This window comes from Aedes aegypti, unplaced genomic scaffold, assembly GCF_002204515.2.
Source record: "Aedes aegypti strain LVP_AGWG unplaced genomic scaffold, AaegL5.0 Primary Assembly AGWG_AaegL5_hic_scaff_948_PBJ_arrow, whole genome shotgun sequence".
NCBI classification, from domain to species: domain Eukaryota; kingdom Metazoa; phylum Arthropoda; class Insecta; order Diptera; family Culicidae; genus Aedes; species Aedes aegypti.
In genome coordinates, this window is record NW_018736654.1 from 4,123 (window position 1) to 74,998 (window position 70,876).

At 41.3% G+C, this 70,876-nt stretch overlaps 2 protein-coding genes and 1 long non-coding RNA gene across 5 annotated transcripts; 1 reads left to right on the forward strand and 2 right to left on the reverse strand.

Moving 5' to 3' along the window:
- Nucleotides 1-11,139: 11,139 nt before the first annotated feature.
- On the reverse strand, nucleotides 11,140-11,754 carry LOC110681457. The gene is made up of 2 exons (XR_002503207.1): nucleotides 11,509-11,754; nucleotides 11,140-11,394 (listed from the first exon to the last, which is right to left on the reverse strand). It is a non-coding gene; the product is annotated as an uncharacterized LOC110681457 (long non-coding RNA).
- A 1,640-nt stretch (nucleotides 11,755-13,394) lies between these two features.
- On the forward strand, nucleotides 13,395-54,837 carry LOC110681458 (transcription factor TFIIIB component B'' homolog). 3 transcript variants are annotated; one of them, XM_021857218.1, is made up of 6 exons: nucleotides 13,395-13,897; nucleotides 16,947-17,278; nucleotides 29,593-30,234; nucleotides 30,304-30,455; nucleotides 53,059-53,249; nucleotides 53,312-54,837. In XM_021857218.1, the coding sequence occupies exons 2-6, from the start codon at nucleotides 17,005-17,007 to the stop codon at nucleotides 54,480-54,482; spliced, it is 2,430 nt and encodes an 809-aa protein (XP_021712910.1). In that variant the 5' UTR covers nucleotides 13,395-13,897; nucleotides 16,947-17,004; the 3' UTR covers nucleotides 54,483-54,837. The 3 variants fall into 3 exon arrangements, with proteins under 3 accessions (XP_021712910.1, XP_021712909.1, XP_021712911.1); XM_021857217.1 differs by lacking the exon at nucleotides 13,395-13,897 and having other exon boundaries at nucleotides 16,446-17,278; XM_021857219.1 differs by lacking the exons at nucleotides 13,395-13,897; nucleotides 16,947-17,278 and adding an exon at nucleotides 27,827-28,011.
- Nucleotides 54,779-55,591, reverse strand: LOC110681459 (glutathione S-transferase C-terminal domain-containing protein homolog; the record flags this gene model as incomplete). Its single annotated transcript, XM_021857220.1, has 1 exon — nucleotides 54,779-55,591. A coding segment is annotated over one exon (726 nt), but the record flags the coding sequence as incomplete, so codon positions are not given.
- Nucleotides 55,592-70,876: the final 15,285 nt, after the last annotated feature.

Genomic DNA, 70,876 nt, shown 5'->3' on the forward strand with positions numbered 1-70,876 from the left:
AACACTTGCACAAAAGCGAAAACCCGGACCCTACCGTGGTGAGCCGAATGCTGGACGACACATTTGAGTTCAATTCTCGAAAACTCAGGGGGTGGGAAACTCGGCTCACTGTGCCCGGCACAATTTTCTGCACCGTTCGGCAAATCTGGGCACCCTTCTCATCAGCATTTTTTTTTCTTTTTTTCTGATTGGATTTGACAATAATTGAAAGAACTGAAACTTCCCAAGTAACCACAAGGCACAAGCATTATAACATTGCACGTATTCTACTGCATATCAACACCATTGATGCAACATTGCTTTTATTCAACAAATTTCAACAGCTATCAAGCAATAAAGCATTAACCCTACATTACAAATGTATCAATGCACTAACATCAATTTATAAATTGTACTGCTGCATTAATATTACTTTATAAGTTGCTTCATTGCTTTATCGTCCTTTTTGCATTAATTTAACTGTAAAAGTGCCCTTTTCCACTTTTAAACTACTTTAATAGTAGGCTTACGGCAATGCAGCTGCATTATATATGCAATTGGGTTGTTTAGTGATGAAAAATTCACAGTTCTTTGTAGCTTGATCGAAAGAGCACATTTTTCTAAGTGTAACACGATTTTATTGCGCTTCAATATCTTAATTTTGATATAGTAAATTATTGAAAAAGATTTCATTACGTCGACTCAATGACATTTCAATTTACATAATGACAGCTCGTCCCGAAGTAAAATTTGCCGAGGGGTGATTCAAACGCGATTTCCATACTAAATTCAAACGTGTTTTAAAAATAGTTCCAGGGCACGGAAAATTATGAAACTTTGGATTCTGGCTCAGTTTGTAACGTAGAATCAGAATATGTCAAAAACAGGATACCCCTAAACAAGCCAATTATATAATGCTCCATGGTTACTTGGGTTTGTTGTTGTTATTCAGCAAATAAAAAAAAAATAATGGTCGTGCGGCTCAACCAGCTTGTTTTATCCAGAATTTGATTTTGTTTGGTAAGTAATAAATGGAAAATGTATACGTTTTCGTTTGCGCACAGCTATTTATTAATTACTTTCCTTCCGGTACCAGCCCAGACAACCAGAAATCGCATGAAAGTTCACGTTACAACTCGTTTATTCATACTAATTAGGGCCTATTCACAAATTTCATAAGGGCCCATTCACAAATTTCATAACGCTGAAGGGGGTGGGTGGGTGTCCTAAAAATGTTACAGCTCATACAAAAATTTAAAAATATTCATACACAATGTGTCACAAGGGAATGGGTGGGTATCGAAAATTGCCATTTTTGGCGTTATGAAATTTGTGAACAAACCCATAGAATAATACGATCCGTGATGAAGATAGTAATTTTGATCACATAGTAGTAAAATTAACTGTTAGTTGTACTATTTTCTAGTTCATTTAACCATAGTAAATTGTGAACATGACTAGCCAGTAATTGTAATATTCAAGTAATTGTATACAATTTATACCCTGGGTATTTTCAACGACAACCATGCGATGTAAATTTAACTACTCAAACAACATTCGGCTTACAATGCAATTCATTTCAGTGCAGCTTTGCCTTGTGATTCCTCGGATAGGTATCAGATGTAGATTAAGGTTACGTTCTGGTGGGGATTCAAATTTCTGCTTTTTTCAGCCACTGGACTGAAAAATTGTATGAATGTGAATCGATGAATATATGATCGTTGAAAATGACTTACATACATATATGAATGCTATTGGTTGGAATGACCTGGTGAGGGTACTGGATATCACCAGCCAGGGAGTGATCGAGTCAGACGAAATGGTAGAGACCGTGACGTGTGGCTACTTGAATGCTTCTCAGCGGAGGTGATTTCCTGGAGCTAGCGTGGATTATTGTGGACCACGATTATCAATTTGCATGCCAACTACTTGCTACAGCTGGCATGGTAATGGAGAAGTGGCTTGCTTTAAACATTCTATATTTGTATCCTTAAATTTACCATTGTGATTTTTGATTGTTTTAGGTACCTAAAAATAAATCTGTTGTTATACATACAATATGACTTTTACTAAGGATTTATTAACGAACTTTATTACGCTGAATATGGCCAATTTGGACAGCCACCCACCCACCTCCTCGTAACGTATAAATATTTAAAAAAAAAATGAACTGTAACATCAAGGACACCGACCAGCTCCCTTTAGGGTTATAAAGTTTGGGTATGGGCCCTAAAAACTTGAAAGCAAGATATATGTATTTAAGTCATTTTCAACGATCATAAATTCATCGATTCACATTCATACAATTTTTCAGTCCAGTGGCTGAAAAAAGCAGAAATTTGAATCCCCATCAGAATGTAACCTTAATCTACATCTGATATGTACCTATCCGAGGAATCACAAGGCAAGCTGCACTTTAAATGAATTGCATTGTAAGGCCGAACGTTGTTTGAGTAGTTAAATTTACATCGCATGGTTGTCGTGAAAATACCATAAAATCCAGGAGGGTGGGAAACTCGCTCATTGTGCCCGGCACATGGAGAAATCAGACTACCCAAAAAATAAGTTATTTTACTCAAATTTGGGTAAACTGCATTTAGTTTTTACCCACGGTTGGGTTGTCTTGCCTCTCTCGCAACAGCAATGTTGTCAAAAACAGAGAGAGACGCACCGACCCAGCGTCGAAGTTCAATGGAATAAGCCAAATTTGGGTTCTTTAAGAGTTAACCTAATGTTAAGTTATTTTAACCCATCACGGAGAGACTTCGAAAGCTAACGCTGGGTAGATTTTTTTGCACTGAGTTGTTTGTTTTGCCGCTGTTAAATGGAAACAATTTATGATAGGTACAGTCACACTTTCGTTCGTTGCACTAAACCTGTAGCCCACTTAGTGAAAGACTTTCACTAATCGGGCTGAGTTTTGAGCTGTCAAATAACATAGAACAAAAGAAAAAACAGAGCTACCAACATTGATAAATTGCATCTTATGTCAGAAATTGACGTTTGCCTTCGTTTTTAGGTGGGTCCTAAAGCCCTGTCTCAATTTTATTACCAAACGCTTAAGTTTAGGCAGAAACACATGTTTACTCAATTTTTAAATGATTTTCATTGGTTTAAGTACAAAAAACATTTGTTTTATGATTTTTGAGATTTTGTCACACCCAAGGTCACACCCCTTGGTTTAAACTCGAATTTTTGGTATATTTTGTTTTCCGTGTCCCTTCCGAAATGTCAGATAGGAACAACCCCAGTGATAAAACTATATGCCCTGTGGCATTTTTGTCGAAAAAGTGAATGTCAAACAAGATCACAAGTGTCAAGGTTGATATTTGGAACCATTTTTAAAATTGAAGTTAAAAAATGATATAGCCGTTATTTGAGCGGGAAAACTTGCTAAAGTAGTTGCAAGAACATGCTCTTTCGTATTATTGAATAAGAACGAGAATTCATTAAACATTTTAGGACCCAATTAAACGTAGCTCACTTAAAGATAGTGCAACGTACGAAATTCGGTCTATGCATTTGTTTACATCGGGGGAGGACCAGTGCATAGGCCAGGGGAAGTGGTTCACCTAGAGTGAATTTCTGTCAGAGAAAAAGTAGATTTTGTATGAGATTTGACAGAAAAATGAATGACAAGTTCATCCACTTCTCCTGGCCTATGGACCGATGCACGAGTTCACTATTTGACGTTTGAGCGGTGCCGTGTTATTTACGTGACCATAGCAACGAGTGAATTCGGCACCGCTCAAACGTCAAATTAGTGAACTCGTGCATCGGTCCATGGATCTATGCACGAGTTCACTAATTTGACGTTTGAGCGGGTGCCGAATTCACTCGTTGCCATGGTCACGTAAATAACACAGCACCGCTCAAACGTCAGATAGTGAACTCGTGCATCGGTCCATACACGAGGCTGTCATTTTCATAGAAGAACTGTCAAAGAGCTTCCCGATCAGCTGGTTTTGGAACGTCATGTGAATGGACCGATGCACGAGTTCACTATTTGACGTTTTAGCGGTGTGTAGTTATAGCGGTATCTTCGGATTGTTCACGGAATCTCGTAACTATTTACTCGCTTTGATAACGGCCCCGGTTTATTCGCGTGTCACTCCTCTTTTCTTCCATCTCACAACAACCCCTCTCTTCTCTTCCTTCCCATCCACCTCATCTCTTTCCTTAACCCTCCATGGCCCATTTTCTCCTCTAGCTAGATCCGTGCTCCCAGACCCTACAACCCCACCTTTACTTTCAGAACTTTAATATGGAACATAATCTTTGAATTTCGTTGGTTGTTGTCGCTCACGTTTGCGACCTGCAGGCTCTTCTTGCAGTTGGATGGTTTCCTGAGTTTCCTGCTCTTCGTCAGCCACGTTGTTTGATGTAGTTTGACCGGTTTCATTACTCTTTGCGCTTTCTCTTTCCTCGGGAACTTTCTTCAGGTGTGTTACATTTCGACGTAGCTCTTTCCCGGAAAGCCGGGAACGTACGAGTACATCCGCTCCAGTTTTGTTCACAACAAAGTACTCCTCTGGGGAATAATCTGCTTCCAACTTATGGTTTTTCTTCATCCGTTTAAGCAAAACTTTGTCACCTTCCCGTATTTTCGCTATAAGCGGCCCGACGCTTCTTGTCGGAATAATTGGGTCCTAAAATTTGTAATGAAATCTTGTTTTTATTTAATAACACGAAAAAGCATGTTACTGTAATTATTTTAGCAATTTTTCCCGCTCAAATAATGGCTATCCAGCTTTTTACGAGCGCCAATGGCCGCCACAAAGAAGCTCGCTTTCTGGTAGGGACTAGGCGATCTGACATTTGGCTTGGGTCATTTGATAGCAAATCGATAAGATCGATCAAAAACTTATCGATTAGCTGTCATCCGACCCAACCCAAATGTCAGATCGTTTGATCCCTATCAGAAAGCGAGACTGATTGTGGCGGCCATTAGCGCTCGTAAAAAGCTGGATATCATGTTTAAACTTTAATTTAAAAAATTTGGTCCATAAATGAACCTTGACACTTTTGATCATGTTTGACGTTCGCTTAGTCGACAAAAACACCACAGGGGTTTTAGTTCGACCACTGGGGTTGTTCCTATCTGACATTTCGTAAGGGACACGGAAAACAAAATACACCCAAAATTTGAGTTTAAGCCAAAGGATGTGACAAAATCTAATAAAAATGTTTTTTGGGCTTAAACCAACGGAAAAAAATAGAAAATTGAGTAAACATGTGTTTTTGGCCTAAACTTAAGTGTTTGGCACTAAAATTGGGACAGGGCTTTAGGACCCAATTCTTCCCCTTCTCTTTCTGGAGGCTATCGAAATCGCGTACTGCCTCGTCATCATATTGAGCCGGAACATAGGGAAGTCTTCCCCTAATTCGGCGTCCAAACATCAGTTTCGAAGGGGGCTTCCCCGGTAGTTGCGTGATTCGTAGCGTGATATACGAGAAGGAACTCGTGCAACTCTTTACGGCCAATCTTTACCGAGTTCTTGCGCAATACGAAGTCGCTTTAAAATTGAACGATTCTGCCGCTCAACTTGGCCGTTCATCTGTGGCCAATACGGGATTGTATTGACCAGCTGTATTCCGTATTCACTACAAAACATTCTGAACTCTGCACTGGCGAATTGAGGACCATTGTCTGCTTTAATCAGCGATGGTATACCGAACCTTCCAAACACTTGTCGTAAGCGGCTGATTGTCTCCGTTGAATCGATACAGCTCATTTCGCACACTTCAAGATACCTGCTGTAACAATCGACGATCACCAACAAGTTCTGACCCTCGGGAAGTGGTCCGAGATAATCAATAGCGATGTCTTCCCATGGTCCGGAAGGAAGTGTTCTACGAAGCATTGGCTCAGGGGCATCAGGTGCAGCAACCAAGATACATCCACGACAGCTTTTCACAAAGTTTTCTGTGTCAGCATCCAGTTTGGGCCACCAAACGACAGATCGAAGATACGATTTCATCATTCGCACCCCAGGGTGCCCGTCATGCGCTATGTTCAAAACTCGTTTCCTTAGTCCTGCGGGAACAACTATGCGGTCTCCACGCAGAAGGACTCCCCCTACATCACAGAGCTCTGAAGAAATAATACGATACACAGTTGGTAATTGTTCAATAGTATCCTCCTCAATACATTTCAAAATGTTCATGATTTCTGCGTCGTCTCGAGATTCATGAATTAATTCTTGCCAAGAGACTGCGACGGACTCTGCACTAACTGACGCTATATGCTGGACAACAAGCTCCTCAGCTGAGTCAAAAGGTTCAACGCTGGCACACGAAAGACGCGAAAGAGCGTCTGCAGCATTTTGGTCCCCTCGAATATGAACAATCGAGTAATTAAAGCATTGCAGTCTCAACACCCACCGTTCAATCCTCGAACATGGCCTTGATCGCGGAGTAAATAAGTATATAAGTGCCTTACAATCCGTAATCAAGTCAAATTTTCGACCCAAGAGATAAAATTGGAACTTTTCGACGGCCCATACTAGCCCCAACGCTTCTTTCTCTGTCTGACAGTATCTCTTTTCGGTCACTGTGAGTGATTTCGACGCAAAGCTAACCACTCTATCGACTCCTTGATTGTTCGTCTGTATCAGCATCGCCCCTAGTCCTGTAGGACTAGCATCAGAAATCACTGCTGTTCTGTCATGAGCATCGTAGAACCCGAGGATACGAACATCTGACATGGCCTGTTTGATAGCTTGAAAAGATGTTTCATGTTCTGGACCCCAAGAGAACTTAACTCCTTTCCTAGTCAACTCTCTCAAAGGTTCGTCCAGAGTGGCCAAATGGGGAATGTACCTATTAAGGTAGTTTGCCAAGCCCAAAAAACTACGGACTTCACTTTCATTTGTCGGTTGTCGAAAATCCATAATTGCCTTTACCTTTGTATCGGATGGAGCTATTCCAGACTCAGAAATCTTGTAGCCAAGAAATTCAAGTTCAGTCACTCTGAATCGGCATTTGTCCAAATTTAATTGTACTCCTCGCTCCTTGAGTTTAGCCATTACCTTCTCCAATCTAGCATCATGTTCCTCAAGCGTCTCTCCCTCTACAAAAATGTCATCGAGATACCAATGGGTACCTTCGCATCCCGCAAAGTATTTCGTCGATAACCCTTTGAAAAATTTCCCTGCGCCGTGATTAGGCCAAAGGGGAGTCTTTTGAACCTAAACAACCCCTTTTCTGTGATGAACGTTAGAATATCTCGAGACTCCACAGCAACCATGATTTGAAAGAAAAGAATCCCTTATATCCAACTTACTCCAGACAACACCGTTTCCCGATTCGTGCCAGTATGTGGTCTATGACCGGCATCGGGTGATGCTCCCGCAAGACGGATTGATTCACTCTACGAAGATCAACACACAACCGCAATCCTCCGTTTGCCTTAGCAACGACGACTAACGGGGAAACCCACGTAGTTGGGCCCGTTTTTAACTCGATAATATCCCTACTAAGCATTTCATCCAGCTTTCGATTAACTTCAGCTTCGAGAGGAATTGGCAACCTCCTTACAGGTTGAACGATGGGCTTAGCTTCTGGATCCATGTGAATGTGAATTTCTACATCCTTGATACAAGAGAACGGTTCGGACTTCTCTACACGGTTCAGGTTGGCACCAACTTGCAACACTTTCAACTGCTTTGCAGTAACATCTCCTAACAAGCATGTCTGTCCCTTTTCCACGACGTAGAATTGAGCGAGTGCTACCCGATCTTGGATTTTGATCTCTGCTGTGAACATTCCACGGACTGCAAGTGGACTAGTACTACCATACGAAAGAAAGGATCGATCAGATTCTTTAGTGGAATTAGTAACGCGTACACCAGCCAGTTTTAACGTCTCCCATGCTTCCAGTGTCACAAGGTTCGCATCCGCTCCTGAATCCACAAGCATCTCTAAAGACACGCCTCCTACATCGAATGTCAACATGTTGGTCAGATTACCGTTGAAGAAAGCATAGTAAAACTTTTCCATCATCGGCATCATGTGTTTCATTTTGTTCCACCGCTCGAATCTTCTTACTCGGTGGTGAAGACGAAGTTCGTGTCTCAGAAGAGCGAGGCGATTTACAAGTAAAATCAAAAGTGTCCCATTCGTCTACAGTTTCGACACTGTTTCCCCTTTGCTGGACAGATTTCAGACGACGCAATGTGACCCGATTTACCGCAATTGAAGCAAACAATGTTTACTGCTTGTCGTGTAGGCTGACGTCCTCGATAACGCCCCCTATCCGATCTGAAATTAGGCACCGGTGGACGTCTAAATCCCTGTGTTGAAAAATGCTTCACTTTATACACCTTGTCAGAAGCATAACCCTCAGTGGACTTCACTGCGAGATCTTGGATTTGAGAATCAACACCTTCCAAGCCAGAAGCAATCTCCTCGATCTCGTCTAATGTGCGATCTTTCAATAGCATTCGTCGCCGAAGTTCGATCGATTGGCAACCTTCTACAATAACATCGGTGATCATCATGTCAGTCAAAACCTGTCTCGTCACTTTAGGAAATTTGTCAAAACCGCAGAGGGCAGCTTGCTGTCTTAACCGAACCTAAGAGTTATAAATTGAATTTAATCATAATAACCAAACATGTTTGTTAAACTTCTGAGCTACCATATAGTGTGCAAACTTTTCTCCAGATTGTTGCTTCATTTGACGCAAAACGATGTCTTTCCAGAATGTCCTGCTTCACAGGTTGGAAGTAATTGTCCAATGCCGCAACTGCCACGTCGTAATATCTCTTCTCAATAGCAACTAACGGGAATTTATTGCCATCGGGAAGGTTGGTGAATACTTTGTCCAATTGTGGTCCGCCCAGATATAGCAACTTAGCCCGCTTTTTGTACTGATCTGTGATATCGTGAGCATCAAAGTATCTTTCCAAACCACTTTTCCAATCATTCCATTCATGATGAAGCCTTGCCTTAGCGATATCCTCGCACCTAAACTGTGGCATGGCCTTGTATCTTCCATCTGCAATTATCAATATAACAATACCAAACACCCATTGTTTAGATTTAACTGCCGAGCTCGAATTACATAGGAATTTGTTGTTAAAGTAGTTTTTATTTATATGTTTATAAATATGTATTTTTTTTCGGATAAAAATAAATAAATTTGAATATCAGTATATTGATCATCCCTCGTGATTCATATCGACCCACACGATACTTCCTAGTCATTTATCGTCCCTCACGATGTGACATTAGTTATCAATGTATTCACCCATCATTGGTAAGCAATCCTCATCGTCCCTCACGATGAAATATCGCCCCTCACGATATTATGTTATTGGTCGTCCCTCACGACATATTGTGTACTATCGACCCACACGATATTATTTTGACATCGCCCCTCACGATGGAATATTTATTTTCTATGTACACAATACCTCTAGAAATTCATCGCCCCTCACGATGAATCTCTGTAACCGGTTAATCATCCTGAAAACAGAAACATATTGTCCCTCACAATATTTATAGTAATTCAATGTCCATCAACCATCGTAAACTACTTTCTTCTCCACTCCAGCCAGTCATTCACACAATGTAGCCACATTCGTCCCTCGCGAATGTTGATCAACCCTTTCGATCGCTACTTTTTATAATTTCAAATGTTTTTTTTTTTTTAGTTTTCTCATTGTACATCTCGGTTGTTTTCCAGTTCAAACCCATCACTCCTTACACATTCTACAAAATATACATAAAAATTACATTGATCCCGACCCTTGTTTATTTTTGTTTTATTCTTCTAGAAATCATCGACATCAATAGGTAACTTCACCCTATTAAGCAGATTTATAAACATGTCACTAACACTCGTACACATACAGACGTACGGCCGATAGCATACCAAGCAAATACAGAAACCACATGCTGTCTATGATTTTCGGACGACGCCATGTTTCCCACTTTGAAGCCAACCTCTGCACACTCTAAACATTTTTATTTTTTCACTTTCCTAGGTCGATTTTCGATTAAAATACATACCCTGTGTTTTCCTTCGTCGCCAATTTGTAGTATAGCGGTATCTTCGGATTGTTCACGGAATCTCGTAACTATTTACTCGCTTTTGATAACGGCCCCGGTTTATTCGCGTGTCACTCCTCTTTTCTTCCATCTCACAACAACCCCTCTCTTCTCTTCCTTCCCATCCACCTCATCTCTTTCCTTAACCCTCCATGGCCCATTTTCTCCTCTAGCTAGATCCGTGCTCCCAGACCCTACACGGTGCCGTGTTATTTATGTGACCATGGCAACAAGTGAATACGGCACCGCTCAAACGTCAAATTAGTGAACTCGCGCATCGGTCCATGGACCAATGCATGCGCTCACGATTTGACGTTTGAGCGGTGCCGTGTTATTTACGTGCCCATGGAAACAAGTGAATTCGGCACCGCTCAAAAGTCAAATAGTGAACTCGTGCATCGGTCCATAGGCCAGGGGAAGTGGTTCACCTAGAGTGAATTTATGTCAAAGAAAAAGTAGATTTTGTATGAGATTTGACAGAAAATGAATGACAAGTTCTCCTGGCCTATTCGATCGCTCACTCTCGCACAGTCGGCATATGAACTAATTTACAATGACGTCACGCAGCTTCTTCCATCGGGAAGAACACCTTTTACTGCGGGCCGTGTTTACAAAATATGAACGATTTCGTTGTGCATTCATCCACTTCAATGTTCATCCGGTGAACATTCGTCGTCCGGATGTTGGTCCGGATGTCATTTTATGTAAACACTGCCCGCATTTAGAGCAGAAAAGAGAAAGAAAGTCGAGGATAAAAGAAGACCGTGGATAAGTCCATTTCGGCACAATTTCAAGTGAGCCGAGTTCCCACCCCCTGCCGTGAGTGAATATTCCGCTTTGGCCAGACAACTTAGTGCACATCCTCATACCATGATCCCCTTCGGATTCACTCTGAAAATAATTTACACTAACTAGTTTAAAAGTCACACTAAATGACGTTTCGCCTGGTTGACCCCAAGTCTCGTTTAAGGGTCGGGTAATCGAGTCTAGTATAAGTTGAATATATAGGGAACCATGTCTAACTTAAATATATTTGTGTTTAGTTTAACAGATTTAGGGCTTCTGGATTTTTGACAACCTATCTAAAGTTGAAATAGGTAAGTAGCTTCCTATGAAAGACCAGTAAACGGACGGAACGGACACATTTATTTATTATGAAGAATCTACGTATCACAATGTTGAAAGAGTACATTCGCATATTTTAATCAATATCACTAAAATGTTCCGGTCAAGGTGCTTCAGGATCTCTTTCTGCCTTCCACTTCGCTCTTCTGCCGCTCAACATTTTGCACAATTGTCTCGGATTGTTGCCCGGAATATCTGCAACAATGATTCCTTGCCGTTCATCACTTCGGAAGTGTCTAGAACAAAAAACCAATCCATTGAAATCAAACAGATATGCTGGAATTTGTTCGGCCAAAACGCCTCTTACAAGTCGATGGCTTTTAGAGCAACAAATATTGAGAATGACTTACCTTTTATTTTCCCATATCGTCTAGGAACAAATGATGTTTCAAATCCAACTTCTTGCGCGAGACACACACGTATTTTAGCCGCAAATAATTACAATTTCACCTCGACAAAATTGACACCAACAACGTGAAAAAAAAAACAATGATGGTGGTTAGCGGTGGGAGTTATACACTGGTCAAATTTCGCGGGTGCAAAACTTGCATAGTTTAACTTATTGGGTGATATGAATAAAAAACTTTGAACTTTACTACATGTAGCATCTACTCAACAACAAAATCCACAAAGTTTACTACACTTTTGGTATGAATAAAAAAACTTTTCGAACATGTAGTGCTTACTACTTTCGAACATGAGCAGTGACTGAAGCTGCATGTTAAGAAATTTCCATTCAGAGTGCAGAGTGATTCTGCACGTAAAGAACAATCTATTCAGAGTGACGCCTAAGATTAATACAATCATGCATATGAAGAAAATGCATGGAATCTAATCGATTACGCGACAATTTGCACAAATCATGAAGGTGCTGTTATTTGACAAAATTTGTAGTGTAATTCTGGTATTCTCTTTATGTCTATGATTTTATGATGATGGTACATCAAAGCATTTTCTGGGTGGTTTTCGACCTTCGCCAACGCCAGTGATTGATGATTTTTTAAATACTAGCTTAACATCTATGAAGAGATCTTGAGATTACAGCTATCAAATTTGGAATTACATATTTTCTAGCACCAGTACTGAGATTCTGGTGAAATTGCGGTAGAATTTTGATGCTCCCCGTGTGTTTCTTAACAGCATGTTGAATTCCGGAAGTTCTAAGTGTTTCTGCGATATTCTCGTTATTTTGGTGGGGTTTCTGATAGTGTCCTTGGAATGTCTAGAACTTAGAATGTCGAGATTTTTATGGGAATTGTAGTGATTCCATTGGTAGTCGTTAGAATTCAATGAAGATCTCCCCTAAAACACCAGGGTTTGAAATTATCAAAATTCTTGTCGATTTCACAAAAAATCCCATTGAAATCTATAAAATATTTACCGACATTCAAATCGTTTATATTAAAGCTTTGCTTTGAAATTCCAACGGAACTGGAGATCAACGGAATCTTATTAAAGGTTTTTACAATTATTACAAAGATTGATTTCCAGAATTACAAATATTCACACAATAATCCGCAGGAATCCAACCGCAATCTTATAGATTCTTACAGCAATACCGTCTCAAAGATACCCACAGAATTCCAAGAGATTAATATTCGGAATCCCATTCCCACCCCAATTCTAGAGTTTTTACCAGATACCTAATATTCCGCAATATTCCTAGAATGGTATTTAAACTTTCAGAATTACCATAAAAAATCCGACATCCCAATCGGAATCCCAAAGTTCCTACAGGAATTTCGGAATTCCAAAGGAAATCTGAGATGTCAGAATTTACACGAAAAATTCAGAATTACATTATAAATATGTGAATTCCTACCGACATCCTAAAATTCATAGAAAATAACATAATTATCGTAATGCCAGAATTCACACGGATATTACAAATTTCTACTGCCGGTAATCTTTTCGGAATCTCAGCATTGGCGGGGCGAATGTTTTCGTAACCTCAGAATTCCTAAACAAAACTCAAAATACCTTCCGAAAATATCAAAACTCATATCGTTTTCTCATGATTTTTACTCAAAAGTAAATTATTCTATTCAATTCTGCAATTTCAAAGCATGTGTAGCAACCTCTGAAGCTAACTACCAGTAGCTTTGTAGTAAATGCTACCTTTATTCATAGCAATGCGTTGTTAGTAGTATGTTCGAAAGGTGTAGAAAGGAAAATGACACAAACATGTTCCACTCGTGTTCCACATATAGCGTTTACTACCGAGAATGTAGTAAACTCAACTTTACTACATTTTATTCATACGGCCCATTATGTGGGGAATGTATAACTTCAAAACTAGACTACGTGTGAACTTGAAGAATGGCAAAAAAGATTATCATTTAAACTATCGACGATTTGATCGGATTCTGAGTGTTCATTCGGTAGTTGGCCTGCCGGAAAATCATGCAGTGCAGCTCCCGCGTGTGATGATCATCATTGACTGATGATGACGAAATTCGAAACGTCAAAAAAGAAAAGCAACAAAAAAACGAGCAGCGCCTCTTCATCAGCCAGCAGTCGGAATTTCATGCTGATTCGTTTTTCTGGTTTTTCTCGCGAAAATTCAATCATTTTCCCATAATTCGTGCGTGAATGTCGTCGACAGACATCAGAAGTAGTGTGCCAAGTGTAAATTCAAGCTGAGCGGTGCATTTGTTGCAATTTTCACTTGATTGAAATGTAGTTCCTTCCTTTTGCCTACAACATTGTGGTGAAGATTGCGTGTGATTTTTGAACACTTTTTTTTTATTGATCAGTATTATTATTGATTGATTCTCCGGCTGTTTGGGCACGTCAGGAGTTAATCATCAATGTTAACTTCCTTTTCCCGATCAGCCTAGATAGCCGTGTAGTGTCGGTAGCGGTTGTTTCAACTGGCTAAGAATTAACACTACGGACTGCCTGTTCCGGTGGTAAAAGTCCACCTCACAGGTGACCTCTAATTCATGCGGCTTTAAGCTTACCGTGCCTAAGAATGAATGGTTTAGGGGGGTCTAAATAAAACCTAACCGCAAACGGAGCCTGTGGAGTACCAGGGCGCCCTCTACAGTATTATGCCCTTCCTGTGCTACCCGGAGGCAATGGTGCAGGTGACCTTGTGTTTCTCCGAGATAATCGGCTGCCCTTCTTCAGTCTCAAGCCTGAGGCTAAATAAGGGTGGGATTATTAATACGTTGTAAGTTAGTTTAAAATTTCCACCTCTATGGTTTCGCATTATGCGTATTACACAGTGTAGTCTGTGCTTTTCGCCTTTGGCGACTTTTAAGAGATACCGATCTGGTTTTTCTCGCTGCTGGTCTTTTTCGTTCTGAAATTGCGAAAAGCCTAATCCTGCCTAGTTTGGGTAGTGGCTACGGTTAGGATAGCTTAGTCAGACCAATCTTCAGCATAAAATATCAGCAACGATTAATCTTTGTAGACTACTGCAAATGGTACAGTTCAAATGGCGCAAAAACCTTACTTTTGTGAACTTTTTTCTAGGTAACCTTGTGGATCCAGTTTTTGTTACTTTCATAAACATGAAATGGCAAACTCGCGTGCCATACCTCGTGCAAGCGTGCTCGTAAATAGGGCTGACGTTGCTACACTCAATTCTGAGTTAACAACCAGAGATGTATGTGCTGTCACAATTGATATTTCTGTTGGTAACCTCAGTAGGAAATACGTCTTTCGTTTTGTGGTGTATTTACCACATGATCAACCATCCCCAATGGATGATGTCAAACGAGTTGTCGTTCACTGCCTATGAAAAGGCCTTCTGCTGATTTGTGGGTAGTGATGCTGAAACTCATCACATCATCTGGAGCAGCTCAGATATTAATTTGAGAAGCTCCAGTCTGATGGAATGCTCAAGTAGTTCAAATCTTGGATTACTTATTTTAGGGAATCGCCCAACCTTCATGGTATCTGCTAGAGAAGAAGTGTTAGACATAATGCTCTGCTTGAACAGAATTTAGTCACGAGTTGACGAACTGTCATGTATCAGATGATGAATCATTATCTGATCATCGCTACATTTCTATATGAACATATGAATGTAAATTTGCAGACTTTGCATTTGTTATACTCCACAAACTGGAAATTGGTTGTGACCAAATTCTATGAATTCTCTCCGTCCATTGGAAATCCTAGTGATTTGAATGTTTCCATTTCCGGTGAATTGGGACACAATTGTCCTTGATTCGAGTGAAACCCACAATTGCTTGTCACTTTGTTACTCACAACTCCCTTTGCGGGACTAGTTGACGTCTGGCTATTTGTAAAGGAATATGTCAGATAGTCAGGCTGCTTTTAAAGCTCTTGCTTAGGCCAACTCAAGGTCTAAGCTTGTTATCGCACGTCGAACTCAATTTGAGGAACTGAATTCAGTGAACTCTGTTAAACTTATATGGGTCCTTGCTATTCTTCCATTGCTGGGAATGAATTGGCTTATGAATTAGCTCGCAATGGAGCATCGCATGACTTCATTGGCTCTCAGGCAGCTATTCCAATTTCGATGTGCTGGGTGAAGCTTCAGAAAATTCTTGGGCGGCAACTCAGCACAAGCAATATTGGAATAATTTTGAGTCATGTCGTCAAACAAAATTGTACATTACTGAGCCATCCCAAAGGTGGCTAAGTATTTAACAAATCTGTCAAAGCAGAATTGCAGTCTCTTGTTAACAACCTTGACTGGCCACTGCCGACTCAACTATCACATGGCAAATATTCAGTGTGCTGATACATTTTTTGTGTGATAGTTGTGATTCCGATTATGGAACTTCTTATCATCTGATATGTAACTATCCAATCTTCGCGTAATTGCGATTCGAATTACTTGGTTAACACTTATTAAGTGAAACTGATTTCAGAAACCTGAATCTTTAGGACATTCTGTTATTCTTAACCCGCTGTGGTAATGAGCTATAGGCTCTCTTTACGCTCATGCGTTTTTGCAGTGTCCTTTTTAGGGCGCTGTTCGAACCCATTGTGGTATGGAGCTACATGCTCTCAATTCGCTTATGCGATTTTCCCTCTTCAAGGGACCCCACTCCTATTTCCTCCCATCTTTCCCTTCCCTTTCCTCTCCCTTCGGGTAGATGATGAAATAGGCTCAAATATGGCGATGGCACAAATCTCCCAAATGGCGGGGAACGTGCCTCTGGAGCCGGCTTTCTGATACCTGATACCTTTATTCATAGCAATGCGTTGTTAGTAGTATGTTCGAAAGGTGTAGAAAGGAAAATGACACAAACATGTTCCACTCGTGTTCCACATATAGCGTTTACTACCGAGAATGTAGTAAACTCAACTTTACTACATTTTATTCATACGGCCCATTATGTGGGGAATGTATAACTTCAAAACTAGACTACGTGTGAACTTGAAGAATGGCAAAAAAGATTATCATTTAAACTATCGACGATTTGATCGGATTCTGAGTGTTCATTCGGTAGTTGGCCTGCCGGAAAATCATGCAGTGCAGCTCCCGCGTGTGATGATCATCATTGACTGATGATGACGAAATTCGAAACGTCAAAAAAGAAAAGCAACAAAAAAACGAGCAGCGCCTCTTCATCAGCCAGCAGTCGGAATTTCATGCTGATTCGTTTTTCTGGTTTTTCTCGCGAAAATTCAATCATTTTCCCATAATTCGTGCGTGAATGTCGTCGACAGACATCAGAAGTAGTGTGCCAAGTGTAAATTCAAGCTGAGCGGTGCATTTGTTGCAATTTTCACTTGATTGAAATGTAGTTCCTTCCTTTTGCCTACAACATTGTGGTGAAGATTGCGTGTGATTTTTGAACACTTTTTTTTTATTGATCAGTACACTTTTGTCGAAATTTTCGTACTCATTTCACCGGAACATGGCCATGCGTAGGCCTCGCGTCAAGGTGGCCGCGAATCTTGCGATTCGGCGGCCAACGAAAGCGTCCGCAGCTGGTCCAAGTAAGGAATCGAAACCGGTGATCGCTCCGATCCAGCCCAAAGAAGACATCGAGGAACCGCAAGTGGCAAACGCAGAGGAAGATCTTCCACCATCGGAAATAGCGGAGATGAAACGACCTGCTTGTAAAGCAGAGCAAAAACCGGTCCCTGCTTCTTCCCCAGTAGCAGAGCAGTCAGCATTTAAATTTCCAAGTATGTTTATTACAGAGCTGGTAGCGAGAAGAGGCGCAAATATAGTACCATATAGTATTTAGGCATTACATTTAAAGTTCCCACCGAGATTTACATAGAAATTCGTTAAAGCATATCTAAGAATTTCTCCCGGATTCCTTCTACGACTCCTATCGAGAATTTCTTCAGCGATTTGTTCAATCTTCTTTTCTTCCCATGACCTTATGTAAAGTAAAACTAATAAATCCACGTATGATAAATGAATTACAATTTCAAAAATTTCTCCAAAGATTCGTTCATGAACACATCCAGGTTTCTAGCCGGTTGTCTTCTTCTTTTTGGCGCTACGTTCCAACTGGAACAGAATCTGCTTCTCAGGTTTGTGTTTTTTATGTCTTAGGTTCTTATGAGCACATCCACAGTTATTAACTGAGAGCTTTCTTTGCCAATTGACCATTTTGCATGTGTATAACGTGTGGCAGGTACGAAGATACTCTATGCCCTGGTAGTTTGAGAAAAGTTCCTGGACTAAAAGATCCACGACCAGTAGAATTCGAACCCACCCCTCAGCTTAGTCTTGCTGTATAGCTGCGCGTTGTCCCGTAACGCGGGTAGAATACCTTTTCGAGGTGTGTTCGGGGTAAGATCTAACAAATTGTACTCTTGCTGTATCTGTTCTTGTGAATACTTATAAGTTACGGTCGGAAGAGTATAAGAGAGTAACAAGCCACTAAGACCCACCTATTTGTCCTAGATGATGAGGTGATGAGATGACGAAGTGGAAAAATGGCTCAATCAGCATCTGAGGTTGGTTCCAACGCATGAGACAATTGCTTACCAAGTTCAAGAGTTTATCTTTCGATATCTAGGAGGGAAACGATTCCGAATCATTGGAGTAGCAGACCTCTTAACTTCTAAAATAAGCTTTTTGTTTCAAGGAATCTAAATGTCTCATGTGATGAAACATGTTCACAGTTTCAAAAAACGACTTTGAACCTTATAAGTAGAAGCAATAATTTGATACGCTAGAATACCGATGCATGGTCAAAATCAATATCATTCAACCAGCTTAGTGGCAGAACCTGATTAAGAGGCGCGCTATTGAGAGTTTAATGGTGACAAACTGTTTTCTCCAAAAGGTATAAATAGCGGTATCTTTTTCTAAAGAGGCTCTATGCAAAATGGTAAAGAATGATATTTGTATAAAAAACGACTACTTCATTATTTCTCAATAGTAATGGAGTAGAACGACATGCACTAAACAAAGGACACGGGTATACCACAAAAGATCAAAGAAAACTGGTCGCAGTGGTTCATCCCGAACAGAAACAGACATAGCTGCGCGTTTACTGCTACGGCTAGGCCCCAGCAGGCTTTAGATATTCTATAAATTCTATGATCGGCGAGAATTTCCAGGATTCAATCAAAATTTGTCCTGAGATTCTTTAGTCACTGTTTCTAGGAATTTCTCCAGAGATTCTTCCAAGATTTCACACAAATATTCCTCTACTAATACATGTGCAGAAGGGATTCCTTGAGAGTTCCTGGGAGAAATTGCTCGAATATTCGATCAGGAGAATCTTAAAAAATCCACCAAGAAGTTCAAGAATTTCTCTACAGTTTTCAATGTTTATTTTTCATGAACTTCTTCAAAAATATAACAAATACTTTTACTGAGTTAGTTAAAGACATTTCTCCGAGATGTTGAAAGGATTACACTATAAATTATTTTAGAAATTCCTCCTTAGATTTCTTCATCCAAGATTACTTCAGACGTTTTTCTTGATTCTTCCAGACATTTTTTCATGATTCTTCCAGCAGTCCCTTGCAATAAATCCATAATTTTATTACTTAAGAGATTCTTCCAGAGATTTTGCTAAAACTTTCTCGAAGAACTTTTCATGGAACAAGAATTCCGTCATGGGTTACCTACACTAAACGTTGCTCTGGAGAACACAAATTACCCTAAGAAATCGTTTAAGTATTCATCCTGGGATTCCTTTGGAAATCCTTGTAGTGATTATGCCAAGATACAGGCATTTCCATTGGAATTGGATATTCATACGAGAATTTCAGATTTTACTATTATTTTCTTCAATCATTCTATGTCTTCTATGTTGATTGGGAGATTCACAGATATTCTCTAGGAATTTTTACAACAGAAAATAGTTTATTGACTCTTCAAGGAATTTTCAGGGATGTTGAATGAAAGTTCTTCAGGGCTTCCTTCAAGAAATTGTTCAAGTATTCGCACAAAGATTTTTTTCTAGAAATACCGTCAGTTATTATTACAAAGGAAACCGCTTCAGGCATTTTCCATGATTTTTCACGGATTCACGCTCTTTGGGATTTTCTCTGAGTATTTCTTAGGGATTTTTTTTTAGAATTCCTACAGCAAATTTCTCAAAGATTGCATCAAGAATTTTGCTATTGTTATTATTATAGTGTTGTGGCAATATTTTTTATGGTGGTGATTCTGGAACCGTCTCACTGTACTACAGGTTCCAAGAATGTTTGGCCTTTTTTCGTTGGGAAACATCTTCTGGTCTTGGGACATCTGAAAATCCGTAGAAATCTTTGTCCTCATCGATTGACTCCCTCTTACGTTTTTTCATTGTGGTTGTTGGCAGTTGTACCACTGTCCGAATTCGTTTGGGTTCGTAAGCAGCCTTCAACTGTCGCCTGTGCGCATTCGTATTGTGCTTACCGACCAGAATCTGGAAAACTTTATCAGACATTCTTTTTATAAACACAGCTTCCAACCATCCTGGAAATTTGTTAACATTTTCGTAAATATCTTATCCCCTGTCACCAGCTTATTTAAATCATTCTGAGGACCATTAAAAACTGCTGAAGAAGAACCCGATACGTTCTTTAACACAGAACTTTCTGATTTTCGCTCGCCATCACTTAAAAAAACATTTGTAGGTTTTATGCGGATTGATCAAATCCAGCAACATTTTTGGTTTGTATGAGAGCATTTTTTCAGAAGGAAATATCCCTTCAAAATCAGAAATAAATTTAACTTGAAATCCATGTCTAAAGCTTTCGTTTTATTGTCAAGCAAAAACTTTTTCAATGCCTCTTTTGTATGCAATAACTTTAAAATTCCTTCTCTCAATGAGTAAGGAACTACTACAGTATGGCCCATAAAAAATGCGAAAATTGTTGGAACGTGAATATAGCATCTACAAGCGTTATTTTCATTGTTTTTGATAGTGAATGTTTTTTTATTATTGTAGTATATTCTGACACCACTTCGCTATACAGGACAATTTTTGTAATATTTTTCTTACTGTCCTATATAATGTAATAAAGCAAATAAGTTCAAAGGTTTTGCCCGCCCAAAGCTAGAAACAGCGTTTGATTGTCGTATACTCTGGTGATAAACTTTCCACCTTCAAAAATCACACTTTATTGTTGAAAATTTTGGTTTGTTTGGTATCAGAGGATGGAGGAGTTCTTAGAGAACGTGTTTTTCATGATCACAATAAAATATATTGCTAGGGTCATAGTTTTGAGGGCATTTGCGTTTTATAGGTTTGATATGCCTTTATTTTTTTGTTAAAGTTGAATAAAAAATAAATACGGAGGCCTATAACAGATTTTTGAGGATAAAATTTGTTCCTTCGGTTAGAGACAACTTATATCAATACTAGAGCTAATAGGTTTCGAGCAAAACCGAGCCGCTTATCACACTTATATGAAGGTTCAATCAATGCTCTCCAAAATGAGTAGTTTTTTCGAAAATATGTTTAAGTTTTCAATTACCCAGGTATGAACCAATTCTATCGTTTGATATGGGCGTATGCTGGAGAAAAGGCCTGTGAAGAATCTCACGCCGTCGTTGATGTTTTAGAAGCTTTCATCACACAGATATTGAACTCGACGTCCGCATGATAAAATTTAAATGTATGCTTCCAATTTCTCTCTGGTAAAGCGAAAGTAACATATAAAAATCATGTCCAAAGCGAAAAATTGAGTCTAAATAGATTAAACAATACAAGTAATGAATAATATTAATGTTTCATTCACATTTTCTATGTAAAAACTATTATAAAACATGATATGAAGATTTTCGCATTTTTTATGGGCCATACTGTACCTTATCTTCAAGCTTCAACACGTTGTCAACCAATTCAAGTTTAAACATTTGGGCATGAAAATCTCTATATTGAGTAGGAACAACTTTAGGCCATCTAAAAGTAATGAAATTTATTATTTCAAACAAACACTTGTCTACTTGTGTTTCTTTTGAAAAATCATTTTAAAAAAAATAGGCTTTTTATGTACCGTAACCTGCTCTAATTCCGTGTGTTGTCTAATACCGTGTATTTGGGAATTATGTGGATTTCTAGCATATTATATTATTTATTTTTCTAAATGGTTGTCACAAACGTTAGCACATTAAGTAGTATTTAGAAAGCCATGACAAACTTGAACTAAAGTTGCACACACAAACAAGCAAAAATAATGTTAGAATGTAATCACCTGGTGTCAATACACGGTATTAGGGCACGGTTGCTTATGTGTTCCAAATACCGTGTTTCAGTTATAATTCCAAAATGGCGAAGTGAAATATACATTTTATTTCCCGAATCAATCATGCAAACCTCAATACGTTCTTCGATACAAAAGTTTTATTTTTGATGCGCTTCGTTCGTTCAATTGAGAGATGTTTCAAAATGTGACTCAGCAGTCGGGATCAGATGCACGGTATTTGGAACACTGGTATGTTTAACAACATCAACTGTAACTATGGTTAAAATTTTCAAAATGGTTCAAATCATATTTTTTATGCAAAGTATATAAAACGGTCTACTATATAAAACATAAAAGACTTGAAAATAATCATACGTTATTTTTATCTGATCGATTGAAACTTGATTTTTTTTAACCTCACGGTAATAGAGCATGTCACGGTATTCCTGATCCAAACCTCCTGGTATTCTCTGATCCAGTGGAAATCTACTGCAAAAATCAGCATTCCCTAATTTACTTCCAGGGCGGTACTCAATTACAAAATCGTAAATAAAGAGTTCCATCACGTAACGTTGTAATCTAGTTACAAATATAGAATTTCGTCCATCCTTTCCAAAAATACCAATTAAAGATTTATGATCAGTAAATACTTTAAATTGCTGGCCAAACAGAAACTTATGGATTTTTTTATAACAAATACCAAAGCTAAAGCCTCTAAATATAATATTGGATACTTTTTTTTAGCGCCGTGGAAAGGAAAATGAGGTAAAACATATAGGACGTTCAACTCCATTTTCCGTTTGTGCTAATACTCCCTGTTGGCGAGCAGCCAACTCAGAATAAATACGATTTCCAAGTTTTTTAATAACGGCAAAGGTATATTAAAAACTTCCTATAAGTTATGAAATTCATTAGAGAAGTAGCATTATTATCTTGAATTTAACTTACGTTTAGTACTTTAATTCAGAACGAAAATTGTTGTTTCTACACTCTAGGCGAAACGAATGAAGGGATATCCTCTAAAGAGCCTTTAGGTTTTCTTAGCTATTCTTTTCAATGTGAATTCATTTGTCCTTACCGCTCTTTACAAGGTTCAAAGGCTAGAATGAGTTCTCCGGTAGCACATCAGCAAACGACGTACCCTGCATAACACACTGTATCGTATTGTTCAGGTATCAGAAGGCCGGCTCCAAAGGCACGTTCCCCACCAGTTGGGAGATTTGTGCCATCGTATTGTTACTTAATTGACAAAATTCTAACTAGTTAGTTTGTCTTACCGCAAATTGTAGATAAAACAATATAAATGAAGATTATAGCTTTCTAGATGCGACTTGTGATCTCATCTGAATATTTTTCTGTATTACAGGTTATCCTAAAAGAAATATGATTAGGACTCAAATTCGTGGCTGTTTATGACAAATTCACACAACCTTATTAAGTAAGCTGCTCCTAGTTTTGATACTAATAGCAAATAGCTAATATAAAAATAAGGATACACCGAGACTTTAAATTCTAAAGGACAGCAGCGAGGCATCAAATCACTCGATCTTTCTTCTATGGACCTATGCACAGGTTCACTATTTGACGTTTTAGCGGTGCCGTGTTATTCATGTGACCATGGTAACGAGTGAATTTGGTACCGCTCTAAAGTCAAATTAGTGAACTCGTGCATTGGTCCATGGTATGGGTGCCCTAGTGTAGATGTTGTTGTGAACCTTTTTTTTTCCTTCTAAGCAATGGGGGGATAATCTGCTCAACAGACTCCGGACCGAGGTCCGGGAGTGTGGGGTTGGGGACCATTTACTACGTACAAGCAGTAAACAGGACTACACCCCCGACCCACTAAACCATATCCATTGCCGCCAAACCCTTCGTCTCTCCGGGACCACCAAGAAGGCATTGCTTCGGAGAGGGGCTATTGCACATCGCATCCTCCAGGTTAGCTGCGTAGCCATGCAGCAACGAACATCGATGACACGCTTAGGGGGGTCCACCAAGGTAGCATGCTGGCGCATTGCCAGCTTCCCGGGTGGTCCTCACCTCCCGTTGTCCGCTGAAGGCGGGCAGGGTCGACCATTAAGCCCGCGCCCAGCTGCACCGCAGGTATCAAGAACTGATACTGCGGGCTTCGCAATTTGACCTACTGAAGGCTCAGGCCCTATCAGCTAGCACCAGCTGGGATTGCTGACGAAGGGGCCTCCACCTGCCCCGAACAACCAGAGGCTCGTATCCACCCAGTAGGCCGGCGCCACGACAGCAGCGCTACCAGGATGTTCTCCCCGCGGCCACTTAATCGCTGTAAGGGTCGATTTCGACCGTAGGGCACCGGTATGACCTACGTAGCCGACTGCGAACCCTTGGACCACCTGTTGATTAGCGTCTGCACTAGTCACTCCTCGAGTCCACACGCCACCTCCTTTGGAGTTCCGAGACGATGTGGGTGATAGCCGATGAAACGGCATTCCAGCCAAACTCGTCTGCACACATCCTCTGGACCAAATTGTCCGGAGTCGTGTCCCGACCGCATGTGGCAAACATGCGGTCACGCATTGTGCGGAAACGCGGGCACACGAACAAAACGTGTTCCGCCGTTTCCTCTAAACCTGCACAAACTGGACGTTCGGGAGAACCCGCATGACCGAAACGGTGTAGATACTGTCTAAAGCATCCATGACCCGAAAGGACCTGTGTTAGGTGGAATGTTAGTTCCCCATGGCGCCTATTGACCCAGATATCTAACCTCGGAATCAACCTGTGAGTCCACACTCCCTTGGTGGAACTGTCCCACGCACGCTGCCATTTGACCATGGAGGCCAGTCTGGCAGTCCTGCGTATGCCTCTTGTGCCGCGCATTTCGAAGCACTCTATGTCTTCCATGATAAGGATACCAATAGGCATCATACCGGTGATGACACAAAGTGCATCGTGTGACACGGTACGGTACGCGCTCGCAACCCTCAGGCACATTAGCCTATAAGTACTCTCTAGCTTGCTACGGTAGCTATCGGTACTCAAAGCCGTGCCCCAAGCCGGGCCACCATACCTCAGTATGGACGAGGCGACACTGGCCAGAAGCTTACGCTTGCTGGCGTACACCGCAGAGCTATTGGACATCATCCGGGACAGTGCCACAATAGCTGTGGAGGCTCTCTTGCAGGCATAATCGACATGGCTACCGAAGGTAAGCTTGTCGTCGATCATCACCCCCAAGTGTTTGACGGAGCGCTTCGAAGTGATTGTGCAGTCGCCCACACTGATCACCGCTTGCTGCACCGACTTTCGGTTGTTGACAACAACAGCCTCAGTTTTGTGGTGAGCCAATTCCAGTTTCCTGGAGCTCATCCACTCCTCCACAATTGCGATCGAGTGGGCTGCAGTCAATTCCACTTCTTCGATCGATTCACCGTAGACCTCCAGCGTAATATCGTCGGCAAAGCCAACGATGACCACACCCGCCGGGAATTTTAATCTCAACACCTCGTCGTACATGACATTCCATAACACCGGACCCATGATGGAACCTTGCGGGAGTCCTGAGGTTATGTGAAAGCACTTCCGGCCCACCTCTGTGTCATAGACTAATACCCGATTCTGGAAGTAACTTCCGAGAATCTTGTACAGGTACTCGGGTATCCCCAGACGCAGGAGCGCATCAGCAATAGCCGCCCAACTGGCACTATTAAATGCGTTCCTTACATCCAGGGTCACTACTGCGCAGTAGCGAATACCCCTCCTCTTACGCTGGAGTGCTATCTCAGCGGTTTTCTTAACCGTCAGAATAGCGTCTACGGTGGACCTCCCTTTCCGGAAGCCGAACTGGTTGCCTGAGAGACCAATTACACCCTCGGTGTACCTTGACAGTCTGTTGAGGATGATCTTCTCGAGCACTTTCCCCACCGTGTCAATCAAGCATATTGGTCTATACGCCGACGGGTCACCGGGTGGTTTCCCCGCCTTTGGCAATAGTACCAGACTCTGCCTCTTCCACGCATCTGGAAATACTCTCTCGTCCAGGCATATCTGCGTAGCAGATCTGAACATACCGAGAGCCTCCAAGATTGCGACTTTGAGGGCCAGGTTTGGAACTCCGTCCGGACCTGGTGCCTTCCCCGTGCTTAGGGATTTTGCAATCCCTACAAGTTCCTCATCGGTTACTCTATCCTCATCGCCAGACCCAATCCCCGGCTGTCCTACAAAAGGAGGCCATGGGCTAGGGTTGTGGCGCGGGAAGAGCCCTTCGATGATCCCCTCCAGCATCTGTGAAGATTGCTCCGTAGGAGCAATTGCACCTCTTGTCTTCGCTATAACGATCCTGTAGGCATCACCCCACGGGTTCGCGTTAGCACTCTGACAGAGTCCCTCGAAGCAGGCCTTTTTGCTTGCCCTTATCTCGGACTTCAGCGCGACTTTGGCAGCGGTGAACACCGCCCGTCGTTCTTCACGCTCCTGCTCGGTACGTGCTCGCTGCATCCGTCTCCTGGCCCGTAGGCAGGCACGGCGCAGGTTCGCAATAGCTTGAGTCCACCAGTACGTCGGTGGTATCCCATTCCTAGGGTGGACTTTTCTAGGCATGGTCGCATCGCATGCACGCGTAAGCACCGCTACCAGTTCGTCCCCGCTTAGGCCGAGTAGGTTACGCTCACGGCGGAGCCCTCCCTAAGTACTTCATCATTGAAGTACGATGTCTTCCACCTACCAGGGCTTTGCCTTTACCTAGCCGCTTCCTCAACCCGCTGTCTGCTGTTGTTGTAGTCGATACTGTAGCGAACCGCCAGGTGGTCGCTGTGAGTGTAGGCATCGTCTACCCTCCAGTTCGAACTACTCGTTAGGCCAGGACTACAAAAAGTAACGTCGATAATCGACTCCGCTCCATTACGGCTTAAGGTACTTTTGGTACCGACATTAGCCAGATCGACATCTAGCACGGCCAGTGCCTCTAGCAGGATTTGACCTCGCTGGTTCGTGTTACGGCTTCCCCATTCCACGGCCCAGGCATTGAAGTCACCCGCTATTACAACTGGCCTTCGCCCTGTCAGCGCGGTCGTCATACAGTCCAGCATCTGCGTGAACCGCTCGGTCGACCAACTCGGAGGCGCATAGCAGCTACAGAAGAGGACCCCGTTTACCTTGGCGATCACGAAGCCCTCGTAGGTAGTAGACACCAACTCCTGGACGGGGTATTTACCCGTCGTTCATATCGCCGCCATTTTTCCGGATCCATCCACGACCCAGTTGCCGTTGCCGACGGGTACTCGGTATGGGTCCGATATGATGGCGATATCCGTCCCCCACTTAGCAACTGCCTGATACAACAGTTGCTGAGTTGCGTCACAGTGGTTTAGGTTCAGCTGCGTTACCGGCACTGTGACTTTTCATTTATGGCTCTTCCCGGACTTCCCGGACTTCCCGGAACAAATCAAGCACTTGGGAGGGTTCTTGCAGCCTAGTGCCTTATGACCTTCCTCACCACAACGCCTACACAACTTGGTCCTATCAGGGCCTTTACAGCCCCAGGACTTGTGTCCTGGTTCCTTACACCTAAAGCAGATCATCGGTTGCTCATGTATGTTCAGTGAGCATACTGACCAACCAACCTTGATCTTACCTACCTTAGCGAACTTATTTGCGTCCGCCACAGGTAGGTGTACTAAGGCCACCTGAGTTCCTGCTGGACCTTTCCGTAGCTGAACGGCTCGAGGATCATTTCACCTGTACGAGTGCGTCTGACACTGCGTACGTCGGCTCCTAGATCTGCGAGCTTTGTGTCACTGCGCATCGCCTTCAGGACTTCCGAGTACTTGGACTCTTCCGTCTTAATGATGATCGCATCACCCTTTTCGCGCTTGGCACCTAACCTCCTACCTTTCTCTGGCCTGGTATCCCTGCGCTCCTGCACTTCCTACTTCTTTTTCTTCTTCTTTCGATCTACGGTTGTCCAGGTCTTTGAGTGGGCTACGTTTTAATTGGGCTCCCGTTAGTTGGGCTATAGCCCACCTAAAACGAAGGCAAGCGTCATTTTCTGACATAAGACGCAATTTATCAATGTTGGTAGCTCTGTTTTTCTTTTGTTCTATGTTATTTGACAGTTCGACACTCAGCCCGATTAGTGTAATGTCGTTTTTCTTTATTTGCACCGCCTGCACCGTTTTCCCACCGGTGTAGCAAAAGTTGCACCCAAACCGTTCTTTTATTCCGCAGGTAGCACACCGTTTCTACACCCGATTGCCACCGGTGCAGAAAATCCTACACCCTGATCGAGCTGGGTGTAGCAGGTAATGCACTCTTTTTACCAATACATATATGGTTCTTAACTGTCAGTGGCGTTCTTGTTTTGGTCCTTTTGGCAGATTTTGTTGATTTGTTTCGGAATTGTTTTTTTTTTATTCAGTAAAAGAAGAAATATTCTAAGCATTTATTAATGCTACAATAAATACAGGCTTATAAGAATAATAAAGGATACTGAGTATGTTTCATCAGCTTATATTAAAAAAGGAATTCTCTCAGATGTTTGGATTGCATGTATACCAGTAAGTACTATATTAAAAACACTTGAGTTCAGTCAAATTTTCCGAAATTTGCTCATGGATGCATATTTTTAAAAATATTGACGAGTGATCGATATTGCTTTTCCATTAGAATTCTATTCTAATGCAATGATTGATTTCCGTTGCCCTCTTCGCCTTATTACAAAAAAAAAAGATTCACCTTTTACATCGTGAGCTAGAAATATTGCGGAAGTATGAGTTTTGGCGAAATTATTAGCCCGAAAGATTGGATGAAATTAAACAAATTCTTAGTATTGAAATATGCAAATTCTGAATTTTAAACATATATTATTCAATTACGAAACATGTATCATGGTATCAATTCTCAGGAAAAATAAATTAATGTACATATACCAAACATTTATTTAAACATTTTATATTCAGCCAGTGCTGTAAACACCATTAACAAACTATACAAAACACGAACGAATCTTCTAATGGTTCCGAATCCCTTACAGCAAATTAAGAATAACAGAAACAGCTGTTCTATCTGTTTGAAGAATGACATTTTGTTTTGATTGACGCCTTCACTAATACTATCATACGCTGTCAAAATATTGCACCGAAACCGTTCTATTTTCCGGTGTCAATTGTTACACTCGCGCGGTGCACCGTCGGGAATAATCGAAAACGACATAAGTCTTTCACTAAGTGGGCTACAGGCTTAGTGCAACGAACGAAAGTTGACTGTACTCGAAGTTTCAGTGTCGTGAGATGCGCCGACCGAGGGGTCGTAACTAGAGTTACATATTTCTCAGGAGCACATAAATGTACTGACGAGCCTCCAACCAAACCGTCTCTCAGCTCATCGGAATCGTAGTGTGCTGCGCTAGACGAAGGCTCACGAAAATTCTTAAAGCGCGCGCTAGGTGATGTGCTCTCGGGGAGACTCGTCTCATGCGCTGCTCGGCGCTACTGCTCACCATCGTAGAAAACTTTTGTAATGACTTCAATTATTGCGCTGAGTTTTAAACAGCACATATGACGGAGCGCATGAGACCGCAGTGAGACACATCTCAAGAAAAATGAGGCGCACCGAAAAAGGTCTCACAATGTGCAGAGCGCCCGTGCGCTTGCAAGCAATGAGGCTCCTGCACGTGCACAGTAACTCTAGTCGTAACACTCCCCCTAAACCATAGGTGCAAGCGTCTGTGACAACTATCAATGGTTTTTTTATCATAGAAAGCGAGTAGATTAGCGTTCAATAAATTTTGTTTTGAAATGCCTTCAAAAGAGTCTTTTTAGTAATTGGCTTTGAAAAACTGACCAGATCACTGATGAATTAATTTGTAAATTTGCTTTTTCTAGAACCTGTCGAAGAACCACCTCGAATCACCACACCCGCTCCTCTGCCACACACTCCGCTGGAGATAAACACCGAAGAGCCACACTCACCAAAGAAATTGGATTCCAAATTTGCCTACATCAACGCACTGAACAGCCCCCGGAAGAGGATCCGTACGGAATCGATGACTTCCAACAAGTCCTATTCGGATGTCAGCTTGAAATCTCGCAAAACGATCAAACAGGAGGAATCGCAAAAGGCATCGGACGCCAAACGGGACCTTCGGAAGCGATTGAACAACATTCAGAACATCGACAAGCAATCGCTGACCATGTTCGACATGATCTACTACAATCCGGTCAAGAATCCGATGAAGAGTCCAGCGCTCAGTAAGAAGGGCTCGATGGAGAATATTCCCCGGTCGGTTGATCGGGAGCGACGGAGCGTAAGCAAGTCACGCTCTCCAACGCCAGCTCCAATAATGGCTCCGCCGGAACCTCCGAGTGCTCCTCCGCCATTGCAACTGACGCCGCAAATCAAGCTGGGACCCAACGGGGAGATGATCCTGGACGAGGCAAGTCTGGTGGTTGAAAACGAGCGGGAGAAGGCCATAAGGGATAGCCTGGCCAAGGCGGAGATTGTCTACATGGACGAATTCAGCGGAAGTACGTCAAAGAAATTGATGGATCGATTCTTGGGATATTCACTGAACTATGATTGCTTTTTTGTTCTAGATTCCGGCTACTACAGTCGCTACAAGAGGACGAGGGATTGGCCCCCGGAGGAGACAATCCGTTTCTACAGGTGCTTGCATACAATTGGGACTGACTTTTCCATGATGATCCAGCTGTTTCCGAATCGAACCCGGAGGGATTTGAAATTGAAGGTAAGTCGAACAATCTATTGATAAAGATAACTTCATTTTGTATTAGTTGTAGTAATATTTGCGTTGATCTAGTTCTAGTGCAATTCGTAGATATACATTTCTCAAGGTGAAGATAAAACGATGCCAAACACAACATCGATTTTTTAAGGGCACGAATCTAGAGAAGCATAAAGTGTTTAGCACTTCACCTTTAGCCACCAACTAGTGACCAATCGATTAAGTTTTCAGTGTGACTGAATGTCCGGTTCTCAAGATTTGTACTCCGTCTTCTTGTATCAACTGGGTCTGTGCTGAAGCTAACACCATTTTTGCGTGATTGCTGTCTGGCATTCTTGCTACGTGTCCTGCCCATCGTATTTTTCCAAATTATGACGTCACTGAGTTGATCGAGCTCATGAATCATCCTTCGAAGCCACCACCAAATACAATCCTATCCTGAGCAAACGACGTTCGTTAGTGGGTGTATTATAGTACGATGTCTACGGTCCGATGACGGAGACCCCGGGCGGCTGTAAGTACTATATGACCATGATCGACGACCATAGTAGGTACACTATGGTGTACTTTATCAAGGAAAAAATCGAAGGTAGAAAACAGGATCCGCAACTACGTCCGATTCACGCATATTCAACGTGGCTAGCAAAGTAGAGCTTGTCATCGATCATTACCCCAAGATGCCTAAGAGATCGCTTGGACTCTATGGTGCAATCACCTACCGAGATAAGCGCCCGTTGTTCGGACTTGCGGTTGTTGACCACCTCAGTCTTGTGACGGGCCAGTCCTAGTTTCCTAGATCTCATCCATTCTTCAATTATGGAAATAGAGTGCGCTGCTGTCAACTCTTCTTCCTCCATCGATTCGCCATAGACCACAAGGGTGATATCGTCGGCGAAGCCAACAATCTTAACACCCGGAAGGAGCAGCCTCAGTGCGTCATCGTACATCGCATTCTATAACAGCGGGCCCAGGAATGAACCTTGAGGTACTCCCGCGGTAGTTCGAACGCTTTTCTGCCCCTCCTCTGTGTCATACAGTAGAATCCTACCATCAAAACAGCTTTCTAGAAGCTTACACAACTGCACCGGTACCTTGAGGCGGTGAAGTGCGTGTGCTATTGCTTCCCAGCTTGCGCTGTTGAACGCATTCTTCACATCTAGAGTGACAACCGCACAGTAATGAGTGCCGCTCCTTTTATGCTCGATTGCCACCTCAGCTATCTGAACGACCTATTGGATGGCGTCCAGAAAAGATTTACCTTTCCAGAATCCAAACTGATTGTTGGATAGGCCGTCCGCACTCTCCGTATACGGTACTAGCCTGTTGAGAATCAACCTCTCCAATAACTTGCCTGTCGTACCTAGTAGACAGATAGGTCTATACGCCGACGGGTCACCTGGAGGTTTCCCCGCTTTTGGTAGTAGCACTAATTTCTGTCGCTTCCATACATCCGGGAAGATTCCTTGATCTATGCAGTGTTGCATAGTGGTTCTGAACACGTCCAAATCTCACTGCCGTTTTTAAGGCAACATTCGGGATACCATCGGGCCCCGGTGCCTTGTTTGGCGCGAATGATTTCACGACTTCTGCCAGCTCTTCGTTCGTCACTCTCGCCACTTCTTCTCTTTCATCTGAGTACATCGATTATCGATCGCAGCAACTCGAGCGACTTCTCTTGGGGCGCTATGGCACCTTTGGTCTTAGCCATTACCACTCTGTTGGCATCACCCCATGGACTAGAATTGGCACTCTCGCATAGACTATCAAAGCATGCCCGTTTTCGACTCTTGTTTTTGACGTTGGATAACGTCTTACGGCAACATACTGGGGTACAATTTCGAAAAACGAAAAATCGCTCGCGTCACGAAAAGTGGTTAGATTTTGACTGTTAATAACTTACTAACACCCGCATAAATTTTCAAGATTCTTGCACCAATCGATTGCAAATCTTTCTACGAATCTACTCAAATAATGAAAACTATTGATTTTCATGACTAAACTATTGAACAATTGGTAAATATCGAGGCATGTCTTATATTTAATAGAAAAGTACATTTTTCTTGCTGTTATAAGGTTTTGACGTTTTGGAGTTTACTTGTGCCGTAATTAAGTGATAATTGATCATTTTTCATGGTTTTTCTTGTCTGTTTTCAATCATGTTGAAAATGCCAAAAACTGAATACAAGTACGACGGTCAGCCTTTTTGGCTCATGTGCCAAAATTTTATAACAAATGTGGTTTTAGTGCTAAAAATCATCCCTTAAATAGAAAATCGGGGAACCCATTTCGGGGTGAAATTGATCACTTGTCAATGCGATTATTGTTATTTTTTGAAACGACTCTACATAATGAATATGAGCTCCCTGAATTCGAATATGCTTGCAAAATGCTTAATAATGCAATATGTAAAGAAATAATGAATAGTTAATTTCAAGAATTGTGATAAAAACGCCTAGATGTAGGCAATTTCTTAAGGAAAAACCTGATATATAACAGAAATTTAATTATTTCAACCGTATGAGCTAATTGGTACCAGTTTAGAAGATGGAATCGGGCTCGGGGATATATTTTAAGCATCCTTACAAACTTTACTTACTTTGAATAATTCCGTTGTCGTCGTCGCTACCTACATGCAAATGCATGCTAGAGCGATCAGAGTATTAATTTGTCAAACAAAGGGTTCATTCAAATATTACGTAACGCAAAATTTGCCAAAAAATTTAAATTTTGGTATGGACCGTAACACTCTGCTAGACCCCCTCCCTCCCCCTGTTGCGTTACGTAATATTTGAATGATCCCAAAGAGCTAAAACTAATCAGCAACAGCTAACTAGAAAACTAATCAACCAAAATTATAATTGATAAATAAATAAATTAATTAATCAATTAATAGTTATAGATGAAGTGTCTCTGGTTGTAACTCTTTTACATCGAATGACCCGTTTTGTTTGAAATTGTGCTGCAATTCACGTTCTCCACGGATACGACGAGTCAGTTGGATGTCCTTCGGTATGATGCTGACACGCTTGGCGTGGATCGCGCACAGGTTAGTAATCTTAAACAAACCGATCAGATAGGCCATTCGCTTCCTGCAGGACCATGACGGCCGAGCTCTGGAATCGCAGATTTGCCCGGATACCACTACGAAGCAGAAAAAGTTCTTCATGGTGCGGAACTTCTTCGAGTATCAAAAGGAACTTAAACATCGATTTGAGCAAAGAGGAGAACATGGAGCTCGCGGACTTCATGGAGAAGTACCTCAACCTCAAACTGGATTCGTAAACTACTAAAGCAACCAATCTTAGTGGATCATGCGTGGACCTAACGTTCGACCGAAATATTTGTTTGGGAAGCAAGAGTTACCGCTCACGCTTATTCTTCCATCGACCGAGTCTATCGGTGTTGAAGTGTTAACCGAACCAAACTAACACCAAAGATTTTCTGTGCTAACACACAATGTCCACAATAGGTCAGAATTGCAACAAATAATATGAAAATTGATTGGATTTTTATCAGTAGAAATCTTTCATAAGTTTGTGCCGGTCTTAAGCCAGGAAATAGATGAAGCTAACGTTATCCAACGTCAACTTGGCGGTTGTATCTCGGAAACAACCTCTTACTTTTTTTTTTCTTTTTGAGAGCCAACTTAGCCTCTCTGAATGCTGCACCGCACCGCTTTGTGCTTCTGTGAGTGCGCGTTACATTCTTCGTCTAGCGGCTAGACTCTAGCCCGAAGGCAGATTGCTCGAAGATTTGCGATTAATTCGCACCACCAGTACACCGGCGGCCTGTTCTCTCTACGAGGGGCTCTCGGCATGGAAGCATCGCACGCTCGTGATATCATAGCAACTAGTCCTTCACCGTTTAAGTCCAGAGTGTTCCGTTCGCGCCTCAGGGCTTCAGTGAATATTGTCGCACCGTCACCAAACCGGATCGCGCCAGTGAGACTCGCGACGCGCCTCAACTCGCCGCATTTTGAAATCAGTTTTTTAGTGTGGCGCTGCATTCTTACGATTTTTATGAACATAGCGCACTATTCACATATTAGCTGCGACGCACGGGGCCCGAGAAAACAAAAATTTTATATAAATGTTGGTCTTGATTTCTACCGGATACATAATACTTCGCCGTCGAAGCGCGCTGTTTTCCAACCTCGGGCTTGGGTCGAGTTACATCGCGCTGCCTTCCGCCCGCCTGGTATTATACTATAGCGAATCGATTGATGAGTGCTATGAGTGTAACCGTCATCTCACGCCAGGACTACAAAACGTCACGTCGATAATCGATTCTGCACCATTTCTGCGGAAGGTACTGACTGTACCCGCATTTGCCAGCACTACATTTAATGCGGCCAGGGATTCCAACAATAGCTGCCCAAGTAACAATTTTAGTTTTACGAATTACTGCCAGGGTGATATAAATAAACGCCCCCTCCATCACAACCCCCAAAACCTCTTGTAGATTCTTCTTCTTCTTCTTCTGGGTTTGCTGATGGGACCGGTGACTGTAGACCATATGCCCAGTGGGTTTTTCGTTGCTTTATGTTTTTGATGCCAGCGCAGTCGGGCACCACGTACTTGGGCACAAACTCAAGCACTCGAGGAGTAGTTTATTTACAAGCAGGGATGCCAAGTCAATTTTTCCAAAATCTGGAAGATTTTGTAAATTTGTCTGGAAAAGTCTGGATCGATCCTGTCTTTTATGGAGAACCTTACAAATTATTTATAAAACTTTACAAATTCACTTCAAATTTTATCTGGATCTTCCAGATTTTTGTAAAATTGGGCCTCAAAAATCTGGAATATTCCAGAAAAATCTGGAAGGTTGGCAACGCTGTTTACAAGTCCAATTTCACTTTTCTCAGAAAGTGCACCACGTCTCGAAAAGTATTCACGTTGTTTGATTTGAAAAGATCCACAAGTGTTCAATATTTGCCATCGAAGTCGTACTCCGAACGGGTTATAGCGTACTTGTTACAGTGTAGAATTACATGGTCTGCCGTGTCTTCTGTTCTGATTTTCATCTTCGCTAACCAGGTGTTTGCGAAGCTATGCCCGGCCATCAGACGATTCAGGCTTCGCACCTCTTTATGGCTCATCGCTGTAATTCGGCTGTATAGAGAAAAAATGCTTTCCCTTCTCTTCTGCGTAGGTGGTGTACCAGTCGTTTGTACTACTTATTCGTTTTTGGTTGAAGATTTGGAATGCATCGCTAACTAATATTCCGTTTTCTAGGATTTGATCCGATTGTATACCGGCCTTTGCCAACTCGTCTGCTACTTCGTTGCCTTTAATTGCTATGTGGCTTGGAATCCACTTGATGGTAACATTCATTGCTGTTGCTCGTTCGATTATCTCTTGGATCACAGTGTTCGTCCTTGCTTCCGTCAGCTGATATTCAACTAACTGACATGATGATAAGGAATCTGTGAACAATACTGCTCCCATGATGCCACTATCGTGAAGGTGCCTCAACGCCACTAGGATGGCATATAATTCGGCAGTCATTATGCAGGTCTCCTTATTTAGCTTCAGGCTGATTCTTCTATTTGTGGATTCACAGAAGACTCCTATACCACAGGAGTTACCAACCTTCGATGCATCTGTGTAGATGTAGGGCCGGTGTTTGTATTTGGGGTTTTGCAGGAACAGGAAAGTTTGTTTGAGGACTCGGGGATTGCAGTTCTTTTTTGCTGGTGCTCCTTCCATTAACACAGTTTGAATGTCAAGCGGTTTATGTTGGTACACCGTGACATTCTGGATAATTGCATCGAAAATATGCAGGTGTTTCAGGTATGTTCGCTCCATTAGTGTAAGCATGTCTTCTGGGATATCTTGCCCTCTGAGTTGTAGCAGCTGTTCCGCGACTACGCTGCCGTTTTGAAAGTATTTCGATATTTCTTTGCAGGTTACTTGTTCCAATCGTAGATCTAACGGACTTTCTCCTGCCAAAGCTGAAGGAGTATTCCTTGGGATCTTTGAACATCCGGTGATTTTTCGCCAACATTGATTGATGATCACCTGCAGCTTTTCTTTATTAGTTTTACTAGCACTGCCATACGCTGTGCATTAGGGTTTTGGTACCGGGAGTACCGGTACCGAAAGTACCGGTAAAACCGACCATTTTTTGGTACCGAAATACCGGTACTGGAAAGCATTGAGTACCGGTATTTTCGGTACTGATGAAAATTTAATAATCGTTTGAATCAATACATTTCGTCACAGTAAATGGTACGTATATTTGGTAAACTTCGTTGATGGCGAATTTCTATGCACGATTACATAAAGGCTTATTCTAATTATCATCTCTTCATCACTAAGTATGGTTTATCTCTAAACATAAAAACGTTAGAAGCACGCTCATCGTTTACCATTCGTTACCGTTAACATTAAAAACACTGGCGTTGGGACATTAAAAAAACTGAGGGAGAAGTGATTGAACGGAAATGAGTTACTAACAGGATAAACGAATTATCGAATACAAATGAAGCTGCTAATGTTGAATTTCAAGCTTTCTAGAGAACAAGGCAAAATATAAAGAAAGGTTTTAGGATATTGAAGCAATTAAAGGTGCTTCAATTATGACATTGTTAACATTTCACGATACATGAGCAACAGTTCGAGCAATACCAGGGTGACCCCAGAATGAGCTTTTCCGGGTCTGAAAGTTTTGTTATAAAAATTTGCACACGTATGGCAGTTAAACATCGAACTTTGAATATGCCTTAAATCCTACTTTATGAATGAAAAGCAAGTTGAATGCGTGAAAAAAGTTAAAAAAAATATTTTGAACGATTTTGCTCCCCACATTTGAATATTGTCCATCACGTTAGCCAAAACATGAATTTCAACACATATTTTAATGTATTTCATGAGTTATAAAGTTAGAAAATAAGTAAACATTTTTATTTAAAAACCATATTTTGTTAGTGCTATTATTCACAAAAATTAAGAAAAAGCTTCAGTAAACTTTTGTTTACTGACGAGTTCGAAAAAGATGCCAATTTTGTGTGCAATACTGTATGATTCATATTTATTCCCTGGGCTTGGGATTATATTTTCCAGGGAGCGATGAATTTTGATAATTGATCGCTTTTGTTAGTAGTTTTGATTAGATGTTGGGTGAATTTCAAAGCAATGGCAACCTTTTTATTACAAAATTTAGATTTTATCTTCTGACCTAAAAATTCTGGTTAAACTACTGTACTATGCAGTTGGGCTGCACTAGGCTATCACTCATCAAAATTACTTTCACTTCGGGAAAATATAATTTCAAACTGGCGAGAAGATTACGAACTGAGGGTGGGTTAGGAGCACAATCAGACCCTTGAATGTGCAATGTGGGGTAGTAATTGGGAATGCCATTGACGGTTTGTAATCTTCTACGAGGTTTTCGAAAACCAACAGGGCGCGTGCACCGGGTTGCGGATAGGAGCAAAGGGAGATCAATAACATCTACCTAAAATAATAGGGCAACAAGCCGTTCCATGATTAGGTAATGTTTAGCGATCTTCTATGGTGTTCTAGTACTATAAAATTCTTCACTCACTGGGAATTTTGGCCTTGATAATATCAATAGTGATAAAAACATAAAATAATACCTAATACATAATAAGTACAATGTAGCTTCAATGTAGTAATAAATGAAATAAAATCAATTTTCTATACTTGACAAGGTTTTGAAGACAATCAATGAGTGAAAGAACTACCTATTAGAAAAGCCACATCAGCTAAGGCTATACATATACAAATGTTGGTCATAGGGTCATGGCGAGCATTCGGTATGTATGTCTATGACTGATTTTTTTCTAATAGGGGCACTAGAAGACCACGCGGACAATTTCGAAACAAATTATTTTTATACATCGGTCTTACGAAAGGCTCAGCTATGCTGCAAAGTCATTTTAAAAAGCTATTCATTACTACTGTTTAATTGTTTATAATTCTAACAAAACTACATAATTAACTCATTACTAATCACTGTTCCTATATTCTCTTTTTCTCTCCTTCTTATCTGTTGCATGATTATGATCATCACTAATATAATGCATGAGCATGCACAATAAGAATAATTTCAGGATTGAAAGCAGTACATGGATACCTGGATAGAATAGCTTCGAAAAGGGTGCTCAAAATATAATATTTCTGATCAGGGAAGTATTATTATAAAGGGTATGTAACATTTTTCCATTATTAACACTTAGATCACACAAACAAATGAACTAATAATATCAAATATTTTTATATAAATCAGCATCGTCAATCAGTGCAAAAACAGATAAAGTTTGTAAAGTTATCACCACAGACAAACAGACGTCACACTCTCATCATTGTCCATCGACCACCTTTTAAACGGTCGATTCAAAAATATGGTAGGTGGCCAATCCGCCACCCGCAGCGCTCGCATCGTTTTTGTTCGCGTTTGACGTTTGCACACTACCGCCATCTGTTGGCCCGTCGGCCAAATACAATAATTTTAGCATTGGGCGCACATGTTCTCGTGACTATGATTTTGATCGAGATTTGTTCTAAGTGTTACGTCTGTTTGTCTGTGTTATCACCATCGATTGAATTGCGCTCTGTATAGTAATGTTCAATCTGTATCAAAATCTCCTAAAGCGTCGCATTGTGCCATCAGCAGCCCTTAGCATCACTCTCATATCACAGACAAACAGACGTCACACTCTCATCATTGTCCATCGACCACCTTTTAAACGGTCGATTCAAAATATGGTAGGTGGCCAATCCGCCACCCGCAGCGCTCGCATCGTTTTTGTTCGCGTTTGACGTTTGCACACTACCGCCATCTGTTGGCCCGTCGGCCAAATACAATAATTTTAGCATTGGGCGCACATGTCCTCGTGACTATGATTTTGATCGAGATTTGTTCTAAGTGTTACGTCTGTTTGTCTGTGCTCATATTGTTATTTTTTTTTTATTCTCAATTTACTTATATTCTAATTGGAGCTCATTTCGCCATTGGGCATCACTTGAGCGAGGATCAATTGGAATGTTGTGCTAGAGCACAACGCCTAAATTCACACTATTTTATTACCTAATCTATTTTTAGATCTGATGCTACGCTGTCTCTTTGCGCTCTCTACTTTTCGCAGGTAGAACGAAGAGCACGCAGGGATGCTTTATCAGTCCAAGAGAGGTCCATTTGTTCATAGCCGTTGGTCGATTGCCGTGTTAATCCGGGTACAGTTGAGCATTCGCTCAGAGAAGGGTCAGATGTCAGTCCGCTTTCAGACAGCCGTGATTGTTGGACGGATGTTCTTGAGTGGACTGACGAAGTTTTTTTTTTGTTGAAAGGGCTGGGAATCAAACCCATGACCATCCGCTTATAAAGCGAACGTGTAGCCAACTACGCCACATTGCCCCCCTATTGTTATTATTTTGTTGTTTATAAAATTTCTAGAAAGCGATCAGCATATTCTTTCTTACTTGTACAATGACCGATCTATTTGGAATTTTAATAAGTCAAATCTAACTTCAAAACTCAAATTAAATTGCTTTCAGCACATTTACATTTTGCAGCATTAATCGCATTACTGTGTCAAGTCTTCTCCATTCCCTATACCCTACCCCAACCCTTCTTATCCTTTCCGATGGTGTTCAAGTGGTCCGCATAGACTATTACGGCCATTACCTATCCCTTCCCCCGGCTTTGGACTGACTTGCGCTCTCATTGCCCCACCAAACGCTGCAAAATGAAAATGAAAATGAAATACTGTATGATTCATATTTATTGCAAAAAAAATCTTCCAGTACCGGTATTTTACCGGTACTACCGGTACTGAGAGTGACAGTACCGTAGAACCGGTACTCGCCAAAAGGGGTCGGTACTAGGAACCCTACTGTGCATCCGTATTCGAGGACACTTCGTATGAGAGCCTTGTATAACTTACGCATGGTTTCTGGGTGTCCACCATGTTTTATCTTAGAGATGACCTTCAGCATGTTTATACGATCCTGTATTTTATGACAGAGTTCTCGTATGTGTGTTCCGAAGTTGGTTGACCGGTCTAGGTATATTCCCAAGTGTTTATAGCTGATTACTGTTTCGATAGGTTTCCCTCCGATCTTCAATCCTAGGTCCACCTTACATGCTTTGAAAAGCATAGACTTGGTTTTCTCAGGGTTTATTACCAGATTTAAATCCCGCGTTTTTTCCTCAAATTTGTCGACCGCTTCTTGAGCAGTTTTTTTGACATTCTCGAGATTGCTTCCATAGACGATCAGGGTGAAGTCATCTGCATACTGCACCAGTATTACCTTTTCGTTTGTTGTGTCGTGCAATTCCGCAGTATACAGATTGAACAGGGTGGGTGAGAGCACATCACCCTGTGGCAATCCATTACTGATGATTCTCGTGATTTCTTCTTCACCGCTCCTGATGGTGACTGTTCGATTTCGTAGAAACGTCGTTATCCAACAAATGTACTCCTGAGGTATCCTCAAACCTCCCATGATTTGCTCTAGTTTATCTGTGCGGACTGCATTAAAAGCGTTGCTCAGATCGAGAAAGACTCCAATAGTGGTTAATCCGTTTCGCCTGTTTGACTGGATGAGGTTCAGAAGATACGAAGTACATGTTGTGGTCGACTGTCCTTTACGAAAGCCGAAGGACAATTTGAGCAACAATCCTTGGCAATCGATATACTGGTTCAATTCTTCTAGTACAGCTGAGTTAACAGTTTTGGTCAAAGTAGGCAATAATGATATTGGTCTATGGACCAATGCACGAGTTCACTATTTGACGTTTGAGCGGCGCCGTGTTATTTATGTGAATATGGAACCGCTCAAACGTCAAATTAGTGAACTCGTGCATTGGTCCATTGCCAGTAGGAGTTGTGTTATCTTTACCAGGTTTTGGTACTGCTATTATGCGGATCTCTTTTAGGTGTTGTGGTAGACTACTTTGTCTCCAATAGTTGATCAGATCAATCAGGATAAGCTGTGATACCTGAGGTTTCAGGGATTTGAGCATATCATATGTGATTCGATCGCTTCCCGGAGCCGATGACCTTTTTCGGCGGAGTATGTTGTCCCATTTATTTTGGTCGATTATGTCGTAGTCGGCTACTTGCGAATAACTAGTTTCTGCATTCTGGTGGATATCGTTTGGCCCTAAATGGAGGTCCATGAATTCCTTCGCTAGTTCGGGGCTGTCTTGAATTATGTTGTTGCGTAAACCTGTATTCCTTCCAGTTAGGCGTCGTATTTTTGTCCATAGTTCACTTAAACTCGTCTGTGGATCTACTTCCTCTGCAAATTTGTTCAAGCTTTCTTTGATGTGCTGTTTCTTCTTTCTCTTAAAGATGGCCGAACATCGTTTCAGTTCAATTAGATTCTCCATTGTACTGTCTTTATTGAATGTGGCCAAGGCGTTTTGTTTGCCGTTCCAGGCCAACTCCACGTCGTCACTCCACCAATATTTGGGTTCGAATCGATTGAATATTTTATTCTTTTTCATCATTACTGCATACCGTATTCGTAGTGATCTTAGCTAGGTCAGTTTCGATCCTTTTCTGGTTGTAGACGTATTTATTCTTGACTGTTTGTCCGGATTTGTACCTTATCTCGATTAACAAATGGTGGCTTCCTTTAGCTTCCTCCAAAACGGTCCCAGGAGCAATCCAGCACAAGGTTGCTAGAAGCTAGAGTAAGATCAATGGCGGTAGCTTTTTTGTTCAGCTGTTGTGGTCGAAATGTAGGACTTCCATCATTTAGTAGAATCAAATCGGATGAGTTGATCTCTTGTAGTAACGCCGCTCCTTTAGGCGACGATTTATCATTTCCCCATAGTGTATGGTGGGTATTGAGGTCCCCATCAAATATAACGTTAGGATATTTCGCTAACTCTACTAGAATCCGGTTGATGTCTTGTTGAAAATCCTGCGTAAATGTCGAGGGAGCAGAATATACCGCTACCAATACTAATTTTAGTTTGGGTATATAGATGGCCACGCACTGACTTCCATCGCTGGTTGCCGGCATGGAGACTGTCTGGAATCCATAGTCTTTATGCAGGTATATGGGTACTCCGCCATAGCCGTCATGCCTGGATTTAATTATTTTGTTGTATCCACTGATATTGTATTTTTTGGAGTTTTCGAAATCTTCTTTCGTCCATGTCTCCGACATTAGGGCCGCTGTATATGACCCTTTCACAAGTGTTCTTTGTAATTCTTCTTTATGTTTCGAAACACTTTGGATATTGCATTGTAATATTTTTATTTCTTTTTTATTATCCATTTTTGATTTTATTATGGTAGTTGCGGGTGGGTTGTAAAATGGTGAGTCGACAACCAGGAAGAAGCGTCCAACATAGCTCTGGTCCTCGCAAGTCCCTACCTCACGCTTCCTCGGGTCTAACGATGACAAAGACCGCCAGCTAAGGGTTGCGTACTTAGCTGGTAGTGCAACCTGGGCATTGTTGTCCTTCTGACATCAGCTAGAGTGAGGGGGTGCGTTCCCGTCTGTTCACCAGGAGGTGCGGCTCAAACAGCGTCTGTTCTGGTATCCAGCGGCTGAGTATGAAATGTTGTATCACGTCAACTAACCTAAGGTGGCAGCAGTGTTGACCAGACTCATTTCCCCGAAATTCGGATTGTGAAGCCATGAACTGTTATAACTGTGCGTTGTATTCCTGAGATGGAGGGGGAGGTGGTTGGGCTTGAGTATTGCACATCCGACAGTTTCGATCTCGGTGGGCCGCAATTCAAGTTTCGGTGAAATGATTCGCACTCACTCACTCACTCATTTCATTTCACCGAAACTTGAATTGTGGCTCTCTGGGATCAAAATTGATCGATTTTGTGTGCAGTACTCAAGCTTAACCATCTGCTTTTCTATCTTAGGAGGATAGAACATGGTTGTAGTAGTTCGTGGCTTCGTAGTTCGGAAAATGTTATTTTCAGGGAAATGAGTCTGAACAACACTGGGTGGCAGCCTCATCAACGTGATGTAGGTAGCGCAACCCCGGTAAGGTAGCATACCGAATTTCTCACCTACCACGAAAAATGGAGAAAGAAGAAATAACGAACGATATTTTCGGCAACCGACCTGGCAACGAAATAAGGACTATGAATGGAAACTTGGTACCAGGAATGTCAGGACGTTAAATGAACCCGAACGAGCGAGCCTTTTGGCTCGTGAACTGCAGAAGGTTGGAGTGGGCGTGGCTGCCATTCAAGAAGTGCGGTGGCCTAGATCTGGAGAACGTGAATTCCGGGCGGTTGATCCCATCGCCAACACTACGTTCAAATATAACATCTACCACAGCGGCGGCGATAAGGCAGAACATGGAGTCGGTTTCATAGTGATCGGGAAGCAGATGAAACGCGTTATGAAGTGGAAACCGATTAGCGAACGAATCTGTGTACTGAGGATACGGGGCAAATTCTTCAACTACAGCCTGATCAACATCTATGCACCGACGAACGACAAACCTGATGACGTGAAGGACGCGTTCTATGAAGGCCTTGATAAGGCCTATGGAGAGTGCCCAAAACACGACGTGAAAATCGTTATCGGAGATGCGAACGCGCAGGTCGGAAGAGAGGACTTTTTCCGTCAGATCATCGGTAAGGAGAGTCTTCACTCCGTTACCAATGACAACGGCCTACGACTAGTGACTTTCGCTGCTGCCAGGGGGATGGCCATCTGCAGCACCTACTTTGCACGCAAGGATATTCGGAAGCACACCTGGCGGCATCCAAATACTGATATTTGCATCCAGATAGACCATATTCTGGTGGATGGCCGACATTTCTCAGATGTCATCGATGTTAGGAGTTTCAGGGGTCCTAACATTGACTCGGATCACTACCTCGTTGTCAGTAAAATACGAGCGCGGTTATCAACTGTAGCGAATTCAAGACCACAGCGAACAATGCGATTCAATATCCAGCGCTTCTCAGCAGACGGTGTTACAGCTGAATACCACCAAAAGCTGGACGAGCGGATAAGTGAGGTCAATGTGAGCGAAAACCTCAACAATCTATGGGATGCAATCCATGGAGTGGTGAGTGAAACAGCGCGAGAAGTGATAGGTACTGCTCGAAGACGCCCCAGAAGCGGATGGTTCGACGAGGAGTGCCAGAGGGTGACGGATGAGAAGAACGTGGCCAGACGTCGGATGTTAGTGTCTGGTACCAGGCTGAACAGAGAGCAGTACAGGGAAGCAAGATCAGCCGAAAAGCGAATCCATCGCAGGAAGAAAAAAGAGTTTGATGAGAACGTGATAGCCGAGGCGCAAAACTGTATGGAACAGAACGATATGCGACGATTCTATGAAACTGTCAATGGCGTGCGGAGAAAGTCAGCGCCGTCTCCCGTCATGTACAACGACCGTGAAGGTAATTTGCTGACAGATAAAACGATGGTGGCTGCCAGGTGGAAAGAGCACTTCGAAACGTTACTGAATGGAGGTCAAGCTGTGGAGCCTCCATCTCTAGATGAGGTTAAGAAGGCGATTAAAGAGCTAAAGAACAACAAGGCTGCTGGGAAGGATGAGCTCCCGGCCGAACTTCTCAAGCACGGTAGTGAGCAGCTGCATAGAATAATTCACCATATACTACTAAAGATATGGGAGGAAGAAGAACTGCCTGCTAGCTGGATGGATGGCCTCATTTGCCCTCTCTTCAAAAAAGGGCATAGATTGGAGTGCGCCAATTACCGAGGAATAACACTCCTCAATTCGGCGTACAAAATAATGTCACGTATTCTGTTCAACAGATTGAGACCGCTTGAAGAGTCCTTCATCGGCGAATACCAAGCTGGTTTTCGTGAGGGCCGATCGACGTCGGATCAAATGTTTACCCTGCGACAGATCCTCGATAAATTCCGGGAGTACAACTTGCAGACTCATCATCTGTTCATTGATTTCAAGGCGGCGTAAGATTCAGTTAAAAGAAACGAGTTGTGGGAAATAATGATGGAACATGGCTTTCCGACGAAGCTGATTAGACTGATTCGTGCAACGTTGGAAGGATCGAAATCAAGTATACGTGTTGCGGATGAGATTTCCACATCCTTCGTAACCTTAGACGGATTGAAGCAGGGCGATGCACTTTCAAACCTATTGTTCAACATAGCGTTAGAAGGAGCAATAAGGAGAGCTTGCTTGCATAGGATTGGCACTATTATCACACGTTCGTATATGCTCCTTGGTTTTGCGGACGATATCGACATAATCGGGATTGATCACCGAGCCGTGGAAGAGGCATACGTGCCTTTTAAAAGGGAGACAACGCGAATTGGGCTCATTATCAATACCACGAAGACAAAGTACATGGTCGCTGGTAGACATCGTGGGCCCATAGGTGATGTTGGTAGTGAGGTGGTGATAGGTGGTGATATATTTGAAGAAGTTGAAGAATTTGTGTACCTTGGAACTCTAGTGTCTTGCGATAATGATGTTACCCGCGAGGTTAAAAGGCGTATTGCAGCTGCGAGTCGGGCTTTTTACGGACTTCGTAACCAGCTAAAGTCCCGCAGCTTACAGACGAAGACCAAACTCGCGTTGTACAAGACTCTAATTCTTCCGGTAGCTCTGTACGGCCACGAATCTTGAACGTTGAAAGAGGTCGACCGGAGAGCTTTTGGGGTCTTTGAACGTAAAGTGCTGCGAACAATACTCGGCGGTAAATTGGACAATGGCATCTGGCGGCGTCGCATGAATCACGAGTTATACCAAGTCTATAATGAAATGGATATTGTTAAGCGTATAAAACACGGCAGGTTGCGGTGGGCTGGGCATGTAGCTCGCATGTCGGAGGAACGTCAAGCTAAACAAATATTCAGCAGGGAACCAGGGAGAGGCCGTCGCCTCCGTGGAAGGCCGCGCACCAGATGGCTTTTTGCAGTTGAGGAGGATTTAAGGTCGCTTAACGTTCAGGGCGACTGGAAGCGATTGGCCCAGGACCGGGAAGGCTTCTTCATTCGGCGTAGATTCAACGCAATAGCAAGGAATTGTTGCCCATCAAGTAAGTAAGTATGGTAGTTGCGTTCAATTTTTATGTATTATGTCAAAACTTAGATATCTTTTACTCGTTTCGATGAGATTCTCTCTTGCTTGTCCTGCAATAATTGCGCTGTAGTAGTGCTGTAGTGCTTCTTGAATAGCAAAGTTGATCGTCGTTTGCGACATTGTAGCTTGTTAGCTTCGTGCATCTTGGATTTTCCTTTGCCATTGTTCCTGCTCATTCACTTTGTAGGGGTTATTTAAGGCTGCTCCGGCGATCACATTCGAAGGCGTTTTTCCTGATTCGCTTCCTCTCTTCTTCCTCGGAATCCGATTTAGTTGCTTCGGGTTTCTTCTTACGAAACATCTCGAACAGGTCTTATGGGGAACTAGAAGGCTTCTTTTTTCAGCTGTGATGCATAGTTCTTGACCTCTGAACTCATCAAGCTTCGGTTCATCAACGCGTTAAAGCTGTTTGAGGTGACAATTGGGAAAAGTTCTTTGGCCTCGAAGAAAGTGAGTGCTTTTCTCGCCATTACCGCCTTAATGTTGTTCTGGCGTTGACACTTTGTTCAGTTATCATCTGCAGTGATGTGATTTTTCTTGCAATACACACATCGATGTGCACACTCAATCACGATTTGCTTGTTCGGTATTTTTTTATACTGGGTACGAATTGTAAATCATAAAAAATACCGAACTTTCAGCTTTTTGATTGAAAACTTCTGAGGTTCAGTAATAATTTTTACTTTTTACTGAACTACGGTTGCTGTCAGACCCAATTTTTTATTTTTTTTTTTTTTTTGTCGGTAGCGATAGGGGTAGTACTGGCACTCTTAATCTGCCCTAAGCTCCTTCCCAGCATTTGCTTTTATAAGCCTCTATTGCGTTCATCACACAGACGTTCCTAAGCAATGTTGCTCAAATGGTCACTGTGTACGCTAGCAGCAATCAGCCCTTGCCGTAGTTTTGCAGTCTAGTAGTTCAGACTACTATCAAACTATGATAAGGCCTGAAATGCTACTAGAGTGGTTAAAGTGAAGAACGAAATAGTTTTATTAAAAGGTCCTCATTCCCCATTTCATTTCATCACTCACTATCGTCACTTTTATTTTCGACACTATCACGTATATCACCGATTATCACTCATCAACTTTCGTAATACACTTCAGATATACTTTCTATTATATCACTTTTCACATCACACCATTTTCATTCAAATCTGTTAGCATTACTAAGTAATTAAAAGATATTCAATTTAAATGTATCATTATTTTTGTTGCTGTAGACTCCTTACTATTCAAACTACGATTTAGCACTATGATCAAGAAAGTTACATTAAAAAAAATCACTTCGATCCATTCTTCTGCACTCGCTGTCATTACATATTAACACTTTTATCAAGCACGTTTGAAGAACTAGGCAATTATGTTTATATGCAGAAAAATGATTGCACAATGTATTATGGCCATTATTAAATTAGTAGAGTTCACATCATTATTATTATATTTTTAACAAAACTATCAGAATCACTTCCACCTTTAATTTTCAAATTTTCATCACTATAGATTTAAAATAAAACCACTATTAGCACCTTCACAATCACTAAATTTAATAACGACGAGTGTAAAGCACAGTTCCACCAAACATCCATTCTTATGTTGCATTATAAAACGATTGATCACACGTTGGCTTCGAAACTTAACCACCATTGCTGATTAGTACAAAGGATGCTACAGCTCGTGTAAACGAATTGAAACATCAAACAACCAGCACTGATTTATAAGTAACTAATGAGCCCTGGCGGTCCCTCCGTTCGAAGAGGACCTGATAATATGCCGAAACATATTAACAGATCCTCCGCCTGAATGCAGCCGTTTCATGATAAATCATGAACCGTTGGAGGTGTGCCAAAGTATTGGGAAGGTGATATGTTTCACAGACGGGTATTATTATGGTGCATCTTCTACTTTGGCACCGTCAAACCCTGTGATCGTGGCCAGGGAATTTTTACTTTTTACTGAACTACGGTTGCTGTCAGACCAAATTTTCCAGCATTACCGAACAGGCCGAAAAGTCAGTAAAAACAATTACCGACTATTCAGTAGTTGATGTTTTTACTGACTTGTCGTCAAAATAAAATCAAAACAAACTTATGCGCATGCGGGGAAGTGTCAAATGAGAATCACCTGCTGTAAAATCGTCCGGCGCCGGGAGACAGGCTATGGCAACCAATCTTTTCCTGCACTTATTTTGCGCTTTCTTGTGGTAAGTAGTCGAAATTTAGTGAGAAAACTCAACCATTTTAAGCAACCAAAAAGGCTCAGAACTGCTTACGTTGGTAAATTCGGTTGGTTTACATACAAGAGGTAAATTCATCTGTATCATTGAGTTTGCCTCTTGTATGCAAACCATCCAATAATGATTTTGTCACACATTTTTCGGTTACTTCCACTACCGTAAATGTTTATTCGTACGAAAAATGCATGTCGATGTCCATGTTTCATGTCGATTGGGTTTTAATTTGTATTGATTTCTGAAAAAAAAAAAACAGTATCCGGAAAAAGCAAAGCATGGAGGCATGGGAAACTGGAAAGTCAGTAAAAACGCTCTACAATTTTACTGACTAAGTCAGTAATTTCCATCAATCAAAACATATTGTAATTTACTGGGTTTTTTCGGTAATCGTAAAAATTACCGAAAAACCGTAGTTCCAAAACCCAGTAAAATTTTACTGGGGTCGGTAATCTGAATTGGCTGTGTGGTTTCGAGCAATCCTTGTACTCCTCGTCCGAATCGTGCCGCTCTCCACAGCCGTGACACCGCCGAGAACTGCGGCAGTTTACAGTCTTGTGGTTGTAGCGCAAAGAGTTGAGGCAGAGATGTGCTTTACTGTAGAATGGTTTCAACTTTGATGGAGCAACTGTTAAAGCTTAACCAGTTCGGGCAGCTTGTTTGCCCTGAAGGTGACGCTTACTCGAGTTGAGGGGATTTTGGCGTTGTTGACAAAGCGATGAAAACGATAGACGTTCATAGAGCTTAGTGACATTTGAACACACGTAGACTAGCATACGCTCGTCATACACAGTTTGTTTTTGTTTTCCTCAAAGAAACTTGCACACGCTTTCCAGACTCATCAAAATGCATATGGAAATATTACCCAATTTGAAAAATGTATACCCGGATTCTGGGTGTTTTTCGAGACAGAGTGCATATTGTTTTCCTCTAAGGTTCACAACTACATCTACACTAGGGCACCCATTACCATTGGGGCGTGATAACCACTATACCATTGTTCGTGATAACCACTATAGGCCTATTCACATGACGTTCCAAAACATCTGATCGGGAAGCTCTTTGGACAGTTCTTCTATGAAAATGACAGGCCTCGTGTATGCACCGGTCCTCCACCGATGTAAACAAATGCATAGACGGACCTGTCACATGAAAGGCCTATTACCGGAACTAGGCAGTGCAAGTCTTGCATGATTTCCTCGTTGGATAGGTCAGTAGGTATTCCGGCTACTACGCCTGTTACCGATACCAGATGTTTTGCTATGTAGGCTTTGCATCCGTAGCTGTCTACCACGCTATTTTTGGACCAGTCTGTTTGGCCGCTGAAAAAGGAGCTGACATATACTAATACCTTCTTCTTTCCTGCATTTTTGATTTCTGTAACGTTGTTCGTTAACTCCGAAGATTTTACGATGCATTCTTCCGACTGAGATTTTGGTTGATGGTCTCTGATGGTCCGAGTCCTTTAATTCCACGTAAACGCGAAACGGGTCCGTCATCTTTGTCGTTGTTGAGATAATCCTGTTTGCTTTATCGTTTCGTTTGTCCGTTTGGGGGTGGCCTGTTGTTCGTTGCATTTAGAGTTGATGTTTTCGGGATGGTACCGGTTTTTGTTGGTGTCTGTAACGGTGGCGGTATTGGTGGGGGTTTTGTGTATGTCATCCGTCTCCATGATGACTCCTCTTTTCCTTCATTCCAAGATGGCAGACGGCGCGAGAAATTCCACTTAAAACCACTTTTACAAGTAGTTACACTTTTGTCTGTATCTCGTGATGATAGATAACAACTGTTTTCAACAATTAGGCAAACTTGAACGCTATAAACTGTGAATTTTCACTTGCGAAACACTGAATTTAACCAGGAGCGATAACCAAAAAATTACTTATCTGTCCAATATGGTGCACTTGAATGCTCTTGTAGATTTAGAACGTGACTAGTTGGCCCACTCTGAAAGAAGCTTTGAAGTGTATATTTATGTCAAACAAATAAAGCAAAATAGCATTAATAGTAGCTATTTTGAGGCCACCTGTTTCTAGATGAATTCCGCTTCATCTCGAAAATGATTTTATCATAACATCGATCTGCCGGATTTATTCTAACGTAAACAAAAACAAAATACAAAACAAAATAAGATTGAAAACTCGTCTGAGATAATTTTTGTTTCATGGTGCTTGTTAAATATTTGAAGTGGTTTTTTTTTTATATAGTGCCTAAATGTTTTGTGCCAAGTGAGATGTATTGTGAATGAAACGAAAAGAAGTAAAATTGCGTGGCCCCCTCTGAAAGTGGCATATTCAAGTTATCTAGCATATTCTAAAATAAATCGTCAGATGAAGAATAAAACATAATCAACATTTCTTGGTTTGTTTGGGTAGTAATTGTGTTTCAAATTATAATTTAGTCAGTTTAATCATCATACCATAGCGTCTTTTGAGCGAATTCGTGACCATAATATGATTTGGAAAAGTGAAATTGTGTCAATCGGAGTGAAATTAACATGGCGGGACCATAATTGATAGATTGTCATCGACCAAATGCTGTTTTGTCACCATAAATACACAAATATAGGGCATACTGTTTATGATTCGGCATTTGTGGATGTGGATTGTCAAATCATCATAGGAGATCTAAACGCTCAGGATGGCCAAGAGGAGGATTTCAGACCGACTATTGGAAAGTCAGCTCCCACCGGCTGACGAACGAAAACGGCCTACGACTAATTGATTTCGCCGCCTCCAAGAATATGACCATTCGTAGGCACCTACTTCCAGCACAGCCTTCCATACCGATACACCTGGAGATCACCACAGCAGACAGAATCGCAAATCGACACGTTCTGATTGATGTCGGCACTAGTAATCCTTTATAAGATCTATAAGATCCTCTATAAAGGATCACTAGTGAGCTGTAGCCCAACTAACGGGAGCCCAATTAAAACGAAGCCCACCTAAAGATAGTGCAACGAACGAAATTCGACTGTATTGTATTATGGATCCGGCAGAAATAAGGACAAACATTTTTTTTTTAATTTATTTTTTCTCAATATCCAAACGTTCGCGACTAATATTTGAATAGTGCGCTGTGTTCATAAACATCGTAAGAATGCAGCGCCTCACTTAAAAAACTGATTTCAAATGCGGGCGAGTTGAGGCGCGTCGCGAGTCACCACTGGCGCGCTCCGGTTTGGTGACAGCGCGACAATATAAGGTTGATTATTTTCCAGCGCGATTCGTCATTCTCTCGGGTCAAATATTTCGATACCAGCTCTGACCTTAAATATTTGACTTCGCAGCCACCAATCTGGAGTTCGCCGGTTGGACTTCCGAAGCGAAGTTTTGAACGAACTAACTGTCATTGCTCTGCCGGCTCTGCTTTTATCTCGACTGTTTTAGGAAAACTATCCAACATCACGTCGACGGAAGAAGTTTCACCACAACGGAGGATTTGTCAGTTCGAGCGCGCCAAAATCCTTCCGATTGAAAATGTTTTGGCGGTGCTTAAGGTGCAACTAGAAATCCTTTATAAGAGAGATTCGCGGAAGCTGACATTTCTGTCAAAGTGTGAGCCAATCGAGCAGCGAGAGCTGTCAAAGTGTGAGCCAAACGAACATGCGTTATGTTTGTTTTGAACTTTTCTTGAGGAGTAATGTAATCCGCTTGAAATTATTTCGGTAAAAGTAATTTTGCATGAAGCAAAAAAAATGAAATGTTTTACTTTTTTGAATTTTTGTTAATGCGATTTTTAGTTTTGGATTTTTTCGGCTGTTTATTAGTTTTGATATGTAGCTCAAAGATCTATAACGGAACAAAATACACTTTATAGCAATGAGGAAGTCATGTCCGTGTTACAATATTATTCTCGACGCCGAGCAAAATCAGCACTGCTGGTCTGTTGCCATATCATTCCATTTTACTTCCGCTTATCTCTCTATAAAGGATCACTAGGTGCAACTGTTTGCTATCCATAAATGATGATCAATTTTGTAGTTTTGGGGATGTGATATCGGTTCTACCGGACATAGATGAACTGAAAGTGTATCAACATGCCTGTTGTTAGCAAGCATATGATCCGGATAGATCACCGAATGATCGATATGATATAAAACAGAAATATTTTCTTTTCAACGATAGTTTGAACATAGATTGTTCATGGATGCCACGATAAGTCTATCGTGTGTTACCTTAAGTTCGTTGATAAAGAAGAGGAAATTGAGCGAAGTTCTTTTTCTGAATTTTATCGGGATGCACAATAGTGGCTACACAAAGCTGTCTAAAATACCTACAAAACTCAAAAACAAAAACACAAACTCATATAGCCTTGTCTTTAACCCTCATTTCAGTTCAAAAAAGAGGAGCGTCTCAATCTTAAATTGGTCAACAAAGCGTTACTCTATCCGAAAGAGTTCAACATAGAAGAGCTGAGACAGCAGTTCGAGGAAGAGGATGAGGAAATCGAACGACAACGAGAGCAGGAACGGCAAGTGAAAGCAGAACTGGAGGAGAAGTTAAGGCAACAAAAGATGTCGAAAAAGTAAGTCGTTCTGCAGTTTGTAAAAGTATGTTTTGAGACTAATTTATCTTATTTTTGAACAGGCTTCAGCTGAACCAAAGCAAAAACCGAAACCCCAAGAAACGAGTGAGTAAGGCCGCTCGTGTCATGCTGGACATGGACAAAATTGCCAACGCCGCATCGTTGGTGAAAGATACCAAGCCCAGGCGAAAGAGGCGAAAGGTGACTCGGAATGAATCGGCTGCGGATCCAGTAGTCGAACGTAAGAGAAGCTCAACCGCAGCCGTTTCTAAACCACTTTCCGAAGCGGAGGAAGTTGAAGATGACGTTTTCGACGGCAACAACGTTTCAGACAGCGAGCCAACTGGCGACACATCAAACAGGGAAGATCGGGTACCGCAGGTCGAGAGCATTCCATACATTCCGAACGGAGAGCTTGACGAGACGGGTGTGACTTCGGTTACGGAATCCTCACAGTCCATAACAAGTCAAGCGAACGCGGAAGTTGAATCCAGCGATTCACGACTGAACATCGAGGCCATGGATATTGAGGTGGTGGATGAAAACTCGAGGAGTCTTTTTGCAATAAAAGCTGAACCTGCGGTTTATCCCGTTCAGTTGTATGAAAGTGCCAGCAACACAAGTCTGGACGCAGGAAGTGTCGTTACCTTGCAGAACTTAGACGACAGTGAATCTACGGTAACGTACCGAAGGTCAAAAACGTCAGGCAGCGATCAATACCGAGGGCAGGAACTGAGCATTGACTCGGTCGAGTCCAAGTACTACGGAGGATGCGAAGTCGTTTACCTTCCGGAACAGTCCAGCACACATCCAGTGAAGACAGAATCAATGTATAGCAGCGGGTCGCAACTTCCCACTCCGGCGCAATCGCCTCCTCTCCAGTACGAATTACGAACCGTTCATGATCCGGATTTCGAGCCGGCTAAATTGGCGCGAGTGAAACCAGATGCACAGGAAAGCGAAACGTCACAGGAGTCGTCGTACCGCGAAGAGAACAATCCGTCCCCGGTTATGGTGCTTCCGGACGAGACAACTCCATCTTCCGATTCGCTTCAAATGAAGCCGGAGATGGAATCGACTGAATCGCCCACGGAGGATTCCACCGATTGGCAGGAGTCGGAATATTCTGGAGATCAAACGGAACAACCGGTGTACGATCAGGAAGCGGACGAGGAAGAACCACGCGGGCTGGACCGCTTGAGGACATTGACATCAACTCGCTGGTGTTGGTAGAAAGCCAAGACACAAATGATCCCACGAAAACCATCTATGAAATCTACGTGACGGATCCGGAGACGGGCAAACTGAGTGAGAAGCCTTTGGACGTGCCGTATGATGTGATCGAGAACATCCGATCGATTCTCGAGGGTGGCGAGGAGTGAATCTTCTCTCTTTTTTTAATATTTTGGTAAGTTGTTATATTTTCGTTAAACTTTTCGGATTCGTCGCATGTCGTCACACAGCCGGGAACAGGGAAAGGGATGATTGAAGGGTTTCTCATTTTCTCGCAAATAAACACGTATTGCACGTTGTATAGTAGTACAGTAAGAATAAAAATCTATTTATCGTCAGATGTGACAAAACGAAATGAAAAATTTCAATTTGGAAGTGTTAATTCACAGTGTCCCTATCAGAAGTCTATTTTTGGGGGTGCAATTTTCCGGTTTGAGGCGTTTATGGGTCACGGAATAACCCAACTCTTCGGCCTGTAGCAAGCGGTCCTTATCGATTATGTCCATGCAGTAGAATCCTTGGTGTGATTTTTCGACGTTGGTCCGGCTGTTGTCCAAATCGTGTGTCTGATCGGCGCAATGTGCCAGACACAGATACTCCTTCAGCAAAAGCTCCGACTCCTGGAAGACGCGACTTCGCGGATAGCGAATCCGATCGAACTCGTACAATTTGCCGTAGCAACAGGGACAGCAAACAAACTTGGCCCGATGGGCGAAGCACTTTTCCAGTACGATGTCCGTGGCAACGCCACACGCATGCAACGAAACGCCAATGTCGAAAGGTGCCTTAAAGTAGTCCAGGTTGCACCGGAAGTAGACGACATTCTTCAGCCCAAGTCGCCTGACGCGATCCATTGCGAGTTGTTGGGATTCTTCCTTGTTCTCCAGCAGATAGATGGTGCACTTGGGAAGCAGGAACGCCAGCAGTATGCCGAGGTGGCCGGTTCCAGAACAAAAGTCGACTATGATGTGGCCGGGTTTGGCCAGGGCGATTACCTCGTTGGCCAGACATTCGAGCTGGTGCGTCTTGCGGTCGATGCGCTTCGTCGGGAGCTTACCACCTGTTGGAGAAAAATACAAATCAGTAGTTAATCTTGAATCTCTAGGTAACTAAACAACAAACTAAAAAGCTAAAAAGGTGAAATACTGAAGATATTTCTAATGAATTTCCATTAACAGCACTACGATGGTAATTGGAATGATTCTTAGAGCAAGGCAGCGGAATAAGTAACTACGTCGGAGTATTGGACAACAGCAACCAACCGGCTGATAAAATTTGAAAGACAACAGCTACACAGGACAGGAGTGGAAGTAAAGGGTAACGAATACATCCTATCAACAGAAAAGGGATGACAAGCTGGAATGTGAAAATTATCTAAATACCACATCAGATCATTTGTTTGTAACCAGTAGTAAATGAGTTCGTTGGAAATTATCAAGCCAATGCGCTCGACAACGGAGCAGATTTTACAGTACGACAAATTCTTCAATGACCTCAGGAGTATTAGTTCCCTATGTATTGTAACCGTTTGGTTACAAAATTGTTGATTTTTTTTTTATTAATGTTGAATATCGGACCCTTCACGTTTCTTGTGCAAGAACAGTTGATTACCACAGTAGCGATAGGATCATGTACCGCTATGAATGTTTCTCTTCACTACCAATGACAAGAGATGGCTGGAGAAATGAGCTAATAAGAGATATGGAGAGTTTACGTGAAACAAATTTGATCCGTTCCAACAAATCTGAAGGCTATTCTACTGATTTTACTTTTCTAGATATAGAAAAAGTATTGGACAATGTTTGGATTTCAAGGCTTGACTGTAAAATTAAAAAAAAATTATTTTCCCAACATACATTGTAAGAATAATCCAAAGTTATCTGCGAATCGTACACTTCAGGTTAATTATCAGAACTCCAAGTGTGAAAGACTTCCTGTAAGAGCTGGTGTTCCTCAGGGCAGCATTTCGGGACCAATGCTATACAATAATTTCACGTCTGGTTTACCTCAGGGATGTCAAAAATCTTAACCTTCAAGTAGACATGTTGTCACGATGAGAGGGGTTTCAATAAATTGGTCAGATGAAGTAAAATATCTAGGGATCATGCTAGATAAGAATTTAACTTTCAAAAATCACATTGAGGGCATTCAAGCCAAATGTAATAAATATGTAAAATGTCTCTATCCCCTTATTAATAGAAAATCAAAACTTTGTCTTAAGACAAGCTTTCGATCTTCAAACAAATGTTCAGGCCGGTAATGTTGTATGCTATACCAATATGGTCTAGCTGTTGTAATACCAGGAAGAAAGCTCTGCAGAGAATTCAAAATAAAATTTTGAAAATGATTCTGAGGCTCCCTCCCTGGTATAGTACCAATGAGTTACATAGAATATCCAATGTTGAAACATTGGAACAAATGTCAAATAAAACAATTCATAATTTAAGGCAAAAATCGTTGCAATCTTCTATTGCCACGATTAATGCGTTATATGTTCAGATTAAGTTAGGTTAAGTAAATTAAAAATGTTATTTTTTTTTCTCTTATAAGCAGGTGAAATCAACTCACCTGTAAAAATCTGAACTGCTACGGCAAATGAAATGTAATATGTTGTTAACAAAATGTTAATAAAATCTTGAATTTGTTTTACCAAATTAGGATGGTAGTGTTTTCTAATAACACAGAACACCTAGATATAAGAAATGAATGTAATGTTTGGAATGATACTAATAAACAAATTAAAAAAAAAAGAGATATGGAGAGAATGACGGAATGTGGGACAATTGGGAAAGAACGGCCATTGCGAATAATCGGCCTCTTTCAATATCAGACGTCCGTGTGCTACAGACGTAGGTTTTAACTAAGTGCAGTGGTTAAGTTATAGTGAGAATAAATCAAACACCCCCACCCATAGGAGCAGGAGCAGGAGCTAAGTGGGCGTAAGGGAAGAAACCTAGCTCAGAACCTCTAGTTCTTGCCATTGTTTTCACAGTCCAGCACACGGCTCGGCACGTGAAGCCGTCAGGCTTCCGCGCCTAATTGTCAAAGACCGCAATTCCTCTGAAAGGGTCAATATCTCATGCCGGAGGCCCTAAACGTAAAGAAGATTCCCCTCTCGGCTTTCCAAGGTGGCTATGCCACGGCCGGCCGATTATCGTCCATGAGGGAGGACGCCTGCAACCCCACCGTCCAGCAACGCCCGCTGGCCCGTCAACGGAGTTGTACAAGAAACGTTTAAGTTCCCTGGAGTTAGTTTTTGTATCGCGAAAGCCCTTGATTCCCCAATAGCTAGCCGACCCTGGGATTGCCGAAGAGTCTCTTGTATCCTGAGTTGGCCTGGCACTGTAGCATTTTACCGCTTAGTTTCAGTATCACTTGTTCATTGATTTTAAAGTGGAATATGACAGTATCGACCGTAAATATCTGATGAATAATGGACGAGAACAGCTTCGGCGTAAAGCTCACAAGACTAATTAATGCGACGACGAGTGACCACTTCAGTTCGTTACAGACGGGAGCTAAGACAAGGTTGTTCAACATTACGCTAGATGGTATAATGCGGAGAGCCTGATTGAGCAGCCTAGATGCGATTTTCTCAAGATCCACTCAATTTGTTTGCTTCATTGACGACATGTACATAATCGGAAGACAGGGTAACCACCAAATTTTCATTTTCAAATTCCCGCTTTTTTCCCGATATATGTTTCAAAATTTTTCCGATTTTTAGTTGTGCTAATAGGGAGATGGATCAAATTCTTGGAACTTTGACAGTGTTTTTTAGGTTACTGATCCCATACTTTGCAACATGTTTCTTACTTAACTGCATCTTACTCTTATTAATGTTCGAATCCTCTGAGCAGAATCTCAATAGACAAACTTAAAAGTAGATGGAGTACCGTGTACCTTTCAATTCCGCTCCTAAATGCTTATCTTTGACAGATACGCGTATTTCGACTACCACTTGCAGTCTTCTTCAGTGTCAGTTACTCGTATCCACCATCGTATCCATCCAGAGTGTAAAAAGTTTTTGAAGAAGTAGGCCTTGCTGAGCAAGCCATGAAATACTGACAAGCGCTAGTGGAGTTCATTACGAATCAAGCCTTCAAACTGTATAGACCATTCTCTCCTAATAAACGTTCTTTAGTTGTTTGAGATTGAGTCTTTCTCTTGGCCCATCCGCCCAGTCCTTAATTTTACAATAGGTTATGGGCCCAGCAAAGGAAGGAATCCCGCAGCTGACCGGACCGAATTACGAGAATTGGCGCTTCCGGGTCAAGCTTCACATGGATGCAGTGGAAGTATCGTCCGTGTTGTCGGAACCAGCTCCGGCTGTAGGCGATGCAGGTCGTGCAAAATGGGAGCAAACGGACAGGAAGGCTAAATCGGTGCTGGTGGGATTCGTGGCGGATGAAATTCTTGAAGTTGTCCGGGAAAAGGAAACGGCGTCTGAAATGTGGAAGGCTCTGGAAGAAACCTTTGCGAAGCGGTCAGTTTCAAGCCAAACGTTGCTGAGGAAACAATTGGCCCGTTTACGTAAGAAGGAGGGAACTTCAATGCGAGCTCATTTCAATGTATTCGATGACCTTGTCCGGCAACTCAAGTCCGCAGGAGCCAAACTGGAGGAAGGTGATTTGGTATGTCAATTATTCTTAACCCTGCCCGATAGTTATGACCCCTTGGTGACGGCACTCGAGAATCTGGCGGAGAAGGACCTGAAGCTAGAGACAGTCAAGCAGCGGCTGCTGGCTGAAGAAAGCAAGCGTGAAGACCGTCTGGATGACTCGAGTGAAGACAACGGGGCAGCGTTCATTGGTGGCAAGAAGAAGAACCAGAAGAAGTTTACTGGCAAGTGCCATCGGTGTGGAAAACTTGGTCACATGAAGAAGGACTGTCGGTCAAAGAAGCTGGAAGGTAACGCAAATGCAGCAGTCGGCAGTAAGGCGGTCGCATTCATGGCAAACGGTGACCAGACGAAGTCTGAAGCAGGGAAGATCCACTTTTGCGTAGACTCGGGATGCAGTGATCATCTCGTGAATGATGCAAAACATCTGCGATCCATGCGGAAATTGAAGGATCCCTTCGTAATCGATGTAGCCAAGAATGATGTGACACTCGTCGGGAAGTTCGCAGGAGATATAAAAGGTATGTCCAACAAAGGAATTGAATTTCAGATAAAAAATGTTGTGCTCCTGCCGGATCTCCGAGAAAACCTGCTCTCGGTGAAGAAGCTCTCGCAGGCTGGAATCGATGTTCTATTCACTGGTCGTGGAGGTCAAGATCGTGCGGAGTTCAAGAAAAATGGAGAGCTTATTGGCGTGGCATACCTTCGCGGAAACTTATACCAACTGGAATTGGATGTCGGATCTGTAGCTAATATCAGCGTGGCTGGGATGAGCAAGTTGTGGCATCGTCGTATGGGACATGCAAGTCAGCAAGCATTGAACACTCTCGTTAAGCATGAAATGGCCACTGGGTTTACGAAGAAGCTTGAAACAATTGGTTTTTGCGATACATGCGTGATGGCCAAGCAGTGCCGGGAATCATTCGATGGAGTTCGAGAACGTGCCACACGTCCACTGGAACGAGTTCATTCAGACGTGTGTGGCCCTATTGATCCACCGGCCTGGGACGGATCGCGGTACTTCGTATCGTTCATAGACGACTGGACGCATTTTGCTGTAATCTATCCAATCAAGCGCAAGTCTGAGGTATACCGATGTTTTAAGGAGTATGAAGCGATGGCTACAACTCAATGGCAGACAAGAATATGCAAGTTTACTGTGGACCAAGGCCGGGAATTCTTTTCCAACGAACAAAGAAGCTACTACAAGAAGCGAGGCATTCAGGTACAACCCACAGTAGCTTATTCCCCTCAACAAAATGGAGTAGCTGAACGGTTCAACCGAACTTTGGTGGAGAAGGTAAGATCAATGCTCATTGATTCAAAAGCTCCGAAGAACCTGTGGTCAGAGGCGGCACTGACTGCGACGTACCTCCTGAACCGTTGTCCGACGGTGGCAGTGCCTGAAAACGTTACTCCTGCAGAAAGATGGACGAATGCAAAACCGAACCTTGACAAGATAAGGATTTTCGGATGCAAGGCCATGGCATGGATCCCGAGCCAACAAAGGAAGAAATTGGACCCGAAAAGCCGTGAGACGGTGATGATTGGATACGCTCCAAACGGATACCGGCTTTGGGACAGAGCATCAAGAAAAATAATAATAGCGAGAGACGTGAAGTTCAACGAAGAATGTTTTCCATACGCAGAGCAAACTGATGAATCAAGTCAAGTTCCGTTGGTAGTCCCCACGCTATACGAGCCAGAGGGGGAGCTGTTGAATAATCCTGGTGAAGAGGAACCACATACTGATGTTGTCGATCATGAATCTGATGAAGAAACCATATTTGAAGAAGTTGAAGAGGAAGCAAATCCTGGGGCGCTCCCTTCGCAACATAGAGGTGACGGTTGTTCAGAGTCAAACACCAGGCGCAGCGAACGGGAGCGCAGGCTCCCAGGTAAGTTTTTCGATTTTTTAACTGGATTCAGAGCAATCTCTGCTGCTGACAATTCCGATTCTTCAGATCCGCCGTCCTCCTATGAGGAGATCGATGGACGCAATGATCGAGACTGTTGGTTGGCGGCTGTCCGGGACGAGCTGCGTTCGATGGATACCAACCAGGTGTGGCGACTAGTGAAGCGACCCTCCGGAGTGAAACCATTGCAGCCAAAATGGGTATTCTGCGTTAAAGAAGATGCTGATGGAAATGTCGTTAGGCATAAGGCAAGATTGGTCGTAAAGGGCTTTCTTCAAAAATCTGGCATCGATTATCAAGAAACCTATGCGCCGGTAGCCAAACTGACGACGATTCGAGTGGCATTAGTTGTGGCGCTGCAAAGGGGCATGGTTATACACCAAATGGATGTGCAGACGGCCTTCCTGCATGGTGAACTGCAAGAGACAATTTATATGGCAATACCCGAAGGTGTCGAAGCGGATGCTGAAACAGTCTGCCTGTTGAAAAAATCGTTATATGGTCTGAAACAAGCTCCGAAGTGCTGGAACGAGAAATTGAATCAGGTACTATTGAAGCTTGGGTTCAAGAGATCGAAGCATGACTATTGTGTATATACCCGCATCGACGAGAGGGGGAACGATGATGTCTACATTGTCATATACGTCGATGATTTGCTAATCATGGGAGTATGCGCCAAAACGGTGGACGATATCAAAAAGAAGTTATCCCAGTTCTTCAAGATGACTGATTGTGGTGAGTTACAACACTTCCTTGGGATGAAGATCGCCTATGACCGAGTATTGGGAACAATGTGCCTTTCGCAAGAAGCTAGTATTGAAAAAGTTTTGAAGAAATTCGGTATGGATGATTGTAATCCAACAAAAACTCCCATGGAGAAGGGGCTACAGCTGACACGAAGCAATACCGGAATGATTGGCGAACCGTATCGTGAACTTCTCGGAAGCTTAATGTATATAATGATGTCAACTCGACCGGATGTTTGTTTCCCAGTAGGATTTCTTGGACGTTTTCAGCAACAACCAGAACAGCAACACTGGACGGCCTTGAAACGAGTAGTACGATACATGAAAGGGACCAAGAACATATGTTTGGAATACTCTCGAAATAATGAAGCGGAACCTTTGGTCGGATTTGCTGATGCGGACTGGGCAACGGATACAGTGGACAGAAAATCGGTGAGTGGATTCTTGTTCCAGGTTTATGGCAATACGATCTCCTGGTCAAGCAAGAAACAAACGACTGTGGCCACCTCGTCCAGTGAAGCCGAGTATATAGCGTTGAGCGCAGGTGTGGCAGAATCGATTTGGATATCTGGACTCTTAACTGATCTTGGAGTAAAGATGACGAAGCCTGTGACCATCTATGAGGACAACCGTGGTTGCATAGGGATGGCCCAAAACCTGGAGTGCAAACGGGCAAAGCATATTGATATTAAACATCATTTTATTCGCGACCACATTGCAGCCGGACGCATTCGGGTGGAACCGGTTTGCACAGACAGGCAGTTAGCAGATATTTTTACAAAAGCGTTGGACATTGCAAGATTTGAAAACCTACGACGAACCATTGGACTCCACAATCGAGAGGGGGTGAAGAAGTAGGCCTTGCTGAGCAAGCCATGAAATACTGACAAGCGCTAGTGGAGTTCATTACGAATCAAGCCTTCAAACTGTATAGACCATTCTCTCCTAATAAACGTTCTTTAGTTGTTTGAGATTGAGTCTTTCTCTTGGCCCATCCGCCCAGTCCTTAATTTTACAATAGTTTTTACTAACCAGAACCAATTCCAAAATCATAAAAAAAATACCGAAACCAAAAAATAAATCCAAAATTAACCAATGGGGGAAATGCTTATTCACTAAAAGAACCCAAAAACCAATTCTAAATCTAACCAAAAACTAATAACTAATTACAGAGTAAACGAATGTATCTTACATTATCAACGTAGCTTTAATCCCCAAGTGCACATGGGCAAACACTGTGACCGATTGAATGATTTGCTTGTCTTTCCCATAGTAATTCCCATATAAACTTTGAAAATCTTGTGCAGTCTCAATTTTCATCCGAATGAGCTTAAATTTTGGGAGGACACTTGACACAATTTGATCTCGAATCGAATGAGCGGTGTGGAGCAAAAAAAATTTTTGAACCACTCTGATAGGATACGTATTGTCTGTCGAGTCCCTGTCTCATATCTAAACGGCTTTGTGGATTCGACAACGGATCACGTTGCTTATATTCAAGTATTTTAGGTTTGACTCTCTCCATATTAAAAGAAATATCATGTCAAATTCACTCCATTTTAAAGTGACTTAGGACAGATTTACTACATATTCAAGTGCTTCATGTTTCGTTCGCTCCAGATCCGCAAGTGATTCATGTCAGATTCACTTTATTTTCAAATGATTCAGGATTGATTCACTTCATATAGAAGTGATTAATTGCCAAGTGTTTCATATCTGCTTCACTCATATTCAACTGTTTCAGGTTTGATTCACTTAATGTTCAAGTAATTCAGCTATGATTGACTTTATATTCAAATGATTCAAGACTGATTTACTTTTATTTTCCAGCGATTTATGTTTGATTCGCTCCATATCCAAGTGTTTCATGTCGTATTCACAGCATATTCAAGTAATTCAGGTCTGATTTGTTTTATAATTATTTGTCTTTATTTGAGTGGCTTTTCGTCCTTGGCGAGTTCGACACTAAGATGATTTGTTTTATATAAAAGTGATGCAGGTCTGAATAACTTCATATTTACCTATTTCTAGTGCTAATTACTTGATATTCAAATGGTTCGGGTTTCATTCATCTAGAGTTTAGGTCATGCAGTTTTGTTTCACTGCATTTTCCAAATATGCAGGTATGATTCATTCATATTCAAGCAGTTTAGGGCTGATTCAAATGATTTAGGTTGGAATCTCTTCGTAATTGAGACTGATTAACAACTACCGAAAAGCTAAACATTACATATAATTTGCAATTGAATTAGATGGACAAATTGATGTGAAGATTTGCGAAAAAGTTACACGTCTTCTCAGTGAGAATCGAACTCACGACTCCCTGATCTCTAGTTAGGGCGCGTTACCCCTACGCCATGAGAGGACTCATGAACGCAGAAGTTAACCTGATTTCGATTTATGCTCAATAATCACGTGGTCCTTTTTCGCAAAGTGCACCTCTTTCGGAAGAATTAGATGCCCATCCAAACTCAACGCTTTCTATTTATATCCAATGATTAGCCCGAGAGCGCATTATTTTTTAGGTAATGAAATAGCACACAACACTAGCCCGCAACTGTACTTGCGTAAGAAAGCGCCTTAACAAATATTAAAAGTAACAGAAATGGGGAATATAACTGTTAGTTTTTGAATTTATTGTTCAAAACGATAAACTTTTCACTTACCCCACTTGTGGGGCAAGTTAAAAGTAAGGAGACATTTTTCAAAAACTTTTTCTGTATTTTTATCTTTAATTTTACATAAAAATCAATTTCAGCATACTGCTTATATTTGGTGGGAGTCAAGCTAAAAAATATACACGACCTCATTTGTTTCAATTTGAAGTCTCTATAATTCGAAGAATCTCAACTATACGAATTCCATTACCAACTTGCCCCACGGTACCTTAAAAGGAAAATTGAATGTATCATCACTTGAATGAAAAAATTGAATTTGAACTTCTTCGTGTAAAACATGATGCTTGCAATTTCGTTTGTTTTTTTATTATTCGGTCACTATTCGGCCGAATAGCGGAATTAATTATTCGGCTGACCGAATATTCGCCTGACCGCATATTCGGCAAAATCAAAATAATCCAGATATTCGGCCCGAATATTCGGTACATCTCTAGTCTGCTTAGATTTTCAAATTTTCCATGTTATTTAGATCAAAAGATATAACTTGCTTGAAATTTTTAATTTCAGTTGCTCACTAGCGCCACCTAACGGCAAAATTTCGAAACAAACTGTCTGTCTTACGAATGTCCTTGACTTTCTGAACAACTTTGCCGAAGACTCGATATTTCTATCTCAATGCTCAATTTTATATGCTCACTAGCGCCACCTAGCGGCAAAATTATAAACCAAACAGTTTGCCTTCCGGATGTTCTTGATCCGCTGAATAACTTTGCTGATCAATTATCTAGAACGAATCGTTGTTACTGGGAAATTTTTGTGTATGAGAGTTATAGTAAAGTTCTACAAAAAAAAATCCAAAAATAAACAATGGTGTGGCAAGTAAACTTAAGTTTGAATACATTTTTCGCGAACTTTTAAATGTTTCATATTCAAATTTGTGAGTCATTAGATAAATTTGTCTCCGAGACGTCGGGAATAGATCTGAACTGCTGGTAAGTAGACGACAGTGAAGCAGTTGTATTCAAATGTGACAGCAAAACTGTGAACATTTAAATCCCTTTACGCAACATTTTTTTTTCAATGTTATATTGACACCAATTTTCTGAAGTTTTTAGATTGAAAAGATAATAAAACCATGTTACTATTTGTTTCTGTAGAACAAACATAAAACTTTGTTCATACTGAAGATTATTCTTAGACACGCTTTTAATTCTGCTATAAGTGTTTATAATATGACGTTTTATTATTTATTTTTATTTATTTTTCCTACACTGAACGAAAGAACCTTCTTTATATTGAATGATTCGTAATTCACATGGCCGCAAAACTTCATTTTCCTTATTTTGAATGACTACGAAAAAAGATGATGCTTCCACCGACTACAGAACGAAAATCATCCAATTTAGTAATGATTTGCTGTACATAGCCGTATGGCAATAAGTAGATAATTGAATGAAGTCAACACAAATGGATAACCTACAGGTTCTGAAGGATTTTATTTCCTTCCATGTCCTAATTCGAAAATCATTCAATTACCATCTAAAATATCATACAGCAAATTAATGATCCCAACTGTCAAATCATGCTTGAAAACATTGTAAAAATATGGTGGCAGCAGCATGGTGTGTTAACTTTTCCATCATGGATTTTGTAGGTAATTGTTATTTTAAAATGAATTCTCCTAAATAATCTTTATTGGCATCAACCAAGGTTGCAACAAGTACCGTCTGTTTTACTTTCAGGGATATATCGAGACCGCTTATACGCAGTTTGAGCAATCATGTATTTTTGTGAAATTAAGGTTTTTGGACAAGGATTTGGTGGAGTCACAACGGGCAGTCAGCTACTCCTGTGGACATGAGATAAACTCATATTTGTGAATTATGGAAATAAATAATGAAGTGCATTAAACTATCAACGTCTGATTATTTTTAATCCCATTGGAATTATTGTGATGTTTTATTACCAAGCATGCAATGTGGTTTGTTTACATCCATGAATGATTATCATTCAAATCCGAACATCTTTTTGAAAGGAGAAAATAGTTCCAAAATCGGATGATTTTCATTCGGCGTGATTTGTAAACAGATGATTCCAACAGAGATGAAAATCATCCTGAATGTGTCTGAAAATAGGCATGGGGCTCGGATGAGTCGAAAATCATTCAGTTCAAGGCGGGGGATTCCGTTCAGTGTACGCAACATTTTTTGGCGTCTTACGTAGGTTATATGGACATTACATTAATTTTTTTTTTTTTTTGTTGACGAGATTTTTAGCCCTGGGCTAGTTTATCTCGAGACCAACAGATTTGCTACCAAGTCCAATGAAACAGTCGTTTGTTAGGTGACCTTTACTTACATCTTTGTCAATCTACTGTATAAAAACTAATTGTTTTCAAGCATGAGCTCATCTATTTTTCAGTAAATATGTATTTCTCAGTCGTACATTTATGTTTTAAGGCCGATCGGATTTATTTTTCGATTTTTAGTAGCTCAAAATTGAACATTACTAAAGAGAGTGGAGCAAAAGTTTGAGTGGACCAGATTTTATTTCTAAGATTTCTAGCTCAATTTAAATCAATGCTTATAAATACCACAGTGGTCAAGTAAGAGACTTTCACTACAAATATCATAAGAATCGATTGAGATTTGGAAAAAAATATATTTTTTGGTCAAACTTTCATTGCATAGGAATTAATAATGATCAAATCTACTTTGATTTTTTATTTAAGGGCGTTTTTAGGCATTATAAGGATACTGTGAGGTGTATTAGTTGTTACATAATTGCTTGGAATCATTTATTGGCCCATAGTGTGGCAAAAGTTCTAATCAGCGGGGCAAAAGTTCGACCCATGTAAGCTCGCAGAGAAATTTACAAATTACCCCAAATTCATATATTATCTTCAAAATTATCGAAATTGGTCCGATCGTGCGATAAAAGCCACCAACATTTCACATTTTCACTTAGTTTTCTAAAAAACTCCTATTTTTGAGCTTTGGGCAATTTTATGATGAAACATTAGTAAGTTATATGTAAACATAAGTTTATGGCTGGTATAAAGTATGTCTGTCGTAAAAGTGTCGGTATTTTGTGTTTCGGCCAGTGAACTTTTGCCCCACAGGTGAAGCAAAAGCTCATTCAAGACAATCAGCGAAATTATAGCAAATATTTCGAAGGCTTACTGTATAGTAATTTCTTTTCAACTGCTATTGTTTTTATGAAAATTTTGATTATACCACTAATGTCGAACTATTGCCCTACCTTAGTCTGATTGAATATTAATAAATTCATGAGCAAAATACCTTCCATCCTGCTTTCTTCAAACAACTGTTATGGTACGAATTTGCAAAAATATGGTAGGATAGATTTTTTTGAATACAAAAAATAAAACCTTCAATTCTTCAATATGATACGGTAGCCAAGCAGTTTTAGGTTTTAAATTTTTAACTCTAACAAAAAAGGTATTATTCTATCCTATGTTCAAATTTTGGTTTCGAGAGGTTTATGAAGCAATGAATCGTTCGCTACAGAAATACTGAGCAACAATGATCCATATTTTCAAACTAGCAAGCGTTTTTTTTTTTCAAAGGCTTGGGTTTTTTACTTGTCGGCTTCAAGAGGTTAGAATTTCACATTGATCTTGAACCTTAATTGAACTGATACATTTAAATCTTTATCTTGTTTTATAAATTTCCAAAAATTCTAGTGTAAATCGAATTGGAAAGGAAAATCCTGATTAGAGTCTGCTATTAAATCCTTGTATTCTGTTCGAGATCTATTAGATTGGGTTGAATACGTCATCTTGGCAATATAAAACAAAAAAAAAAGATTTTTAAATACGTTTACTATTTTCCATAAAAGTGACATTTGGTAACTAAGAAAGTTGATCAATCGGTTTTGGACGATTTTCAGGTTTTGATCTACCTCTGTATGAAATTGCGCCACTATAATCGGTTCACAAATATTATCGAAACAAGCATTATTAAGTTATATAAATCCTTTAAGACTTTTGTCTCTCATGAGAAGGGGCCGTGGCCCCCTCAAGTCTGATGGCTATTTACGCCTATGCTAATGAGGAGAATGACTACGGATCCATCGAGTAGAATGTGACACAAATGTTAATTTGTTATGCTTCTCTCATTAGAATCATAATAAAAAACCACATTTATTATGTTGGTATCATAAAACTACAACAACTTCATTCTCGCAAAATTATAAAAATAGATAGGGCTTAGGCGCGATGAAGCTCTATTTTGTCACCGAAAAGTGGATTCGGACAATTAAAAATGACTTTCTATTTCATTATTATTTCTAGTATAGTATTCAATACATAGAAATGTATTTACGACGATTCTAAATGAAAACAGACGAGACCAGATTTGAATTCGAATAGATGCATAAAACAAACTGATCAAAATCATTATTGACCAACATGACAAAAGTAGTAAACTTAAAATGTTCAACATGTCCAAGTACTAATAAACATGTTAAAAAGGGGTCCACCCCGTTTGGCATAAAGTCGTTTGGCATACTAGTCGTTTGGCATAACAGTCGTTTGGCATAATAGTCGCTTGGCATAATGGTCGTTTGGCATAATTTGATAAAGGAAGATACAGCATATGCCCGTGATACAGTGATATGCCGCAGGGGGGGTATACGCAACGAGGTTCGCCTACCGTTCATGTTTTGTGGGTGTATTCGTTTGGCTCACAACGCTGCTAGGCATCTCGCTGTTTGAGTGTTGAAATGCGTTAGCATTTGTTGTCTGGCATGGCCCGCGTTTCGACCTGTGCTGTTTGGGTCGGCCCGCGTGAGAGATTATGCTGTTTGGGACGGCCCGCCCGAGAGATGATTGTTAGGCGAGCTTTGTTTGTAGTTGACAGCCGTACACCCACCCTGATATGCCGTACCATAAGAAGCGTCATCAAATTCCATGTTCCTTTATTTTTTCAAATGACATCGAATAACTTAGGCGTTGGATATATTTTTGTTAAAGATGCGCCATAATATCCTGGACTTAATGACCCCGGAAGTCATGTATGATGCAATACCAAAAGAGCTGTATTGGATATTGGTTTCCTTGAAAAATGATGATTAGAAGTATGTCCTATCACTAACTGACAACGGAATGTACGATCGTGAGCAGTTTATACACACCCCTTTGCTTAATGGAAAGAATTTGATCAAATTCAATGTTTTTCACAATTATGCCAAACGGCTATTATGCCAAATGGCGATTATGCCAAACGACCGTTATACCAAAAGGAATTATGCCAAACAGCTATTATGCCAAACGACTGTATGCCAAACAGCATTATGCCATACGGCATTATTTTTTTTTTTTTTTTTTATTTTTTATTTCTTTATTAACGAGAATTTTAACTTATAAGCTAGTTCTTCTCGTATACGGCATTATGCCAAACGGGGTAGACCCGTTAAAAAGGACCTTTAGCAATACTGACCAACGGGACTGAGGAAAAACTAGATCAACAGTCAACACATAAAGTTTCCGATGTCGTTGACTATAATCAGCGATGTAGTCAAATGTAATTCAATGAAAACTCACTAAATCCTGTTTATTCCTAATACTAAAAGCTCTCTTTCTTTTTATCTTTTCATGCATAACAACTAACAACAACACCATCACGAGGGAGCAAGTGGTCTGTCGTATGTATCAAACGTCGTGTTAGGAGCCGAACCACATAGATCAGCACGGACACGGATCGAATTGACATCAAACTGAGGTAAAAACGATCCATATGCGTTGGTGGGTATACTAAGAAAGGGGTAAGTACCATTTTAAATGTTTAGCGAACGCATATTGTATACCATTTCAGCCCCCTATATATTCATAATACCGTACCATTAACTTTGTCTATCCAAACTGTAAACTAACTTGAAACATTATTCAATTGAATTCTCATTTTGAGAAGACCTCAGAACAATAACCATTTGGTTTATTCTACGACGGGCGTGAGGTTAGAATAGTCGGTGTCGAATAGCGATGTGACAATTCTCGACTCGAGTGAAGTGACTCGCCGTCTAAATCAAATGGAGAGTCACTTCACTCGAGTCGAAATTGTCACATCGCTATACGACACCGACAATTCTCACCTCACGTCACTCGTAGAATAAACCCTAATAAGACGAACATAAACACATCGATGACCAAACCAAACACGTTTACAGTACATTTAGATTTGATGCTTATCCTCATATTAATTATCTACAACTTGAATTCGGTAGTACAAGATGGCAAAATAGACAGTCTCTCTCCTAGAAAAGTATTGTATTGATTAGCTTTCCAGTACGACCTTCGGAAGATAAAGACTATTTAAAACCAAACACTTGATTCATATTTTAAATTTCTTAATATAGTATAACACATCACGTTACAGACTAGTAGCATAAACGACTAAAATACTAGAGAATACATGACGTACAATGACGAGGCACTTCAGATAGTTCTTGTTCGCGTATAGATGGAAGTACA

Excerpts from the sequence above, each read along its gene's own strand:
- LOC110681458 (XM_021857218.1), top strand. The coding sequence starts at position 17,005 with ATGGCCATGCGTAGGCCTCGCGTCAAGGTGGCCGCGAATCTTGCGATT. Across the intron at positions 30,235-30,303 it reads CATGGACGAATTCAGCGGAA|ATTCCGGCTACTACAGTCGC; the intron begins GTACGTCAAAGA and ends TTTTTGTTCTAG. Across the intron at positions 30,456-53,058 it reads GGAGGGATTTGAAATTGAAG|TTCAAAAAAGAGGAGCGTCT; the intron begins GTAAGTCGAACA and ends CCCTCATTTCAG.